The 70,068-nt window shown below is 43.9% G+C and overlaps 5 protein-coding genes across 7 annotated transcripts; 3 read left to right on the plus strand and 2 right to left on the minus strand.

Moving 5' to 3' along the window:
* The first annotated feature begins 5,420 nt into the window (after positions 1-5,420).
* On the plus strand, positions 5,421-9,793 carry alg1 (ALG1 chitobiosyldiphosphodolichol beta-mannosyltransferase). 2 transcript variants are annotated; one of them, XM_076266214.1, is made up of 13 exons: positions 5,421-5,708; positions 5,851-5,928; positions 6,334-6,437; positions 6,545-6,693; positions 6,783-6,872; positions 6,974-7,084; positions 7,261-7,382; positions 7,581-7,619; positions 7,720-7,779; positions 7,894-8,004; positions 8,134-8,248; positions 8,338-8,413; positions 8,627-9,793. In XM_076266214.1, the coding sequence occupies exons 1-13, from the start codon at positions 5,423-5,425 to the stop codon at positions 8,762-8,764; spliced, it is 1,479 nt and encodes a 492-aa protein (XP_076122329.1). In that variant the 5' UTR covers positions 5,421-5,422; the 3' UTR covers positions 8,765-9,793. The 2 variants fall into 2 exon arrangements, with proteins under 2 accessions (XP_076122329.1, XP_076122330.1); XM_076266215.1 differs by lacking the exons at positions 5,421-5,708; positions 5,851-5,928; positions 6,334-6,437 and having other exon boundaries at positions 6,605-6,693; positions 6,835-6,872.
* On the minus strand, positions 9,614-11,485 carry eef2kmt (eukaryotic elongation factor 2 lysine methyltransferase). The gene is made up of 8 exons (XM_076266216.1): positions 11,283-11,485; positions 11,138-11,200; positions 10,968-11,048; positions 10,766-10,867; positions 10,477-10,610; positions 10,111-10,352; positions 9,855-10,004; positions 9,614-9,763 (listed from the first exon to the last, which is right to left on the minus strand). Exons 1-8 carry the CDS (start codon positions 11,400-11,402, stop codon positions 9,663-9,665), a joined length of 993 nt encoding a protein of 330 aa, XP_076122331.1. The 5' UTR covers positions 11,403-11,485; the 3' UTR covers positions 9,614-9,662.
* A 1,234-nt stretch (positions 11,486-12,719) lies between these two features.
* pigq (phosphatidylinositol glycan anchor biosynthesis, class Q) lies at positions 12,720-22,974 on the plus strand. 2 transcript variants are annotated; one of them, XM_076266217.1, is made up of 11 exons: positions 12,720-12,880; positions 13,403-14,171; positions 14,295-14,426; positions 14,542-14,662; positions 15,129-15,255; positions 15,489-15,642; positions 16,936-17,047; positions 19,419-19,499; positions 20,605-20,719; positions 21,267-21,328; positions 21,730-22,974. In XM_076266217.1, the coding sequence occupies exons 2-11, from the start codon at positions 13,444-13,446 to the stop codon at positions 21,883-21,885; spliced, it is 1,788 nt and encodes a 595-aa protein (XP_076122332.1). In that variant the 5' UTR covers positions 12,720-12,880; positions 13,403-13,443; the 3' UTR covers positions 21,886-22,974. The 2 variants fall into 2 exon arrangements, with proteins under 2 accessions (XP_076122332.1, XP_076122333.1); XM_076266218.1 differs by having other exon boundaries at positions 13,417-14,171.
* Positions 22,975-27,281: 4,307 nt separating this feature from the next.
* rab40c (RAB40c, member RAS oncogene family) lies at positions 27,282-46,972 on the plus strand. The gene is made up of 6 exons (XM_076266219.1): positions 27,282-28,763; positions 34,088-34,148; positions 37,332-37,392; positions 38,925-39,002; positions 40,560-40,782; positions 43,071-46,972. The coding sequence occupies exons 1-6, from the start codon at positions 28,622-28,624 to the stop codon at positions 43,343-43,345; spliced, it is 840 nt and encodes a 279-aa protein (XP_076122334.1). The 5' UTR covers positions 27,282-28,621; the 3' UTR covers positions 43,346-46,972.
* Positions 46,973-47,758: 786 nt separating this feature from the next.
* Positions 47,759-58,935, minus strand: tmc5 (transmembrane channel like 5). Its single transcript, XM_076266732.1, has 16 exons — positions 58,806-58,935; positions 56,562-56,630; positions 55,936-56,009; positions 53,442-53,669; positions 52,507-52,646; positions 52,246-52,390; positions 51,415-51,581; positions 51,193-51,268; positions 50,989-51,086; positions 50,798-50,893; positions 50,579-50,654; positions 50,315-50,448; positions 49,799-49,878; positions 49,503-49,555; positions 49,071-49,139; positions 47,759-48,307 (listed from the first exon to the last, which is right to left on the minus strand). The coding sequence occupies exons 1-16, from the start codon at positions 58,933-58,935 to the stop codon at positions 47,759-47,761; spliced, it is 2,184 nt and encodes a 727-aa protein (XP_076122847.1).
* Between the last annotated feature and the right edge of the window lie 11,133 nt (positions 58,936-70,068).

Raw genomic sequence — 70,068 nt, forward strand, 5'->3', positions numbered from 1 at the left:
AATCGACATTAGTTTTAGATAATGAATGATAAAATATTATAATTTGAACATATAGATACTGCCAGAGGGAGTATAATGACTTGCAGGACCTACTTGTGCGTAACTTGAACAGTGTAGATATTTTCCATTACGAAGTATTTTGGGACAAAATAAGATACTCTTGGAATACTCTATAAATAGAAGTAATACTGTATTTCAGGACACACTATGGAAGTAGGCTACTATAAGACTGTACTATGGGAATATTAGAGGGTAAAGATATTTTAAAGGTTTACAGAACATCATAGAAGTAGGCCTATACGCTACCATGACAACTCTAAAAATGTTATTGTATTGCTACTTTCTTTTTCGTAAGGCTGAATGTATTGCAGTTAGCTGTTAACAGAGATGATCAGGTCACAGTTTACAACAGAGTAGGGTAAGGGCTCATTTGGTCTCCCTGTTCCCTCCCCTCTTGCCTCACCTCATTGTTTTTAAAGCGAAGTAAAAAACACTGTGTCCATTGACTAGTTGTTGTGGGACCTCTTTCACCACACAAATGAACTGAGCATGTGTTGACCTTGATGATAACAAATCCTCCTCTTTAGAACAGTGGGAAAAGGACTAAACTACTGAACCCAGGCTTCCCAAGACTACCATGAACTAGGCCCCGGGAAAAATGAATAATAATAATATTTATAATAACAATTTATAATAACATATATAATAACATTTTATTTATAATGCACGTTTCATCATACAGAAGATCTCAAAGTGCTACAGGTTAAAAACACAAAAAAAGATGAGCAGTTTAAGGAAAAAGAAAAAAAGGTTTTAAAAAAACATCTAAAGGGGACCAAAAGCTTTGCTAAAAAGAAATGTCTTAAGACCTTTTTTTAAACCGTCAGTGGATTGTGGTGCCCTCAAGGTGTCAGGGAGGGCATTCCACAGACGTGGGGCAGCAGCACAGAAAGCCCTATCTCCCATGGTCCTGAGTCTGGTTCTGGGTATGTGGAGGAGGTTTGAGTGAGTTGAGCGGAGGGAGCGTGTGGTGTTTTGTATTGTGGGTTGACAATTTCTTTGAGGGGGGGGGATGGGCATGTCCATGGATGCATTGGTGAGTGAGGAGGGAAACCTTGTACTCAATCCTGGTGGAGACGGGAAGCCAGTGGAGTAAGTGGAGAATGGGGGTAATGTGCTCATGTTTCCGCACTCTCATCTCAAATGAATGAGAAACTAGATGTACCGCATAGCGGTACAAAATATGACCGCCACTCAGTCCTGTACATCCATTCCGCCAAAATAAATCATATTAATGAATTTGTCTCCATCTTCTACTCCATCCCCCACTCTTGAAACTTTTGTGTATATTTGTTTGGAATGTGTGTGTGCACACATTCCGCACACAAAGTAGCCTACTGGCGCTGCAAAGGTGAATAGATTTGTTTCTGGGCCAAAAAATTTGCAGCATTGTTATAAAACCTTTACAATCTCTAAACAATCACAAGTAGGGCAGTTCATCACAGTCCATCCATTGCAACTAGACTGATGAAAGGTACACCTGTAGGCTACATTGTATTTGGGAAAAGCAGAAGGTAGCAGCATAATGTATTTATTTATTTATTATTAAACAAAACAATCCCTGTCAGTTCCATGCAGTTTTCAACAGCTATCAAGAAGAGAGGTCATGTAACGGATTTTTGTGAATGTTTCTTCTTCTACATATGCATAAGTTTAGTCATCTAGTTCATATGATATTCAGCTTTATTGTCAATGCACAAATTAAATAATATGCTGATTCATGTTCCCTTGCATTTTGCAACTATGAGGTCCATGGTTAGTCTGGCTTTCGCCAGACCAAACTCAATCTTTTGACGCAATCTTTTGATTTTCACCCAGCCTAGTCCATGGTAGGCGCCCGATAGAAATATTGTTTAATTTTGCGATTGAGATATCCACGCACTGGCGCCCCCCCCCTGCGACGTGTTCGCCCCCCGGTTTCAGAGCTATTGTAAATGCAAAAATGCATAGAGGGAGTTATGACAAAACCGTGACTGTTAACAAACTATAAGCTATATAAGGTAGGCCCTATGCCTATTACACAACACAAATTGTCACTAGGCTATGCTGGCGATCCAAATAAAATCTCCTTTGGAACCAATGGCTTACACCTTACAGCAGGGGTGGGCAACTAATTTCCCTAAGGGGCCACATGACAAACTGGGACTGTTGAGGAGGGCCAGACCCAAAATACCGAACTCAAATCTGAACTCAATTCTGTCCAATTCTATTCTGTCTTGTATAACATTAAGTAAATCATAGGCTATGGTTTTGTTTACTACTCGTAAGAACAGATGAAAATGTGAGGGAGACAAAGGAAAAACAGCAATAGGCTATTGCTTCTCGAAAAGACTGATATAAAAAAGTACTACAATATCTATATAATTAAGCTAGGCCATGAAAATGTGAAGGAACCAGTACAACATAGGCCTGTGCCACCATTTCATCAACACTCAGCAATATTTCATCATTAAATCATTACCATCATTAAATTAACTCTATGCAGAATTAGACTATGAAAATGTGGAGCAGACAATAGTAGGCTGTCATTAGTTAATCAACATGCACAAAGAAAACTATTTTAAAAATGTAGGCTATGTTTTTGCTTTAACTTTATGCACAAAACTGTGATTGGTCAACTCGCTCTGTGTGTTGAGCCGGCTGCTTCAAGCAACCTGTGGGTAGCGCATCATACTAGTTCGCTAACATAAGCTTTGCAAATAAACTCAGACATATTTTGGTTACAATGATGGGATTATCCGAATGTAAACTATCTATCTGCTAGTAACGTTTTGAAATTAACACTTCGTATCGCCAACAAACAGCAGGAGTTCGTTCTGACAACCTTTGCGGTGGTGAGCGACGCAGACATAAGAGACACAAAACTTTGAAAGGTTTACGCCGACTTAAAGGCAACTGCATTGTGTCTATGCAGAAGCATAAATTCTATTCACCAGCACATCAGTGAGGGTGTTTACATCGTATGCATCCACGCACAAATGTATGGGCGTACAAATAGCAGTCGCTTTCAAAATAAAAGCAACGATATTGATTTGCGTGCATTATCTCTATGCTAGGCTCTTGACTATTGTTCTTTCACGGACCTTACGCGGGCCGGTCAGGGAAAGCCCACGGGCCGGATGTGGCCCGCGGGCCGTATGTTGCCCATGTATGCCTTACAGTATCAAGCTGCCACCTCTTTGCGAAAAGTTAATAGTTTTGCATATCAGTAGTAATACATTTCAAGTAGCTGAATCACCGAAAGGGCGAATGAAGTGGACACTTCTAAATGGAACCCAACCCACTGTACAGTAGCTCAAGGTCTGTGGCTAAAGCAGCCATAATGAAAGCGTTATCATTGTTTGGATACTTCACACACACGTGTTTTTTAATCGCATAGACTACAACTACCAAGCTGGAATCAAAGCACATCGACTCCCCTCTCACACCCTAAACACGCACTTCGAACAAACAAAAAGCGCCTCAGTCTCACGGTATAGCCATAAGCTAAACTGTATCTGGCCGGTGTAACGTTGGTACTAAATCATTCATCGCAAAGAATGATTTTTGTAGCACGTGCAACAAATATGTGTAGGTACAGCCCTGCCCTGAATACATCTCAACGTGCGCTCTAAAACATCTGGTTTAAATGGAGATGTAGATCATCACGGGTGCGTTAATAAATCTACATTGCGGCGAGTTGACACAAATTATTCACTTTGACGAATTTATGTAGTTTCAGTTACTTTACTTTGAGCCATGCTCTTCCTTACTTGAATCACCTTTGAAAATAGAGGATTGAAGTAGCCTGGGTGTTTGGGAATGAACGTTGACTCAGATGCTTTTTGAGACCAATAAAATGTCAGAAATGTCCCAGCCCGGTGTTTAGGATGCATCATAGACAGGTTATCTTTCAGGTAGCCTATATATTTTCCATTAAAAAAACCATCATGTAGCGAACGTATTGTGGCTAACTCACTTAGCTCCTGTTAGTAGCCTAGGCTAGGTCATAAGCAAATGAGATGACAGTCGAAAGATACAATTAGTGCTGTTATCAATTTGCTTGGTATCCTATAAACGCATAGGTTTATCCATCACTCAACCATGCTAATGGTAACATTATTTTACCTACATTCTGCTATTGATAGGATTAACGTAGCCTACCTGCAGTAAAAAACAAGCATGTCCGATAAACATTCTCAGATTTATTTCAGCTTCAAGAGGAAATGGGAATTACATGTCATGCAGAAATCATCCTACCCTTAGACGTTCTCTGCGGTAAACTACTGTAGCCTACTGTCTTGTCCTTGTAGGAAGCGTAGTGTCTTTCCAACCCACTTTAGATTAACTTCCAACTAAATTACGTCTCACTGCAACGATGCGCCATCTAGTGGACAAACGACGCCAATACTGGAAATGCAGCCAAATTATTATTATGATGAATATTTGGGTTTCCTTTAATCCTACAGAATTTGTAATTATGTATCGGCCGTTCTAATTGCCGATACTGATGGTATACGTGCCTGTGTGTGTGTGTGCGTGTGTATATGTGTGCACCACCATCTACAGGCCAATGAGTGTACAGTCACTAAATGTACACATAACTTAATTTTTTAGACCCCCCCATGGATGAAATTCTACGAAACTTGGCATACCCCCAGAGAATGTCAGGTTAATCATACACATAAAATTTGGTGCAGTTCTGAACGTCTCAACTGAAGAGAAGGGCGATTAAAGCAGAATCATATTGCATTTTCATTTTTTACTGGGGGGGTGCAAATCACAAATGAGTGATTATGGGCTAGGTTGATGTGGGCCCTTGAGACCAACATACCATAAACATTTCTTCATCCTCGGTGCCACGGTTCAGGTAGTTATTTAGGAAAAACTGCATTTTTTGGGTTTCGGGGGGCCCAGCGCGGAGGGGGAGTGGCCCCCGGGGACCAAACGAAATTTTTCCGTAAAAGTCTAGTGGGGCTACATACCCACCAAATTTCATGTGCCCCGGTGTTTCGGTGCCCCGGGTATCGTTGACCAAAATTTCAGGAAGTAGATGACGAAAAAAAAAAAAAAAACTTTGACAATCCCTATATGACCGCTTCGCTAGCGGCGGTCATAATTATGATATGCCTCAGTGCCAGATTCTAAGAAATATAATAGAAGTAAGTTATCCAGGCATTAGTTCATGCTTCAGTCATTCATGCAAAGGTGTTGAACCCCATTGTCATGTGCAATCTGTCAAGGATGATTTTGCCATTTCTATTATACTTTTTGGAAAGAGCTGTAGTAAACAGTCTGGTTCTCCATTGCACAGGGAAGGATTAAACGATACACGTTCACTTTAAATTTCCACCGGAACATACACGTCATCATCTAAACAATCATGGCGGATGTTCAGGCATCCTTACTTGTTGTATTTGTTGTTTCATTTATAGCTGTTCTTTTAGGTGTACATATAACGGAATTAGATACAGATTGCTGTGTTCTCCCAATTGCTGCTGTGGCTGTCTGTATTTTGAGCGTTTATAGTTTCCGAGAATACCGTCAGGATAAAAATCGCCATGTCTGTGTGCTTGTGTTGGGTGATATTGGACGTAGCCCTCGCATGCAATACCATGCAATCTCTCTGGCCAAGCATGGATACAGCGTCTCCTTCGTTGGTTTCTTTGGTAAATACATGTGCAGTTAATGTGTCATTTTGTAAAATACATAATAGTTTAGACAAATGCTCATAAACAATATTCCGTTTCAGTGCATTTAGGAAAAAAAAACAGTCATACTGTCAACTTAAGGTGTACGTTTTGACCTTAGGTACCAAACCACACGAGGACGTCATTGCAAATGGAAAGATAACAATCATTCCAATTTCCGAAGTCAAAGGACTTACAGGTAATTGGTTCAGTTTTGTTTGTCATGAAACCATGCAGTTCCCTTCATTTTGACACAGATGTTTCAGATGTGTTCATAGATTTGTTGTGATTTTTCACAAGTGCACAAAGGCCTGGAATATCAGTAGACTCCCAATTAATTAAACTATAACCTATCTGGCGTATATCAGATCACCGTAAGTGTCTGTGTCACTGTGTGGTGACTACTGCAAGTACAAACTAGCTCAATTTAGGTTCTAACAATCATCAAGTTCAAAAACATTTCTGACAAGCTGTCTTTCTCAGATACCTCTTACTGTCTGTTCCAGCATCTCATACAAAATAATGTGGACTTTCCCACTCTCTTATTGGAACTACTGCAATGGTCACCTCTGAAGTGTCGAAAAATTGTACTTTGCTTTTTCAGTTGGTCCCAAGATTCTAAGATACGTCACCAAAGTGGTTGTGCAATCCCTACAGCTTCTTTATACACTGATGAAAATCAAGCATTTCTCCCATATTCTAATGCAGGTATTTTCATAACTTGTCTCCAGTTAGATATAATTCAGATATTATGAGATTTATTTGATGTACAGTATTGCATTGTATATTATATATTTTTGTGTTTTTACCTTCAGAATCCTCCTGGATTGCCTAGCATTGCTGTTACATGGTTAGTGAGTAGTTTGCGTGGGGTCAAATTTATTATTGACTGGCATAACTATGGTTACACTATAATGGCCCTTACCCATGGACAAAGACATCCTATTGTTCGGGTTGCAAAATGGTGAGAAGAGTTGTTTTCTAGTACATAGAAATAAGGATCTTATTCAGATCAAGAGAACCATCAGGTTAAATAACAGTCTTTTTTTTTAGGTATGAGAAGTTCTTTGGCAGGTTTTCAAATTATAATCTTTGTGTCACTAAGGCCATGAAAGAGGACCTCCTCAAAAACTGGGGCATTACGTAAGATTTCAGTTTACAGAAGTTTCACCTTAATCAGCTTATATCTATCAAATAGCAGCCACTGAAGTCTCATGCATATTAATTCAACTTAACTTTTTTAGGGCAACGACTCTATATGATAAGCCACCATTACTATTTAAAGAGACGCCGTTGGAACCTCAGCATGAGCTTTTCATGAAGATGGCCAAGGTTTACCCACAGTTTCAGCCAAGGTATATATATAGAATAGAATATAATAGTAAAAGAAAACACTGTCTTATTTGCTGATGCACATGAACTTAGACAAGGAATCCACTTGTGATGTTTTGTAAGCTTAATATCTAAGTTGAACAAAACATGAATATAAAGTGAATCTCTTACTGAATCTGTACTGTTACCTTCCCTTCAGTGGTGAGCCCACTGATGAAGAAGTGGAGCTGACCGCTTTTACACAGCACAATGGAAGCACTGGCACTGTCAGTCTTGTTGCAAAGAGGCCTGCTCTACTGTTGAGCAGCACCAGCTGGACAGGTGTGTGTTGGCCTCACAGAGGTACCTGATGAGAAGCTTTTTAAATGGATTTTAATACAGAGAGGAATCAGACTGCAAACATTTACTCAAGCAGATGTAACAGAAGATTCTTTTTTTTTTTTCAGATGTGTGTGATTGAATGAATTTCCGAGAATACCAAATGGTTATTTAGTTATGCATTTGTACTTTGTTTTTCAGAGGATGAAGATTTCTCAATTCTACTAAAGGCACTTGAGGGTAAGATACTGTTCTTTCTTTTCATAGTATACTGAAATGTAAACTATATAAATTCATAGTCTGAAATCATTTAATCTTATATAAATTATTCTTTCAATAGATTATGAAGAGTTTGTGAATACGGGCGAGGGTCTCCCAGAGCTGATTTGTGTCATTACAGGTAAAGTCTGTCATGGCTTGACTAAATTAATTAATTTAATACACAAGTAATCAGGAAGAACCAAACAGCCTACTAACAAAGGTTTTGCAACATATATTCTCCTGCTTCTCATAGGTAAAGGCCCTCAAAAGGAATATTATAAAAAACTAATTGACTCCAAGAGCTTTCAAAATGTTAAGATTTGCACTCCATGGCTAGAGGCAGAGGATTACCCTCTGTTGCTTGGTAGGTTCACCCTTCTAAATGTATTCATTGGTCAGTTGACTATTTATTTTAGTTGCGCTGAAAAGGACAATTAGCATGAAGAGTTCTAAGAGAATGTTCTGGGTTGTGTGGGGGGGATTTACACACTAGGTTCTGCCGATCTCGGGGTTTGCCTGCACAAATCCTCCAGTGGCCTTGATCTTCCTATGAAAGTTGTGGACATGTTCGGCTGTTGCCTGCCTGTCTGTGCTATACACTTTGAATGGTGGGTACAGGGAGTGGCTGTAATACTGCATTCCTACTTTTTTTTCAGGTGTATTTTAAATAACTGAACCAATTTATCATATTTTTCAGTTTACATGAATTGGTGAAGCATGAGGAAAATGGATTAATATTCCAGGACTCAAATGAATTAGCCACACAATTGAAGGTATGAGAACAGTGAATTCTCACTGACAAAGAAGTTCAAATGCCACAACTGGTGTCTCATGTCTGAATTACTCTCCTGCCCCTCTAGCCCTACTTAAAGTCCCAAACATATGTCTCTTTTATGGACGACATAACGTTAAACCTCTGTATGCAAACACATTGACCACGCTGCATGGTGAGCGTTTTGGCTCATTCAGTTGTTGTCTCCAAACAGTTGCTGCTGTGTGACTTCCCGAGCAGCGAGGGCAAACTGGGGCTCTTCAGGAGGAACCTGAGAGCCAGTGGTCAGCAGCGCTGGGATGAGAACTGGGATCAGACTGTTCTTCCCATACTAACGGCTGACAGCAGATGACCAACCAAAACCGACTTCATACAAGTCCAAATATGTGGTTTAGTGAGAAACATGGGTAGATTAAGGCCCGATTCATAGTCTATGCAAGCTATGCAAACGCAAATCCAGCTACGCTAAAAGGGTTTGGCGCATACTTACATTACATTTAGCAGACACTTCTTGACCAAAGTGACTTGTGTAGCAAAATGTGTAACGTGACACAAGCGTGTGTGCCATGTCATTTCAATCTGCATTGCTTGTGTAAACTATGAACCACCTCTGACCTCTCTTAAAAGAAGTCCTGTGGCATTGTTTGAGTAAGTGGTACATTTCCTAATATACAAGCCCTATGATGTCATCTTTTAGAAACAATGGCATAGGGTTCTTCTTTTAGGTGCAGCACTTATTAAATGAAATATGACAGGTTTGTTACTAATCCACGTATTTGGAATATTGGCAGGATAAAGGAGAAATCCGGCGAGTTTTCACATTGATCCATTTCTCAAGGTCACGAGTACTGACCGCTATGAAAAGAAAAAAAAATGAAAACAATCGGTTTTACCTAGCTCGAGTTGCTATAGCCAGCAGCTAACACAAGCAGGCAGCTACAGCACTACACTCTATGGGTATGCCCGTGAGCTCCCATGTACATGCCCCCAGAGTGTAGCATTGTAGCTGCATTAGCTGCTGGCTGTAGCAACTCGAGCTAGGTAAAACTAGGTGTTTTCGTTTTTTTTCTCTTGTACCTACAGTACTTGGTGACCTCGAGAAACAGAGATCTATGTGAAAACTCACCAGAGTTCTCCTTTAACTTTAGTGTTCCATTCCTTTATTTAAATATAAGGGCAGCATATATCTACCATGTGTAAATAATGTAAATAAATGCTTTATATCAAAGAAATAATGCAACATTTCTCTTTTACAAATATAGTTTTATCAATTCTATGGTGGAGAATCTGTTGTATGGGAAGATTTGGGTTGTAGGACCTGTGATGATTGAATGTTTCACCCCGGCATTTGCTGAAATAAAGAAAGGATATTTTATAGGTATTCACTGTGGGTCTAAATTAATGGAGCAATGCAAAATGAATAAAGTAATTTATACACTCACCAAGCTGCTTTTTGAAGAAACTGTATGTTTCTGGGTTGCGGATTGTGGAGGCAATGTAAACATCTGGTTGGCCACTTGTAGTGGAACATTTCAGCACCCTGCCCAATAGCGACACCAGACAGTCTACAATGTCAGGGTCATATACCACATCTGTATAAAAAAAACAATGGCAGAATAGACAACATTATAGGTATGACTTCACTTATGGTTATTGTTTGTTTTTCATTAGTTGGACTTAATACTGGCCCAGTCCTACCTGCTGCAATGACTGTGTTGGCGTCGATGTCTATTAACTGGTCCTCTGACACTTCCGCCCAGTCCAGCTCCTCAACACATACCGATACATCTGACAGATCGTGGCTGTTGAGATTAACATTTGTGCGCAGTTTCTGCAGCACACGGGGGTGGAAGTCGCTGAATACATACTTTCTAGGCTTACAAGAGCGACATATTGCTATGCCGGTTAGTCCAACTCCACTGCCCAACTCTAGTAAAGTCCTGAGGGGAAAAGGGGGCAGAGTGAACCCAGTATATGCATTCACAATCCACTAGGTCACATTTTGATGCTGGGCAGAATGTTTAAGTATTCATTAGTTAAACTGGGATAGAACCGGAGACTCACCTGCCACTGAACATCTGTGGGTTCTCCAAGGCCCACTCAGTTAGATAAAGAGCAGCCTCCCATGTGACCAGTCCAGTAGTGCCTTCAGATATAACAGCCTGGCTCTCTGTCAGACTCACTGTACCCCCTGAAGGCTGACAACCAAAACATGCTTACTGAACAGTATTTGGGACAATGAAGAGGGAGGGCCCTTTTGCTCAAACAAAGCCCCAATAAATCAATATTATGTAAACATAGATGCAGGGATTGTAGTATGTGCTGCTAATCCATGAACTTTAAACTGTCCTACCAGAAAATAACTTTTATAGCAGGTGGATTTCTCTTCGAGACTCAGAACTTCACTCAAGGCATCATAGAGTTCATCCAACGGTTCTGTTGTGGTAGATTCATGCTGAGAATATTTCTCAAAATCAATAATCGTGAACATCCCCTAAAATTGGTATCAGCAACACAAATGTGGCAATATAGCATACAGTGCAAAAGCAACAAACCATTTTTATAAGTTGTTGAAGAAAGAGTCTCCTGTATTTCACTGACGGAGGATGTTGGAGACAAACTGTGTGAAGACACGTCTGTAAGAAAGAACATTATAAGAGTTCAGGCTAGAACCGCTGCAATAATCTATCCACATAACGTTACTTTAACGAGATAGGCTACTAACCTGATTCAGAATATCGAGAATAAGGTCTGATGACCGCCCGTTTGTGAGTTCAGCTTCAAGCAACTAAATAATAAACATCATATTAAATGCATAACATCTTGAAATACCTTCATTAGGAGAACATAAACGTGATGCGTTCACTTACACTCCATGGAAGAGTATTCAACCGACACATTGCTAAGAACTGCACCCTGAAGATGGAAACGATATCTTTAACTTGGCTGGCATCATCTGCGAAATTAGATGAACTAATAGTCGTCTCCATTAGTATTTTAGAAGACTGCACATTAGCTGTTCATTCATACCAAGACAGACAGACAGTAAGGTTTCACGTGCAACCACACTACACCGACAACAGTTCCTGATTACCCGGAACGATTTCATGGTACTCCATGCAGCCGCGTTGCTACATAGTGGATGTAGTTTTTAACTGCAGACAGCTGCCCTCTTCTTCTTCTTCTTCTTCTTTCGGTTTTTATGGCGGTTGGCAACTAACTTTAATGGTGCATTACCGCCACCAACTTGGACAGCTGCCCTCCCTCGGGAAGGTTTTTTTTGTAGGCTTGGAAGCCTGTTTATATATATATATATATATATATATATATATATATAGCCTATATGTTTATTGTTTTTGAGTGTATTTACAACATGCACACATGCATACATCTGTTAACCATATTACAGATGCTAGGAGGGATAACATACCAAATGATAATGTAATAATAGGACATGTACATGTTAATAAGAGCTGGGGCAGTGCTGGAAAGCAAGCAAGTGTGCATAATTGCCTTTTTTACAGTCACTGTTTGTTTCTTTCCACTGCTTATGGTGATACTCAATTGTCCATATGATCAGTTGATAGGTCTATAGCTACACATTCATCAGTTATTACTTAAAAAAAAAGCATAATATATTATTCTCCAACTTTGTATGGTTCCAGGCCAGTACTGCATGCTGAATATCTGTTAGCCTCACCCTTGTTATCAATCATCTCAGGCTATTATCTAGGGTTGAACACTGGTCTTGAGCCCGCTCTTTTTGTTGCTCTGTCATTTGAACCAGCCTTCTGAGACAGACATGTCTGTGATCTTTTAAAGAGAAGACAGCTTTGACTTTTACTGCTAAAAGAATTGGGGGGTAAGACGAAACCTTTTTACCGGATAAAATGTTTTTGTAAATATGTGTCAATAAGAGTAGGTTACAATTATGATGTTAAAAAAACAGGTAGATTTTCATTGACTGGCGTGCGTGCAATTGTTGGCTAGCAATTAGGCTATAATTAAAAGAAAAACACTCTCACACACAGCCGTAGCAGCTAGCTAGGCCTACTGAAGATCAACAATAGGCTGGATGAGCGCATCACATCATGTCAACATCTCACAGACAGCAAAAATAGCATTAATTGGAACGTAAACAAATAATAAAATTATATATATATATAAGTAATAATATCAGAGCCAAGTTTCAAGAAGAAACGACAAAATCCTACACATTTGTAGGTTACATTCGTGTGGTAGGTAGGAACTATTGCATTGACCACAATAAAGTAGTCGGAAGGTATTTATGGACGCACTATCAACAATGAACATGGCGATATCCAGTAGCATTTAAGCTAAATGTAGAGTATGCCTATCAAATATTAGTTGTTATGAGAAAGCTGTATTTGTTGAGGTATAGATCTGTTGATTAAGATAATTAAAGCGATGGATTGACACAATTAACCTGTCCACTACGTCTTGAAAGGTGGGTATCATCATTAGGTTGCTAGAACTAGCGTATCTATCTAAGTTAAGTTTGACAGCTGTCTGGTCTGGAAGCTAGCTAACAGAGTGGTTGCATGACAGGATGTTATCGGTCAACTGAAATGTTACATGCACCCAAAATAGAAAATATTTCTTGCTAAACTTTCACACTATGTCAAGATGAAAATTTAGTAATTTGGTCATGAATGATGTGACAAATCAATAAAGGCATTCCATGAAGCTAATTTTGCCAGAGGGTTGTTGTAACTATAGAAACGGTTCAATAAAGCTGAAGGTCAGAAAAAGTGGGGCAGTAGCAGAGCAGAGAAACTACAGGCGCGCGATTCGTATCATGCAAGAGTAAATAAACGGGTATTTTTCATTTCCATTATCTTTTTAGGAGGCATTTTTCTTAACTTGTACACCGAAATATAGCTTGTTGCTCATTCGTTTTATGGTGTCATTCAACTTTTGCTGTGAGATAATGTAATCACCACTATCTGCATATTATGTTCACCTACAGGGTTTCTTTTTCAGTCGCTGGACGACCCTGAACTGGAAAATATGGTGCTGAAGATTTTCTTTCCCCAGTGCTGTAACATGGCCGACAGTGGCCTCTTGATTGGTCGCTGGCTCCCTGGCCATGACTCTGCTGTGGTCCTGGCCGTCATCCACTACCCGTTCATTCCCGGACAAGTCAAGAAGTACCTGAGCCAAATGCGCAGTGAGACAGATGTCGACCTCACTGTGCTGGGCTCCTGGAGCATGCCTAAAGAAGGCCAGGAAGGAATGGACAGCTTTCTGAAGGACCTCAGCACCATCTTCCCTCACAATCGCTGGCTTAAAATTAGCCGTGAGGTCGGCAAGAGTGGCTTCCACTGTGACATGGTAGGCAACGAGGGAACACTTTTCACGGATAAATCCAAAGGAAAGGATGAAAGTATCCCCAATGGAGAAAAGGACGGCGGTGACAATGGAGGTAGCGAGAAGATCATCTTCATCCACTATGACCAGCGCAAGGTGATGTTGTCCCAGCTCCACCCAGTCCAAGAGGCCATACAGAACTCCAAAGCAGAGCCCTCTGAACTGCGTGCCATGTTCCAGACAGTGTCCCACAGCCAGGCGCTCTTCTTCCTGGATAGGTACGACGACGGGCCACTGAAGACCACCCACTGGCAGTCGGAGGGCAGGGAGGCCAGCATCGTAGTGGAGCTGCTCAAACAGGGCTCTGTTCCCCTGTGCATGCTCATCACATGGATGCTGTCGGTCTGGCACTGGATATGTGGCATCAGGTGAGCTAGAACACACACACACACACACACACACACTATACTGTCTTTATAAATGTGCCTGGCTTTAATTGCGTGATAGATTCTGAAAAATTGATGATGGTTGTGTCCTTTGGTTTTTTGCAGGATACTGAATACACGTCCTATTCAGTTCATTTCCAGCAAACTGTCGACTTGTGTGCAGATGGGACACAGAACAGAGCATCTTCAAACTGTGGCATCTCCTAAAAAAGCCACCGGACACATGGATTTTATGAGGTGTGCATCAGATTAGATAAAAGTCCATTTTAAATAGGTAGCCAATATTGTATATTGCAAGGTAGTGTATTCTTATATATATATACGTTAATATATTAATCATTTCCTCCTGCAGAAAGGCCAACATTTTTGTGTCCTTCTTTGTGGACATGGCTCTTGGACTGCTGCTAATATCTTGGCTCTACAGGGAAAATCGTATAGGACAATTTGCCAATACACTGGTACCAGTTGCAGATGTAAGTATTATGGGTCACACTTTACATGTATAGTCCACCCACAGACTATAAACAGATGCTCAGATCATCAAAAACTATCTGTTAACACTGTTAACTACAATTTACGGTTAACGTTAAGGTAAGGACTTGGATTTGGTTAAGGTGATGTTCAGTAATTGTTCAACAACAATTTTTCATATTGAATTTGAATTTTGAATTTTACCAGATGATATATTAAGTCTCTGTGGCCTATCCAAGTAAACTGTATTATTATGAGACTGCTTATGAGGAGTACTAACTAATACGTCTTGAATGTAGAGAAGTGTGATAAAACTGCTCCTCAGTAAGTCATCTAGGATGAAAGTGTCTGCCAGATCAACAAATATAATGTGAAACTTATCTCTGACAGAATGCTTGCAACAAGTAGCATAGTGGCATTTTTATCTTGTAAGTGGCTTAAAACATCTGTTAACTTCTAAATGTTTAGCATGTTGCCAAAGAGCTTCAGGAGCTGCTGCAGTGGCTGATGGGGGCACCAGCTGGCCTGAAGATGAACAAGGCTCTGGATGAAGTGCTGGGCCGCTTCTTCCTCTATCACATCCACCTGTGGATCAGTGAGTTTTGGCTCTCTATAACTTCATCTAGCTTATTATGCTGTACTTTGTGCTCACTTTAGTGGGTAACAAAATAAACTAGATAAAGACTAGTTTTAATTGCAGACATTACCAACTGCATCTTATATAAACACTAAAACAAACAGTAATCAGTTCCTGGCACAGTTTTGTACTTTTGTACTGTTAATAAAACCAAGTATTTGGGCTGATCAATAACCCTGTTTTGTTTGCAGGCTACATCCACCTGATGTCTCCCTTCATTGAGATGATCCTGTGGTATGTAGGGCTCTCTGCCTGCCTGGGGTTGACCTTTGCTCTCTCGGTACTGTCAGACATTGTTGCCCTGTTGACCTTTCACATCTACTGCTTCTACGTCTATGGGGCCAGGTAAGGCTCACTTCCATATTTTGTATTGGTACCTTGCCCGACTGTCCATTTGTATGATGGATTATTGTGAGATCATGTGCACTTCTTACCAGCAGAGGGCAGTATTTGTCAGGCCATTTAGTGGAGGTCTTTCAAATGTTAGGTGAAATATGTTTTCAACACTCATAGCATTGAATTGTCCATCTCTAAATCTCAAGGAGGGAAAAACAAGTTTTATCTGTGGAAATGACCGTAATCAAAAGATTGATGGAATTACAAGGTGCTATTTGAATTTTTGAAATGCAGTGCTAGCCTGATCCTCACAGTTTACAGCTGATCATGAATCCATATGATATCTTTAAACATAATGTCTATATGATCATGCAAACAGCCTAAGGTGATGTGATTTTGCTGAGGTTTCCTGTTTCCTCTGAAGATACCATCTGTGGTAGTTAGCCATGTAGAACTCGGCACCTTTGGATGTTTAGAATACAAACAGCCACTTGAATGGAAAACTGTAAACAATACACAAATGAAGTGAGTGTTGTAAAGGTCAGCTATTTCACCTATCCCAAGCCCCTCCACAACAACAGCCCTAGGTTCCTCTCTGCACCTGGACTTGTATATTTAGAGTGGACTTCTCCACCGTGACTATAAGCATTTTGCGGTCCTGTGTGTCTGGACAATACGTGTCTTGTTTTACTTTGCTCTTTTGAACCCAGGAGAGTATCACAAAACGTATTTCACTTCTCATTACAATTTTAAATGCATCACACTTCTATCTAAACCAATGACACGAATGCATTATAAGTCATGCTCAGGGTTTTCCCATGGTGAAACCTCGGAGGATCTGTGTGATTGCTAATGGAGCTGGAGGCCTAGTGTGAGTCTGTCAATGTCAGGCTGGGTTGTTGTGTGCTGTTGGTCTAGACTCCTGTGACTGAAGCTGTAGACACCCAATCAATCACAGACGGTTACTCTCAGGTGGCATATAGTAGTTAAACATCCCTCTCTTCATCAAAATAGGCAACTTAAATACCCCAATGGTAAATAGGTGGCGCAAACACGTCTCAAATGGACTCATCTGGATTTCACAATTTATTTTTGACCAGGGAAGAAACAAAAAATAGAAACTAGATAGAAAAGAAAGAAACTATTGCTCATCTTACAGGAAACACCAGACTGGTTCATGAGCTCTGTGAGAGGCTATAGTGCTGTTCTCCTTGGTCATCGTCACTCGGGATCTAGTCATCCAAGTAGGGCCGCCTGTGCTGTGGTTATGATGAGCTCACGGTGTGTTGACTGGCCCTGCAGGTTGTACTGCCTGAAGATCTACGGCCTGGCCTCCCTCTGGCGTCTCTTCCGGGGCAAGAAGTGGAATGTGCTGAGGCAGCGTGTGGATTCCTGCTCCTACGATCTGGACCAGGTACGACTCAGTGGAGCCTTATCGCTCATTCCTCACCAGGGGTGTGTTTCCCAAATGCAAAGTTGCTAAGTTAGCAACTTTGTTGGTTGCAATGCAATTTCCCATTGCCAACCAACTAATTTGCTAACAGGTTAGCAACTATGCTTTTGGGAAACGCACCCCAGAGTTTGAGTTAGGCAGTTGAAGGAATACGTTTTATGTCTTAAGTGCACAGAGACCTTGGACAGTACAACTACACAATAACTGCTTTCAGACCTACGTGTAAGTCCGTATGTTCTGCGGATGTCAAGCAGTTGGGCCGTATATTTGAACAACATAACCATGTGTTCAACCACGTTCAACCTGTTCAACCACACAGAATCTGTTCATGTGCGTCGGTGTCGTTCACACATATGACCGCATAATGTCAGCATGTTAGCATCATATCTGAATCACTTGAAGGGTCGGACTTCCGTTTGGCAAAGCTCCGCATATACTGCGGAGGACGTGTCTGAAAGCAGCCTAATGTGTAGTTGCGACAGTGTGAGACACTGATGAAGGCCTAATGGCTAAAACATTTGTTTGTTACCCCTGTCGCTACTAAAGAAAATATTAAAAAGAAAAAAATTCTTGGAGTGCAACGTTTTTTTGATTTTGTAAATGAGTCAGCCCCCACAAACAGACTAACTGTTACTTTTGCCTTCTCTGTCAAAGCCTTAAATTCTGAGGTACCCTGCCTACAATATCCAACCATATTTGATCCCATTCCACTAAGTGCATCATCTCTCTCGACCTGTCAAATCTTCATATAATGACTACTCACGTAGAAAAACACAAGGAAACCTGATATCACCTCCACCTCCCAAAACACAAAAACCAACAAGCATTACATTAATACACAGGATTAGATGTTAAAATCCCTTGTGCCAAAATCCAAGGTAAAAACGCATTCAGAAGCCCCAACTCAAATTAACTTTAAAAAGCACGCTACCCACAAATCTGCCAACAAATGGTCACAAACACAAGACAAATGGCCATTCCAAAAGCAGTATATAGTATGCGGCATGTCATTGGGTTATCAAGTTGGCACCCTCATTCATCGATGTTTCGTTAAGTTAGGCAGTGAAACCAGCGTCCTGGAGACACTCCCCTCCATGCTGCCACCATATTACCACATTGAAATATCCAATACCCAAAATACTCTTAACCAGCCTAGGCACGGTCTAGGTTGGCTAGGTTGGTCCGTCCCGTTGATGTGGACTGAACCATAACCATAAAAACCCTAGCCAACCACCATCAACCTAGGCACAACCCACCACAAACACAAAACAAATGAGCCAGTTAGCTTACCTTAACTTACGCCCCATGTTGCCACCATATTACCACAATAAACATCCAAATACTCTTAACCAACCTAGGCATGGTCTAGGTTGGCTAGGTTGGGCTTAAACTGTATCTTCTAACTGGGTGCTTTGAGGATAATACAAGAAAAATAGAAAAAATATATCACTTTTAAGACATATTGGATAGTTGATTCAGGGTAATGTCTTACCTTAAGATTTTTCAATTTTGGCTTGTCTCAGTGCTCTGCTGCTGAGACTGTTGCATCTTAATAATTTAAAGGTGCGATTTGTAGGATTTTTAACGAACGTTCTGTAGGCCAAAATCAAAACACTGGTGAACGTTCTCAAGACTACCAGACACGAGCCTCTTCTGGGTTGCCAGATGTAATGAAGACTTAGCTAACGTTAGTTGACCTGCAGCTGCTTTAACATTTCTCCAACCATGACCCAGCTACACATTACGGAAACAGTGAAAACCAAAAATTCCTCTCTAACCAACGTAACATATTTAGCTGAAGTTAGCGATGCAGATGAAGTTTAGCATAGGCTACCTGTTGTGGAGAAATATGGCCAGCTCTGCGTCAGACTTGATATTCTTAGTTTGACGAAGACGTTACGTTCTCAGGAAGCTCCTCCGATGTCCACTTAATTTGTTTCTTGTTTTAATTTTGGAAATTTGCCTGCCTCTTGTAGGCGTTCATGACTACAACTGACAGCTGTTGACAGTTGCCCTTTGCTAATTTGGCAACCCAAATAGGAGGACGCGCTAGCCCATTATTAATACGCTATTCTAGAATTAATCGTTCAAAACATAAACGAAAATTCCAAGAGATTCTGCCCCGTAACTGATTTTTTTCCATGGGTTTTACGGGGTTTCACGGGTTAGAGTTATGTTGTCAAATAAGCCATTACTTCAATTCATCGTGTTTCCTCACTCTCTGACAACATATGGTGATCGTCTTTGGAATGGTTACAGTTTATTTTCCATTATTTCCTACATACTGGACCTTTAAGCACACATTCTGAATGTTCTTCCACTTGTTTTGTAGTTGTTCATCGGGACGCTGCTCTTCACCATTCTGCTCTTCCTGTTACCCACTACAGCCCTATACTACCTGGTCTTCACCTTGGTGAGTCCTTCAAATACCAGTGTTGTTTTCCATGTGTAGCTTCAGTTCAGATAATTATGGGATGTGCATCTCTGCGGAATTGAACTTGTGAAATGAAGATTGCTTTATTTAAATTTCAAAAAAACATTGAAATTCCAGTCCACAACACTCACACTACATTGCAAGATGGAGTACAGCAGAGCCTCAATAAATTACGAAAATCAGAGAAACCACATCAACTTTTAATCCTCCTTGTAAGATTCATGAACCTCTCTCACGATTATAAGACACTTCACTAGAGTGGCATAAAAACTCTTCTTCCTCCTCCTCGCTCAGCTCTGACCTTCATCATAGTATTTGGGACTGTGCGCTAAAACATCTTCACACCACTTTCACAGAGAATATCAATGACCATTTGCTCAGTCTGTCAGTTTGGCGCCGTGAATGATTTTAGATCATTCATACGCATTAGAAAATACCAGAAAAGTGCTTATATTGTTATTGCCAGATTACCTCTCATACTTGATTGTAGCAAAGCTGCAACATTATGATAATGGATATTGAGTTTGAAAGTGTTTCTCTTAAGGTTCTGCCCTTCTGGGTGGTGGTGGTGATGGTGGTGGAGGTGAGGGGCGTAAAAGCCCTATGGCTTCAAGGTCAAAGAGAGGTCAGTTAGACACAGCAGGTGTTCATGCTGATTCATGAGATACGTCAGATCAGAACAGTGTCATCTCCCACCTCTCCATCGTGGATAGTGAAAGGGAAGACATACAGTATGAAGGACATTTTGCAGTTCATTTTTCATATTCAAGTATTGTGAATGGTTGTATTTCTCCTGACCAACTCTTTAAATATCAGTAAAGAGAGAGGAATGCATAGCCTGCCTGATTACCCCCTGAGTTCCCTCAGGACTGCCCTGCTTCACACCTTTTCCCATGATACCATTCCAGCAGTATTATTAAAAGCATGATAATCAGATTGGCTCGTTGTCTGCCATCACTGAAAATGTGAATGGGAGCTAAATATACTCCCATTCACAGAAAGTGATTGAATTGATCTGCTATTTAGGGAGAGGCATAGTTGGGAGTGAGCTTTAATCTGATCTGATCCCACTCTGTCTCTGCAGCTTCGTCTAGTGGTGGTGCTGTTCCAAGGCCTGATTCACCTCAGTGTTGACCTCATCAACTCTTTCCCTCTGTTTGCCATGGGGCTACGCGTGTGTCGGCCTTACAGGCTTGCAGGTGAGCTGGGTATTGTCAGGTGCAAATGGTGTTGTGCCACCTGTTGTAACATCTGGACCACATAAGTTCATTTTAAAATGTCATAGTATCGGTGTTGGACTGTAATTTGCTGGTCATTGTTGCATTTGGTAATCAACCGAAACTCTCAATATCTGAGTTAAAAACCGTATGCATATAGTTATAACATTACAATGATGCTTGCTCAAATTAATGAAAGTTAGTAAAGTAAAGTCAAGACAACAGGCCTAAACGACCTAAAGTACTTTACAGTTGAGGTAGTAAAGAGTTCACAATAAGGAAATACATTTAAGGAGCAAGGAGATAATGGCAAGACAGGGCAGGGATAAAAAAGGATAAGAAATAAAATAAGGTAATGCCTAAAATATGAGATTAAAAAATAAGATAAATAGTAAAATAAAGAAATAAAATAAATGTTTATATTAGGGCTTTAGAAGGGAACTGTAGTGTGTTAATGAAGCTACTCTATGTGTTAAGTGTAATCTGATGCATCCTTCCTTGTTGACGTAGTTTGTTTGTGTCTTTGCAGAGGGGGTAAAATTTAGAGTGTTGACTCAGGAGCCTGGGACTCCGCTTCATCTGTTAATGGAGGTGGGTTTAATTTATTCATTATTAGCATAATGCTGTTGACATTACTGTTGCAGCGGGCCTTTAGTTGGAGATCCAGATCCAGAAGCCGGATTTGGCTTCTTAATTCATTTATGTTCGCAGTTCCATGTTGAATTATTAGTGTGAAGACTTTGGGGAATGACACCAAGGGCAGTGTAACTGCTCTAATACCCAATTGATTTCTGCGTAATTCAGACCTAGGTAAAACATTATTATAGATTCACTTTATTCTGCACCATCACCCTATCCTTGCTCGTCTCTCCTCCCATTTATTTCGTCTGTCTCTCTCTCTCTCTCTCTCACACACACACACACACACACACACACACACACACACACACACACACACACACACACACTCCCTCTATCGTGTCTTTGTCCAGATCAATCCTATAAAGTGCAGCACGGTGGTGCAGTTCTACCGGACGCCCACCTACAGCTGCTACCCCAGGGACTCGTGGGGAGCTCTGTGCAAGAAGCTCTTTGTGGGAGAGCTCATCTATCCCTGGAGGCACAAGAGCAGCACCAAAATGGACTGAGGCCTCAGAGGACAAGCCAAGAGCAGGACCAAAACAACAAGCAAACAAGCACTGCTGGGTACACAGGGACAGAAGGGCATGTGGAGGGCAGGGGGGATGTTTCCTTTATTTTTCCCTCCGGAAGCAAAAAAGCAATAGCTGCCAATATAATATTATGTTACAGATAGTGAATTAATAGAGATTATAGGATAGAAAGGTACAATCTAGTATTGTGTATTTATTAGGACTTCATTCACAAAATGCAGTAATTTTTGAAAGTGTCATTTAGGATTATTTAAACTAATTATTTTCTACATGCAAATCAAAATGAATATTTTTTTTTTATTGAAATGTCAGAGACCCTTTTTAACATTATGAATATTTGCAAAAAAAAGATAAATGACCTGAATTAATGAAATGTACTTGATTATTATGTGTATTTCATAGTTTATTTTTTAGTAGGTGAATTGTGCCATCACAGTAAGAGTCAGACATACGTATTTTACAACCTGTAACCATGGCGAGGACATGCCATCCAATTTGATTTGCTGCAGGGAAAATAAACCAACTCTGATTCCAATCATCTGACCAGGAAGACAAACCGTTGACCTTCCACTCGGTCTGTCGTTTAGCACTGCCACCATCTGATTGTTTCTTCCCAGGCTGCTATTTCTCACACTCACTCCAATCATCAGATAGTATTTGTCCAGGGAGAACAGGGAGCAGATGATGATTGATGAAGCTTTGTAGTACCTAGGTGCTTTGTTAAAGCAGGTCCATAAATCCTTGCTGTTCCTGACTGGATATTTTGAATGGATTGATCAACTTAACAGTTGCTAAAACACTGGATATATATATATATATATATATCTGTTTTATGTGCCTACTTTTAGACTAAGATGGCCCCTGAGACTATGCATAGATTTAATGTTGACAGAAATAAGCATAGTACACTGTTAGTGGAATTATGACTTGACCTCAAATCCAGGCTGAACTTTAATGTGTTTAATTTTTGTGTTGTTTTAATTTGGTAATGGAAATGATTTGGGTGTACTTCAACTGTATTATTAAAAATCATTAACATTTCTAATTAAATTAAATTAAATTAAATTTCTGATTCATGACTATGTAATTTTGCTCTTATGACCTGCACTTGTAATCTGTTCATGGTGCACGCAAAAGCTGTGTGTGTGTGTGTGTGTGCGTGCGCGTGTGTGTCCGTGTCCATGTGTCCTTAAGGACTGAGGGAGGTGTGTTGGTGAAACAAACACAGATGTGTCCCATGAATTGCCCTGTTGAGAATGTGAGCAGACAGGACTGGAAAACTGATGATGAATGTCACCACATACCAGCAAGACCCACCACCCACGAGGTTCCACTGACAACCTGGTAGTAGGGCTGCAATATTTGCAAAACATATCTAATTTAGATTACCCCCCCTGACAGATATTACCATTTGATATGCAATATCATTTTTGAAAGTCAAACTTCAGTTCAATATTCCAAATTTCACTTTAAGTTGGGCCACTTCTGATTGGTGAGCAATGAGCATGCCTTATGCATTAGAAGCACAGCAGTCCTGTCAGGTGAACTTCACTGTCTGACACACAAGGAGGATGACATGAATATAAAAATCTGTAAAAAGATGTGACAAGATTAACCATTGGGACTGAGTTGCAAGTTGCACTATTCATTTCTGCCTTTGCATTAGCTCAAATTGTGATTTTGATTAGAAATCAGTTACTTGTGCAGCTCTACCTAGTTCCATTAAAAACCTGCAATATATTCAACAATGATGTGGCTGTTTATCATTACGTGATATTAGGTCACTGTGGCACATCACAAATGAGTAGTGACTGTTTAACCTTTTAATTAACCTATATATTATTCTGACCTAGCAATCTAATAAGATTATGAGATCAGGCTCATAGATGAAGCCATGTTGAATTTGGCTTTTAGTGAAATAAATATTGTAAAGGGCTGCATTACAGCTGCACGAGTTCTTCACTGGACAGCGATGAGCCAGTAAAAAAAAGCATCATCTCTCTCTAAACCTCAAGGTATTAAAATAGGGTAATCGCCTGGGCAGCTTACACTTGTGTCTATTCATGTTAGAGCACCACTGGTTTCATGGCATTAACAAAACTATAATGTCACCATCCCCCATTTCCCTCAGAGGCCCTTTTATGACTCAGATCTAGATGGTCTTGCACAAAGACTTCATATCAATTTGCATTTTAATCTATTCAGAGGAAGGAGAATAATCTCTCAACATTTTCCTGAAAGTGCTTTGACCTCTACTCCCAAACAGCTGTCATTACACATAGCTTCCTGGGTGAACTATAATTTAAAAAAGGAAAAGCTGCCCAAGCTCCCACAGCCATAATAGCTGAAATGGTAGCCTACTTGATTGCTATGTTTGTTTAAATGCTACAGACTGAAAGCTTACTATTTCACGTTTCTGTAGACAAGCAGCAACTTAATGCTTAGTGGCATCTCATCTCAATATGTCAAGTTCGCAATGTAGGCCTATCCCAGGGGCGTCACTAGACCTTATTCACTGGGGCACGTGCCTTAGTAAAAGTCTCCAGTGCCCCAGTAAAATTCTAGCGCTGCTCTCGCTGGAAACGGCATTCATAAGCGCATCTCCGTGCCCGGTTTAGTCATGACTCGAGCCTGTCACTTACCAGCCAATAAAAAACAAACAAGGAAAAAAAGAAAGGGGCCATAATAGCCAATCAGGAAATAGCACCTCTGTAGTTGGGTAAGATTGAACGCAACAACCAATGAAAATCGTTCACATGATTCTTCACTTTGAGCGCAAAGCAGGCCCGGGGTGGGTAATCGGGAGAATTCCCGGTGGGCCGCTTCACTTTTGGGCCGGTCGAGGAAAAAATATTGACATTTGTCACGTTAGTCTAACTTCTCTTAAAGTAGGCTACACGTTCCGCATTCTGTGCATGGCACCGTTGCCTCTGCATGGGTTGTAGCCTACCGTGTGAGGGAGTTCTCCCCTCCCAAAAAGAGTTGGTTGGGTCCATATAGCCCGTCTTTTCCAAAAAAGTTTTCTCAGATACGGATAGCCGGGCCGGCCCTGCAGTAGCCATAAGCGTCAGGAAGGATGGATGGTAGAAAGAGGCCAGGAGGGACTGAAACGGCCAGGTAGATGCTGCTAAATGTGCCAAGCTTCTAGATTAGGCCTACAGACAGGCAACTGGTAAAGAGAGATAGCCTAGGCAATGATTATTAGCAGTCATTGGGCTAATATTGGACGTTTGTAACGTTGTCAAGCTATTTGCAAGCAACATATTACATTTCCTAAAATATTAGCCTTTTGTATCCGATTCATTGACTTTGCAGTATGCAAATATTAATAACAAAACTGAAGTTTGATCTGTGTAGGCCTATGCGGTAAAAATTGTAGCCTCTGAGCAGCAGAGTCGACCACTGAAAATGATGAGCCCGAAATTAGTGATGAGGAGGCCATGACTACAGGGACAAGTAGAGAGGATAAATTAAAGTTATTTAATGTAAGAAAGAGCAAAATATGTATGCTACATGATGAACCTATATGCCTTGTTTGCTTAGAAGAGGGTGTAGTAAAGGAGTAGGCTAAATCACCAAACAACAATATAGCCTACCCATGCAAAAAACATGTAGCCTAAACATTAGTTCAATATGCCTCTTTGTGGAAGCGTGGGATAGGCTACATTTCAAAGGCTTTCTTTCTTTCTGTCTTTCTTTCTTTCTGTTTTTGTTAACTTGTGGAATAGTGGAATATTTTTTGTTAACTTCTTAGTTGAAGTGAATTAATATAACCTTTACACATTTGTTGAACCATGGTACTAATAAAAACTACAGGATAGTAAGAGCTGAAATGTTGCTTCATTTATCCAATTTCCACCACTATGGAAAACGTGGGCCGGTCTTGGGCCTGAAACTCCCGGGCTGAAAAGTGGCCCCACTCCGGCCCTGGCGCAAAGTAAGTCGTCCCCTGTTTTAATGTTACAACAAATTCACAACTTGTTTGACAGAAAATATGACAAGTTGATCGATGTTAGAGAATGTTGCCCACATAATTAGCATCTGTTTTTCAATGCTTAGCGCCAAATTTGTAGCCTAAATTTAGCAACAGTTTACCAGCTTGTGCTCTTTCCCTGATACACACACTCACACCATGCGTAGGCTGCATGCAAACATGCGGACAATTAATAATGATTTACGTATACTGTAGAGAGAGTCCTGTAAAAGTAGCCTATACTGTTTGTGAAGCTGTCCTACTGTAAAACTAAACATAGTCTTCTGATAAACTATTCAGAGATGGACATCAGACAATTCTTCCTGAACAGAGGCAGTGGGAGAGGAACAGTGAGGAGAGATGAGGAGGAGGGAGGTATGATAATTGCCCACATTAACGGTAACATTAACATTTATGTTAAAGTGCCAGTGCTGTGATTTGATCAATGGTTTAATGGCAAACTTAAATAAGTTTGCTGCATTTGCAAATGTAGCCTATAATAATCTACACAGACTCTGTGTAGATTATAGGCTACATTTGGAAATTATCACCAAAAGTCAATATGAAGGCTTTAGTAGGCTATTTAAGCTACAAAGAACTGCAGTATTGCCAGGATGACTATAGGACCCTTGCCTGGGAGGGAAGTATATCTCAATTTTGACTAAAAAATAAGCTTTCCCTTGTGTTAGTAGGAAAGCCTATTAAATTCATGCAGTGAGTATAGGCCTACTTATTCCTATGTGTTAGGATGTTGCTGAATAGTGGTTCTTGCAACAATTGAGGGAGAGAGTGCTGGTCCTACAGTATGACAGTGACAATAATGATTTTGAAGCTTGTAGCCTATCAATAGGTTAGCCATTTATTTCATATTGCGCACACATTTATTTATTTATTTATTTAATGTATTGGGAGTTGGGGGCCTGTGCCCCAGCAAAGCTCTAGGTCTAGAATCGCCCCTGGCCTATCCTACAGTAGGTCGGGAAGGTGTAAAGTAGATTTAGTTGCTTTTGTGAGCAACTGTTAATAAACAAACTGTTTTAATGAGTTAATCATGAAAATGTAATGATTAATATCGTTCTAGGTATTTTCTATTTGGGTCGTATTTGTTGTTGACATGCAGTTCAAAATGTATCGAAAGGGCCACATCAAAAGATTGCAAGTCAGCACATTGTAACGACCTGTATCAGCTGCTGTATTGCCGCCTGGATTTCATCCAAAAAAGGTGCCCATTGTAAAGGCTGGCATATAATTTGATTGAATTCAATATTAACCTATCGCAGTCTAATAAGCGATTATGGTGTCCAATCGTAAGGCAAAGTAGGTGGGCCTTATTTTTGGGGGGTGGGAGCAACACTCAGTCGCCTTGAGTGCAGTACATTCTACGTCTGACAGTGCATGATCAGGAGTATATGCCTGGTCACAGGAGATAGCTCGTCTTGTAACAACGGGAACTAATAGTTTCAGCACTTCTAATGCAACCTTTACAAACAGGGTTTCGGACCAATCGTGGAAGAAAAGAGAGGACGCAACAAGCTGGTTCTGGACTCTTCTCGGATATCCCATGCTAAGTTCGGAATCGTTGTTGTCCGGGGGAAAGAAAGAGGGGCCTGGGTGCAGTCGTCTGCTGAACTAACGTTACGATTAGCTGCTTGGCTAGCTTCCTTACATGTTTTCAGATAACTGAGTTGCCAGCGTTTCTGTATGTGTTAACGTTATATAAGTATTATCCGGAGACCGCAATACTGATATCACATCAGACATGAATGTTGTGTCAATGTATGGTAGATGTTGCTCCTAAATTGGTTTGGCAGTTGACAGGTATAGTTTCTATCGTTAGCTGGCTAAATAGCCAGCCATAGCTAGCTGGCTGCATTAGCTACCGATCCATATTGGGGTTTACCTATTTGAAAGCGCATGCTAACTGTCTGGCAAGGAAAACAGATTTCTTTCTTTAGTGTCCGTTCTTGTTAACTTACGTGTTTGTTCTTCCCATAGAACAACAGACAGCTAGTCAACACATCGTCGCTACCTTGATTCCTGTGCTATTTGAACGCCTGTGCATTAATTATTGGGGAAAGTCAAATGTATACTCTTTGTTAATTGTTGACAGATTAGCAAATGCTAGCTAACCTAACTAGCTAACAATGAAGCCTCAGATCATTCTAGCTAGCAAGCTAAAGTTAGCTGGCTAGTAGACGCAGAAGAAGCAAGTTGATATTTCGAGTTGTTTTGCCATTGTCATATTTAGGTTTTCTTTTGAAACCTACATCGTTTGTCTCCACTACATGGCATTGACATAGGGAAAACTCTGAAAAACGATATTTGGCTACTAACGCCTGAAAAAATGGCCAGTTTCTGTGTAAACAAGTTAGATAGCAAGGTAATGTTAGCTGGCTAGCTTACTTGGTGCGATATCCGCTGTTTGTATTCACTATTGCATACTTGGTGTGATCATAGTGCCGTTTTGATAAGTTATTTTAACATCGTTTACCTTTGCAAATAGTTTTAAACCATTAAAAGACAGCGGCAGATCAGATACTGCTAGATAATTGTCAGCTGGCTCAAACAACATCGAGAGAACTGGGACCTTGGAGTCATTTGAAGCCACCTGCCAGCCAGCTGGAAAGGTTCATGACGTAGATTGGAAGACAGAAGACCCCAAGGGCATCCTTGGCATCACTTGGGACACACCGTACCCCGTTTCTGTTGCCACCTACTTGAGCTCAGATGTGAGGCAGAATGGGGACCCAGGGAAGCCCTGTGAAGAGTTACGACTATCTGCTCAAGTTCCTCCTGGTGGGGGACAGCGACGTGGGCAAAGGAGAGATTTTGGATAGTCTTCAAGATGGCTCTGCGGAGTCTCCATACGCATACAGTAGTGGTAAGACCATATTCTTGTAATACATGCACAATTAACTCACAGAGCATGACAGTTCCATCTGTTTACAAGAGGGCTGAGTTCTTCTGGGTTATTTCTACAATTGCAAGGTAATTCTCACCAACTGTAAACAAGGATACAAGGAAGTTTATTGTCACATGCATATAGTTACTGGAAGTAAGAAATGCAGTGAAATTATGTCTGGTGGCGCCAGCCTTTGGATAATAACTAACCTGTAGGCTAGAAAATGCCCACACACAGCCTACCTCACAAACCAGCGTGTTCGTGTCCATGTCCATGTGACTGAATAAACATATTATGGCATGACAGCGATGTTACTTAGTTTGGAGTGTTGACTCATCTGAAGAGGAGCCACTCTTTCTGATGTGCATGACGAGAAGGCATTTCAGCCTCTAATCTTGTGGTTCGTGTTAGTCACCGAATATGCCACTAACTTGAGTCTGTTTATGTTGCTTTACAGTTGGCACTAAAGGTATTTGTTGTGCTCATGCTGAGATGGTAAGGCCAATGCTAGTTGGCTCTGACAAGTGTGGTCTGAACTCATTAAATGGCAGCATAGTAATGTTGGCAGTGAGAAGTGACTGTGAGTGACACTTGGGGCTTGACAAAACCTCAGAAATCATGGAATTTCTGATCCTGAATGCAAGACCAAAAACAAAAAGGTGTGATCAAGAGTAAGAAATGATTATCTTACTTCTGTTCCAAAAACAATGCCTGTTTGTTTAAATACTGAATGGCTGAAATGTAGCCATAGATGCACTGAAAATGTTTTGGGTTAATGGTGCTCTCAATACAGGATCTGCACCTTGTGGTTATTTGTGAGCAAAAACTCTCTGTCTGTGCATGTAGTGTCCTTATGCCTCTGCCTTTGACAGCAATGCAGCCCCTCAGTCGGACATCTCAGGTGGTCAAAGCGAACAAACCCACAGCTGTTGCAAAACTAGCATGCTAAACCAGCAGAGGAAAGGAGACACGCGTGCACGTTCAGCCATAATTAGGCTGCTTACAGTCAGTCCCTTCTCCCTGCCGAACCATCCCTGGGGGATTGTGCCAGGCAGCTACATTACATGAGAAGCTGCCTACCTTCCAGCTACCCCACAGCTGACTGCTGCTTCTTCTCCATGGATGGATACTATCACAGGGGGAAGAGAAAAGCCTTTTAACTCGCACAGGGTTTTATGATGAAATATGCATCACCCTAGCCCACACAAACCCATGGCCGGAAGATATGTACCAGATGGAGAATTGCTCTTGAAGGTTCCTTGCTAGCAAAGGGGTTTGGGATTGCAGAGGTGTTTTTGAAAGGGGTGGTGGTGTTCCTGCTATGTAGGTTAAATAAAGCCCTCGCGTTTAAGACTGATTTTAGTCATTTGTATTTCACTGTGTTCTGAAATGCTTGCTTTAGACTAGCTTAGACATTTGTGGCTGGATTTCTCTAGGCCTTCTCATCCGCTGATGATGTCTCCTGCTGGCCATTTTAATCATCGTTTGGGAGGTCCACTAAAAGGAGCTTCCTGCAAGCCTTCCTCTTGCCAAATCCAATCAGGGCCATCACTGCATAGAAATGCTGAGGGATTACAATAATCAGCAAACACAAGGCACTTCATAAGCCACCAGTCTTCATCATTAAAAAATGTGGAACACAAAGCTGTTTTTTTTCCGATTAGGGAACGCTCTAGGCTTCTTTACTGGAATTGATTCCCTCCCTCTCTCTCTCATTCTCTCTCTCTCTCACCCCCTCAAGCTCAAGAGGCATGTGTGTAAATATTTCAATAGAGAGGAGAAGGCGAGATATTATGCAGACATTTCCCCACTGTAATACATGTTTTTGGTTGCAACTCAATGTTTTTTTCAATCTTGAGCACAGATCAAGAACAGTGTTTTGGAACAGCTAAACAACCTCCAATGGCTGCCAAGTCCAAGCGTAGGAGAAGGCATTCTGTGAAATTGGAATTTACTTTATTAGCCTTCAGCTCAGTGTGCCCAAATTCCTTCAAGGTTGTTGAAAATCCTCCATTTGCGCCACCGCCATCAGACATAATGGGTTAAGACGACTTTACATCCGTGCTGCCTGGTCCACACCTTCAGAAATTGTGGGAGGTGTTAAAACCAGACTTTCCACTTTTTTTCTCCCCCAAGGGATTGCATATGCTTCTTCTTCAGTGCACCTGACAGAACACACCTGTCAATCATATCCACACCCTCCTGGGCTGTCTTTGTGTGTGTTTGGCCTACCGTGCAAGACAAACACTGCTTTAAAAAGAGCAGTGTGTGTTGGGAGGACTGGGTAGCTTAGAATGACATTGCTTTTGTTGAGCTCAAGCAGATTTGTGTCTGCTGTGCTGTGCTGTGCTTTGAAGAATGTGCTCCAGAAGTGGGCCTGCTGCAGCACTGCTGCTCTGGAGCATAGACAGTTCACCAGGTTTTTCCTCACCCCCTTCACTGAAAGTAACGTTTAAGGGAAAATGGCGAAGGGAAAAGTCAATACCACCTGTTAAATACCGCAGTTATAATTGACTTAATAATGTCTAGGTTATAATTCCCTGTCGTGAATGCCTTTGTGCTATTACACACACACACACACACACAAGCACACACTCCCACAGCTCTTCCCTCTGCCCTCTCGCCTCCTTCTCTTACCACCCCCCACCCCCCCCCCCTTGCATAATTTCAGTGTGAGGGGCTTTGGCAGTGCAGTGCTGCTGAGTTGATAATTGCACACCACAGTGATGCTGCCACTGCTGTGACTGTGAGGCGGGCCACACGCCCAATCAACAGGACCTGACAAACAGCCAGCAGCAGGACATGCTGACATGGGAGGGATGGCTGGAAAGGAGGACATGTTAGCATCCATTCACCACCAGCACGATTGGGATTGTTTTATTTTTCTGGGAGGAGAAAAACAGGGTTTGTGGGGGGGTTATTGTGTTTGTGTGTGTGTGTGTGTGTGTGTGTGTGTGTTTGAAGGACTGGTCTTAACAGCATCTGGTCATGGATTAGGGAGTTGTGCATTTGGTGGTGTGGTTTTTGGAAAGAGGAAGAGAGATGTGATTAGACGGGTAGCATGGATCAAATGGCAGCCCCCTCTTCCCTTTTAAGTGTAAGCTGAGGCCGAGAGCCGTTTCCTCCTCATTAGGCTCTCTTCTGCATGTTTAATAATGGAGGCTTGGACAGCCTGCCTGCCTTCAGCGCTGAGCTGAGCTGCTCTCCCTGTCTGGACAGCTTTCCTCTTGCTTTCTGCTTCTTCTCTCTCTCTCTTTCTGTCTCTCTCTCTCTTTCCTCTTTCTCTCTCTCCTTCTCTCTTTCTCTTTCTCTCTCTCCATTTCACTCTCCCTCCCCCTATTCCTCTCTATCTCTCTCTCCTTTTTCTGTCATTTCATTCTATTTCTCTTCCTCCTGTTTGCTCTCGTTCTTTTTTAGGCATCTTGTCAGACCAAATGTGCGAGGAGCCCTTTCTCCCCCCTCTCAGGCTTGTTCTGTCACCAGGTCATGAAGGCTTGAAGAAGGAATCGGGCCCAAAAAAAGACTGCGCTTGTCCTGTCCTTGTTGAGCTGTTGTCTCCTCTCTCTTCTTGTGCCCCCCTGCATGTGTCCATTGTATCTCTAATCCTCTATCTTACTCTTCTTCCAATCTGTGTTTTGTCTTGGTGTTGTTTCTCGTGTCTGGCTGCTGTCTCATCCAGCCTTGCTCACTCAGCGTTTGGTTTCTCTTTCTTCCTCTCTTCCTCGTTTTGCATCCCTCTCTTCTGTACCAGGCAGCCCACCATCCCCCTACCCTATCCCATCCCCGCCGCATCATCCTTGTTGCCATTTTGTTTTTCATCGCTGATCCTCCCTTCATGCCTTTTAATCTCTCAGCTCCTGCCAGATTGTGTATGTGGAGAGCAAACAACTTGGATGAAGGGATGATATGGGAGTGTGTGCAGAGCATCAATCAATCTCTGTGTGTGTGTGTGTGTGTGTGTGTGTGTGTGTGTGTGTGTGTGTGTGTGTGTGTGTGTGTGTGTGTGTGTGTGTGTGTGTGTGTGTGTGTGTGTGTGTGTGTGTGTGTGTGTGTGTGTGTGTGTGTGTGTGTGTGTGTGTGTGTGTGTGTGTGTGTGTGTGTGTGTGTGTGTGTGTGTGAGAGTAAGGGAGAGAGACAGACAGCGGTAGTGTTGGCATCGGTGGCGGTGATGTGGTAGGGATGGGGGTGGGAGGGTGGGCATAAACAGCTGCAGCGCTACGCTCGTCTCGTCATGACGAATGTGCTTGGCATCTGTGCGTCCTCGCCTGTTGTCCGCATTGTTCCTGGCTGTCAGCATTACAGGTAATCAGATTATTAGAGTGTGCGAAAGGATGAACCAGCACATAAGACAAGCTCATTTGGTTTTGTGAATATGACAGTCGCTGGCTGTCGCTGTATGCCTTATGGCGGCAGTATTGGGTGTGTGGGGGTGGGGGGGGGGTTCATCGACACACAATGGGCTTTTGTTGCCAGCAGAGAAGCCATTAAAATGCTAAACAGGTTTTAAAACAATCCACAGCAGCTGAGACGCAGCAGCGCAGAAGCAAAACACTCCTGCTGCTCTGCCTCTGTGCTCTGACATGGAGGGAAGAAGCCTCTGGAGAACAGGGAGGGGGTGTGTGTGTGTGTGTGTGAGCGAGAGGGAGAGAGAGAGAGAGAGAGGAAGACAGAGAGAGAGGGAGAAGGAGAGCAAGGAAAGAAGATAAGAAGCAGGTGTATGAGACAGGAGGAAATAAATGAGAGCAGACTCTGATGGCCCATCACCTGTTCTGATGGCCTCTTTATGTACTTTATGTACCATCTCACCTGGATAAAGTTCACCTACTTGTGGATACACCCTTGCATGCGCACACACACACACACCACACACACATGTGAGAACCGCTTGGGAAAGGCCTTTACCTGGCCTTTCAACACACTGCACCTGACCTCGTCTACTCCTTTGCGCAGTGCCAGCCCAGCCCAGCCTGGCTCTGTGATCTAATAATCGATTCACTTTATTATAAGAGCTTAAGGAAGGAGGCTTTCACAGTCCCCAAATGCAATCACTATGTCCCCACGTACCACTGCATAGCATAGCGTAGCACTGCACTGCAGAGACTCGGGCACTTAAAGCAGCGGCGTAAAATCACATTTGCCGCCTGAAGTGAGTCACCCCCTTGCTGTGCCAAGCCATTCTGGGGAGTGTCTGCAGCCAGGGCATCGCTGCAGCACCACTGTGGCACTAAATTCTGCCCCCCCCCCCCCCCCCCCCCCTCTCTCTAATCTCCTAACGTCTGTTTTTTGTCTTCTCTTCCCTGCAGGAATCGACTACAAGACCACCACCATTCTGTTGGATGGCAGGAGAGTGAAACTTGAGCTCTGGTAGGTAGAGATGACGCCCCTGAGTGCAATGCGTCTCTGGGCTTGTCGGATGTTTGAGTGTGTTGTCTACAAAATTACTCTGAAATGTGTTTGTCTTCATGTTTGTGCATGTCGCATACATATAGCATAACATGCGGTGTGTGTAATGTGCTTTACAGGCCAGTCGTTAGTTCTAAATGGATGGTTGCTATTGCCCAAGGTCAGTTGTTAGTTCCAGCTCTCCCGATGTCAAGCGGGCATATCCCAGGATTCTGATGAACCTTTGAAACATCGCTATTTTACTTAGCCTATTGCCATCCAACTAGCTAAAAGCCACCTCCGTCATATGCTAAATGTTGCTATGTTCTGAACGTCTGTATTATACAGCTTGGATGCAACGTGACCGTTCATTTAAACTTCACAACGAATTTGGCGAATTAATATTCAAGTGTGATACGGCCAAAAAAATGGATCTGCTTCATAGGTGTTCAATTAACATATGTTAATGTACGTTCTGAAGAATGCAGGACAATGGGAAATTCAACCAAGCAGTGGAATAAAGTATAGTTGCATTTATATTTTACTGGCACTTTTATCCAAAGCAACTTTTACTGAAGCTACATCGACAGCATTCAAGCAAAGCAACATTTTACATTTAAGCTACAGGGCAATAGGAACCCTTAGAGTAAACAATACATTTATAATACATCTATATAATATAAATAAATACCTTTTACAAAAAACAAGATGACCAACAAGCACTAGCCCACGTTGCCTTGATGCCCAGTGATGTTGCTAGTAATTCCTCTCCGTTCTCTGAACAGCTGAAGGAGCCATCCTGTGCCTGCTGTCTCCTTTACAAGTTAGGCCCCGTCATCAAATGATAGGCCCTGCCTGATGAGATGTGAAATTATGATGTGTGCCACAGTGCCAGTGTGTTGATTGCTTTCTCTTCTGTCTTTGAACTGAATTGAATGGCCACTCAACATATTGTGTTTTAGTATAAATATATAAGTATATATACTCTTTTGATCCTGTGAGGGGAAATTTGGTCTGCATTTATCCCAGTCCGTGAATTAGTGAAACATACACAGCACACAGTGAACACACAGTGAGATTAAGCACACACTAACCCGGAGCAGTGAGCTGCCTGCTACAGCAGCGCTCGGGGAGCAGTGAGGGATTAGGTGCCTTGCTCAAGGGCACTTCAGCAGTGGATGTGGGCATGGGAGAGCAGTGCTCAACCACTTCACCCTCCCACATTTTTCCTACTGGGTCGGATCGAACCGGCAACCCTTCGGTTACAAGCCCGAAGCCCTAACCAGTAGGCCACGTCTGCCCCTCTCCCCCTGTCATTTTAGTGATGCTCCAAGAGTTGACACATGCTCATGTTTGTGCATTTTGCCCTACATTGACTCCGTGACGAACTCTCACTATCAGAGTTGTTTTATCTCTCTGGGCTGACCCTGGCCCTTCCTCCACATTAGAATATTGTAGAACGTCGTGTAGAAGATGTTGGTGAAGTAGGTTTGCTTCTTTTTTTTCCAAGATCAATCAAGATGATGCATCACCATCATCATCACTGTCAAAAAGATCTGGGAGCAGACCTATGAATCAGACCGCCCCCCTCCTCTCCTCTCCTCTCCTACAGACCCCCTCCTACCCGTCTCCCTGAACACTGCCTCATTCCCAGACAGGGATGGAAATTACACACATTGAAATGATAGGGTGGCAAATGGGAGGCATCAATCTTTGTCTGGGGGCTCATCAGGAGACACATATATCCTACATAACTTTTTCACATGGAAAAGTACCTCTCTTGTCAGCTCGACTGAGAGGATATGTTTCACTTCTGTATACACTAAAGACAGCAGGAGCCCGTAATGGGTTTTAGAAAAAAAAAGAAAGCACTCAAATGCATATCCATCTACTTGTGAATATTGGTCATGTAGTTGTGGATAACTAATGGGTAGAGCCCGAGAGAAGCGCCCTTCACAGCTACATGAAGACGCGGCTTGAGTAGCTCGCATTCCAGAACATTCTTGCCATCCATTAGCACATTAATATGGCAGGACGTTAGTGTCGCAGCACTTAGCGTTCCACTTCAGGGAGTGCTGCCTCATCACTAACACACAAAAGCAGGACACCCCAGTGAGCTTTCTGCTCATAGAGAGATAGAGAGAGAGAGAGAGATAGAGGGAAAGAAAGAGAGAGAGGAAGAACTTCGGCGGAGAGAGAGATGCTCACAGATCCTCTGATTCGCTTCACGGTTGTTGTCTGGATTCAGCTGACCTCAGATCCGCTGCGAGCTCATTGATTTGTTAATGCGTTTGCCACACATGCATACCAGAGGCTAAGCACTCTCTCTCTCCAGCGGCCTCTGACTGCCCTCTAGGCCTGTTATCTTTGGCCTTAATCACTCAGGAGCCGCAGCCACAGGCCATACACACACACAGGCCACACACAGGCCACACACAGACCACACACACACACACACACACACACACAGGCATGCAGGTAGTGCTGAAAACCACCAGCACTGTAAACAACTCCAGCGGTGGTTTTCACTACAGGCCATGCCATTCCTTTCCCGTATGTATGTTCCACCTCAGTGAGAGCGCGCATTGGAATGTCAATGATCATGTCAACAAAGGGAGATTGAAATAGAACAGATCTGCTTGTCCAATTTGTTTCTCTCCCTTATCGATGGTAAAATGTTTAAAGGGAATGGATTTGTTTGTGCTGTAGTGTTGTTTTTGTTCCGGCTCTCTTTTTCCAGTTATGGGAGGTATTAGACAAGAGCAACTGTGTTGTTTTGCAGGAGCAGTGGATTGGTGTTGATGAAGGGTGTTGAAGAGTGTTGTGTCATGGTGGAGAACTCGTTTGTCCTGCCTTGAGACTTCTGCGCTGGCGAGGGGAGCAGGGCAGTGACTCATCTTCTTGAGCGAGCGACTCTCGAGTGTTCACTGCCTAGTCTCTCCCTCGCCGGCTGCCTCAGCTCAGCTCTCAGCTGGTCCCCAGCCTCTCTGTGTTTGCCACAGCTGTGTCCCGCCCACTGGGGATAGGGTGGGGGTGATGAATACAGAGAAAAAACAACATTGCTTCAGCCTGCCTATACTCACTCTGTGTGTGTGTGTGTCTGTGTGGCTCTGTGTGTGTCTGTGTGTGTGCGTACGTTCATGCTCTTGTTTTTCTGTTTTCCAGGGACACCTCCGGGCAAGGTCGTTTCTGCACCATCTTCAGGTCCTACTCCCGAGGGGCACAGGTGAGGACACACCACCCCTGACCTTCGACACGACCCCATGAAGCTGGTGTTTGTTTGAGGCGTCGCCATGGCTCCCTTGAGTGCAGTCAACAGCGTAGCGTAGCGCAGCATAGCGTAGCATAGCGTAGCATAGCGCAGCGCAGCCCAGCAGAGGCGCTCTCTAGGGAGCAGACAGAGCCCCTCTCTCTTCAGGGTCACAGTGCTCAGAGAAAGAACCCTGTGTGTAGTGTAGTCTGTGGATGATGTAGGTCAGATGATGTCATGGCTGCACATGCCGGCCACAGTTGTCCTGTGTTGCGGGCAGCTCGCCTGTCCTGGCTCCAGATGTTCCAGCTACGTTGCATAGCCGCAGCAGAAACAGTGTTTGGGTTAGTGCAGTAGAGAAGTATGTTGTAGACCAGATAGCGCTTTAAGTGTGCTTTATATATTATTGTGAACTTAAAGCTTCTTATGTGTCTATGACTGGTCTAGCTCAAGTTTGAGTTTAGAGAGGGATTCATGAAGAGAGATGATTTTTTTTCAGCCGTATACTACTAGGAACACCAATCTTAACGATTGACAATTTGGTAAAGGTTTGGGTTGCAGCATTGTAGAAGCTAATTTATGCTTCTGCGCCGAATTGACAGCGTAGCCTCGCAGAGCTCTGCGTTGCCGTGTACCTCCTCCAAGCCCTACGCCGTCGCCTGATGTGCACTTCCAAAACATTTGAACTTTGCGTCGAGGCCACACAGACCGCAAGGACTGTGACTGGTCAACTCGCCCTGTGTGATGATAGCGGTGTACCTCAGCAGGCTACTGTGGGTAGTAGCAACATGCTAGTTCGCTGGCAGAAGGTTTGCAAATAAACCCAGACATAGTTTTGGTTACAATGACGGGCTTATCAGATTGTACAGTGTCTATTAGTCTGTAACGTTTTGAAATCAGCCTGATAGCACTATTTTGTGGGCAGTTGTGGGAAGTTCGCTTGCTAACTTTACATAAACTGTCTGGCAGACACCACTTAAATAACCTCAGATGTATTTTCTAGTTACAATAAAAAAGGTTATTGGAATATACTGGGCCTATTTCATGATAACTTGTGCAAAATCTAAGCAAGAAAAGGCCAAACAAATGTATTTCAATATTTCAACAACATTAATATTTCATTAATAGTTCACAGCAGCGTAGAGACAACAGCGTAGCCACTGGGTCCAGTCGGCGCAGAAGCATAAATTGGGCTTAAGTAATATAAGTTTGAATTACCAACTACACCCTAAGAACACTTCGACAAAGTTTGGACCTGCTCTCAATGCCACTCAGACCAGTAATAAATCTAATCCCTGACAAAACCCAATGGATGTGTTTACTGAGTATTTCAACAGGATGACAATGAGTAGGAGGGCAGTTGCTGTCCTCTGGTATCTGTGTGAAGTGTCTTGATAGGGGCGGTGCACATCCGTTGGCTTCATGCCCCATATTTGTGGAAAAGGAGTTGGCGCTGTTCAGAAGGAAGTGCCTGAACAATACGTGTGTTGTTTGTTTACTGTCCCCAGGGCATCCTGCTGGTGTATGACATCACCAATCGCTGGTCGTTTGACGGCATTGACCGCTGGATCAGAGAGATTGACGAGGTGAGAGTCCAACCACCCCACCCTCCACAACCGTGCACCTGAACACCCTCTGCACTAGTGGGGAATGGTTTGGGGTGCCCTTATGCCCTTGAACATGTATGTGAAGGGGTGATGAGTACTTGAGTGTCTGTTGATGTGTGTACATGTGACAGTGGCCTCATGGGTATGTTTATATTTGTCACATGTCAGTCATTGGTGTGTGTGTTAGTGTGTGTGTGTGTTAATGTGTGTTATTGTGTGTGTGTGTGTGTGTGTGTGAGATGGGCAGACTGTGCGTAGGCCGTACTCAGTCAGGGAGATTGAGAGTGAGCGCTGCAGGGGAGTGGGACTGTGGAGCATGATGCAGGCCCTCTGGTCTGGTCTGGGTTCTCTCTCTCTCTCTCTCTCTCTCTCTCTCTCTCTCCTCTCTCTTTGTGACAGACCCAGAGCTCCCAGTTTCAGCTTCACTGGCTGAGGCTGTCTGTCACTGCCGCTCGCTCCTCCAGGCCCCGTGTGTGTGTGTGTGTGTGTGTGTGTGTGTGTGTGTGTGTGTGTGTGTGTGTGTGTGTGTGTGTGTGTGTGTGTGTGTGTGTGTGTGTGTGTGTGTGTGTGTGTGTGTGTGTGTGTGTGTGTGTGTGTGTGTGTGTGTGTGTGTGTGTGTGTGTGTGTGTGTGTGTGGAGCGACAGAGACAGTAAGACAAGCAAGCGCACACCGTGTGTGTGTGTGTGTGTGTGTGTGTGTGTGTGTGCTTGTGTGTGCTTGTCTTACTGTCTCTGTCGCTCCTGCTCATATCCTGGCCATCCTGCTGGCCAAAGCCAAGAGGATGTCCGTCCGGCCTCTCTCTCTTTCTTGCTCATTACCTCGCCTTTGCTTGCTTTGCTTGCCCCCCCCCCCTCTCTCCCCATGTCTTTATTCTCATTCTTGATCTCGTCTCCTCCTCTATTTCTCTTTCTCTCGCGTTCACTGTCTGTCTGTCTTATTCTCCTGTGGGTTTCTGATGGAATGTGGCTGTGTATGTGTGTCTATGCTTGGTTGACTGTGTGTGTGTGTGTGTGTGTCTATGCTTGGTTGTGTGTGTGTGTGTGTGCCTGCATTTCTCCATAGAGAGAGCTAGCAGGGGAGCGGTGTGGTATTTTTGGCCTGTTGTGTCGGATAAGATTTCTTTTTCCTGCTCCCTCTCCACAACATTCTGGAGTTGGATGGTGTGTTGGTGTGGCTGTGGTTAACTAACTTTGGCACACCCATGGTTCAACTTTGCTCTGCGCTGTCTGGCCGCTGCTGTCCCTGCGGATGAGGAGTGGACAGGAGCAGGCCACGTTGCATAAGCAGCACAAACACTCTTAACCCTTACTGTGCGACTGACTGGAATCTCCTCTCTCTCTCTCTCTCTCTCTCTCCCCTCTCCTCTCCTCTCCTCCCATCCCTCTCTATGTCATTCCTCTCCGCCTGTCTTTTTCCTTCCATCTCTGTTTGTTCTTCTCCCATTTCTTTTCTTTCTTTCTTTCTTTCTTTCTTTCTTTCTTTCTTTCTTTCTTTCTTCTCTTTCACGCTCTTCTCTCTGACTCTTTTGCTGGCAGCATGCTCCGGGGGTCCCCCGCATCCTGGTGGGGAACCGGCTGCATCTGGCCTTCAAGCGGCAGGTGCCCACGGAGCAGGCGCGCGCCTACGCCGAGAAGAACGGCATGACCTTCTTCGAAGTGAGCCCGCTCTGCAACTTCAACGTCATCGAGTCCTTCACTGAGCTCTCACGCATCGTCCTCATGAGGCACGGCATGGAGAAGTTCTGGAGACCCAACCGAGGTGAGTGTGTGTGTGTGTGGAGAGTGGCTATGAAAATCCATCTGAGGTTGGATGTGTGTGAGTGTGTGTGTGTGTATGGAGAGTGGCTATGAAAATCCATCTGAGGTTGGGTGTGTGTGTGTGTGTGTGTCTCTGTGTGTGTGTGTGTGTGTGTGTGTGTGTGTGTGTGTGTGTGTGTGTGTGGAGAGTGGCTATGAAAATCCATCTGAGGTTGGGGGTGTGTGTGTGTGTGTGTGTGTGTGTGTGTGTGTGTCTCTGTGTGTGTGTGTGTGTGTGTGTGTGTGTGTGTGGAGAGTGGCTATGAAAATCCATCTGAGGTAGGGTGTGTGTGTGTGTGTGTGTGTGTGTGTGTGTGTGTGTGTGGAGAGTGGCTATGGAAATCCATCTGAGGTAGGTTGTGTGTGTGTGTGTGTTTGTGTGGAGAGAGTGGCTATGGAAATCCATCTGAGGTAGGTTGTGTGTGTGTTTGTGTCTGTGTGTGTGGTCCTTTTGTTAGAAATAGCCATGCGCCCACTCTGGACTTGGGGCAGTGCCAGGCGTGTCCATCTTCCTTAGCAGCGTCTGCCCCTCAGGGCGCCTCGAGCACATTCTCAGTGATGGCCTGTGCCTGGTCCCGCATCCCGCATCCGCCCACCAGCGCCCAAGAGCCTCGCAAAACAATAGGCCTGTCCTCCGCACCCCCTGGCAGCCCAACCCTACTATGAAGCAGTGCGGAGACTGCCCAAGAAGCACACACACACACACACACACACACACACACACACACATATATATATATATATATACACACATGCACACTCACTCACTCACGCACACACACACACACACACACACACACACACATATATATATATATACACATACGCACACTCACTCACTCCCGCACACACACACACACACACACACACATATATATACACACACGCACACTCACTCACTCACGCACACACACACACACAGGGGTAAGTGTGTGCTGTAGCCTTGCCAGGCAGGAGCAGGACAACAGAGGTTGAAAAACGCTTGGCTCAGCAGAGCCCTGCCTCCTCCATTAGGCTGAGGAAACCGCGCCGCACTGCACTGCATCGGCGAGTGGAGTCGAGAGACGAGACGCCCGCCCGCCCAGCCCGCCACCGCCGCGGCTTCCAAACCAGCAGCCCCGTAATTAGAGACAGCGGGCATTCCATAAAGCTCCATGTCCTGTTTCTCTCTCTCTCCCTCTCTCATGGTCGCGCCGCGCAGAGCTATTCATTTTCTCCGTCTGCCTTTCCTCTCTCCCACTCTTCAGCTGTGGATACACTCCCACTGCTCCACTCTCTGTTGTCTGCCGCCGCTGCTAAGTCATGGTTTTCCCCTCTCCGTGGCCCTTTTTGAAATGCCTGCTCAGATGTGTGTGTGTGTGTGAGGTTGTGTGTGTGTGTGTGTGAGGTTGTGTGTGTGTGTGAGGTTGTGTGTGTGTGAGGTTGTGTGTGTGTGAGGTTGTGTGTGTGTGTGAGGTTGTGTGTGTGTGTGGTTGTGTGTGTGTGTGTGGTTGTGTGTGTGTGTGAGGTTGTGTGTGTGTGAGGTTGTGTGTGTGTGAGGTTGTGTGTGTGTGAGGTTGTGTGTGTGTGTGAGGTTGTGTGTGTGTGTGGTTGTGTGTGAGGTTGTGTGTGTGTGAGGTTGTGTGTGTGTGTGTGAGGTTGTGTGTGTGTGTGTGGTTGTGTGTGTGTGTGAGGTTGTGTGTGTGTGTGGGGTTGTGTGTGTGGCTAATAAAGCTGTTTAGAATTGTGATGTGGTTAAACTTCTGCTTTCTCCAGGACTTCTCCATAACCACACAGCATCCATTATTCATCTTTTACGCACACCACACATGCTGAAAGAAACGCCCATGATTATGTGGCAATTCTGCAGTTGTATGGATCTCATCAGAGTATCCAATGATAAGTGGGCCGCTCAGTGTGTTAAGCGCTAAGTGGTTGGACCGGACAGAAGTTAGTTTCCACTCTAGTGTTTTTGTCATGAATTGGAGCTGCCGCATCTGCAGGGCTTGTCTCCTCTCCGCCCCTTGGACAGGCTTCTTGTTCTTGTTTGGTTGTGCGTTCCCTGCGGATCCCTGCTCACGTATAACAGAGTGTACACAGAAGCCCAGATGGAACATCTGAAAATGTGAACATGGTGCATTGTTCACTACTCTATGTAGCCTAACGTCTCTTTTCCCCTTCTCTCTTTCCCTCCCCATCCCTTCTGTCTCTTCTCTCTCTCTCCCTCTCTCTCTCTCTCACCTCCTCCTCTTTCTCTTTCTTCTGCTGCAGTGTTCAGCCTGCAGGACCTGTGTTGCCGGGCGATCGTCTCCTGCACGCCGGTGCACCTGATCGACAAGCTGCCGCTGCCCGTGGCCATCAAGAGCCACCTCAAGTCCTTCTCCATGGCCAACGGCATGAACGCCGTCATGATGCACGGACGCTCCTACTCGCTAGCCAATGCCGCCGGCGCCTCCAAGGGCAACAGTCTGAAGCGGACCAAGTCCATTCGACCGCCACAGAGTCCTCCGCAGAACTGCACGCGCAACAACTGCAAAATCTCCTAGCCAGTGACTACCTTCACACACACACACACACACATATATACACAAACACACACACACTTAACCCAGCTAGCACACCTGTCTGCCTGAATGACCAACCGACCGACTTACAATGGCTCCTGATTCCTCTAACTCATATATACACACACACACACACACACACACACGTGCACATGCAAACTCACTCTATCCCCAAATCTCCTAGACCCCATGTCCAAGGGAGATGATTGTGACCGTGTTCTGGACATCTGGACATGAATACACAACATCAGTCCAGCCGCTCGCTGATGCTGATGCTGGTGCTGGTGCCAGTGGTCGGCTGATTGTCCAGACTGGTCCAGGTGGACAGGGTGTTTCTGGTGAGAACTCTGATGTGTGCCGTGGGTTTCTCTTGCACTTGCCTTCCGTCAGGTCTCGTTAAAGTGAAGGATTCTTCAGTTGAGCAGTAATAAGATGGCCATTAGGTATCTCTCGCCTGACCGATACTTTTTGAAGTTTTTTTTTTTCCTCATCGTTTTCTCTCTATTTCCCTGTTCTCTACTGCTCATTAGAGGAGGAGTTTGTTTCTGAGATTTTACAAATCATACACCCCTATTCTCCAGCCCCTAACCCAAGACCCATCCAGAGCAGCACCTCACAAAGTGGTCCTGATGCTGGCAATGAGTCGTGCCCACAATGACAAGCTCTTCAAACGCGACCCCCTTGACTGCCATTTAACCCTCATGGCCTTGGAGGATGTGTGTTTTTGTGTGTGTGTGTGTGTGTGTGTGTGTGTGTTTTTGTGTGTGTGTCTGTGTGAGGGAGAGATCGAGATCCACAGAAGCCTGAATGGGAAGAAAATGAGTTATGGCCATTGCATCTTGCATGCTCAAAATTATACCAGTTATGTTTATTTAAAAAAAATATATTCAGTGGTCATCCAGAATAAATTAGTGCTACAATGTGTATACATTATGTACATGAATTTGCACTGTGCAAGGAAATTAATTAGATATATTTTATTTTTATTTCTTTTTTTTAAATAGCTTGACACTGCAAATGGTGATTTGCACACACTATGAACTCTTTGACAGTGTCTCTATTTTTACCCTTGCAAACCTGAATTTGTGGGGACATTTTGCGTCTGCCCAGTTTTTAAGATGATGGATGTTTGTTGGCTTGCAGGGAGCCTCACTCAGCAATTCCCCGTCTGAAGGTGGCCAGAGAGCTGGTGGGGGGGGGGGGGAGCACTAGACTAGGACAGGTGGTGGGTGGATCGCTCGTGTTCTCTCCCATCCTTCCTGGAAAGATGGCAGGCTGCAGCGAGGCCTGCTTGCTCGCTCCGCCACTGGGGGACAGGGGGTGGGCACTGCTGTGATGAGGTGTTGAGACCTCTTTTACTCTTTGGATCGCATCTGCATTCCTCAGGGGGACAGTTTAGGCAGAGATGCGTTTGTCTGGTCTTTTTCTGTTTTTTTTCGGGTTTTTTTTTTTCAACCCTTCTGTTTCCATGTCTCTCCATCTGTTGTCATGGTTAAATCTGGTGCACTAAGAATGCACTTAGTGGATTTGGAATATTTTGCCTCATATCTTCCACCAATCCCCTTTCCTCTGATTCCCAGAATGTACCAGTTTGTTTTTACCCAGAAAAAGTACTTTTTTTTTTTTTTTTTTTTTAAATAAGCCCAGGGCCATTCTTTCCTGTCAGTGTTTTTGTTGTATCCTCTCCCGGCTCAACCCTGGCTTGCCCTGCTTGTGCCAAACCCTTCCCCAGCCACACATGAAAAGAAGCTCCTGCAATTTGTGTTCCTTTCCACGGGCCTCTCATGCTGGAATCAGCCCTCTAAAGTCGGCTGGCCTACTTCCCCAACTCATCTATGCTGTGGAGAGTTAAACGAGTATTCCCCACCCCTCCTAAGTCCTCCCTGCCCAAATGGACCCTATTTTCCAGATGCGATTTTCCATACCCAAATGAATTCAGTGTTACATAGCATGTGTGTGTTTTTTCAAAAGCACTTGAGGTAGTCAGATAGGACTAGGATAGGACCTCTGGTTGCACATAGAACAATGCATGGTGTCTGGGTGGCTGTGATGTCGAATGTGCCAAAGTGGGGAAAACTGGTTGGACATAAATCTATACGCACACATCCTTGACATAAATAGAACCACATATATAGGAAAGTGGTGAGAATGCCCCCCCCCCCCCATTCCTAATAACAAAGCACAAAATGCTGTTAATGCCTATGAAGTTTTTTTTCCCTTTTCTTTGTATAACCAGCAGATAAAGGAGAGACTAATGTAGTCTTACGTAGGATGTAATTTTCTGGTTCTTTCACATCTCAGTCGCTGGGAGAAGTATGGCACTGGAGAAGTGAAAGGCATGTTCTTGCGCTCCGTCGTCATTTTCACAGCACTTCTCCCTCCCTCCCTCCCTCCGCTGTGTGGTGTGCTCTCTGGCTCAGCGGAGCATCTCCTCGGGGTACGATGATTCATGGCGGATGAATAATAGATGCTCTTTTCACGTCTCCGGAGGTTTCCTTCATCAATCAGCCGGCCCTGCTCCCCTGCGCCTCACTTCCCCATCCCTCTCCTCTCCTCTCAAACTCTCCTGTTTTTTTCCCCTCCTTTCTCTCCTTTTTTTTTTGTGGAAGATTAAAGCTGTTGCTCCCTCCTCCCCTCCCTCTATCTCAGGGATCAGACCCAGCCTGCAGTCCAAGGCCCACCAGATGAAGCCTCCCACCCCTGAGGCTGAATGGTGGAAGGCCTTGGGCAGTGTGTAGTTCTTAGCTCTCCCACCTTCTACCCACCCATAACAGTACCCAGCGTTACCCTCCACAGCTTGCTATGAGAGAAAGCAGTGAGTGCACAGGGCTGTTTTTGTTGTAATTGTTTTTTTTTTTTTCCCCGAAGGGTTCCAACTGGGGCAGTATCTCTAGTGTGGTGGTAGGGTTGACCAGCGTCGCACCACAGACAAGGTCTGTGCGATGCATGCTGATGCTATACGAGGCCTTTTGTGTCCTTATTTAAGTAGTAAACATAAGCAAACAAAAACCTGAGTCTTCGATAGGAATGGTTTTTGAAGTACAGTGTCATTTTGGTCCCTCCTTTTACCCAGGTATCTGAACAGCTGAATGGTTAGATATTAGTTTGTAGTCAGAGGGAAGGGGAGAGATGTTTGTATTTTTCTGTGGCGCACATCATAAGGGTGCAACAAAACTATGTGACTTAGCTAGAGAAAAGAGCGTTTCGACTACGTATTTTTTAATTTTGTATTATTGTGTTTTTTAATGACGCCTCAAATGTTGATCCAGTTATATATATTCAGACTTTTTGTTTTCTTGTTAAAATATTTTCGGGGTGGATGTGAATGAATTTTGAAAGGAATGTTTTCAGAGGATAGTGCGGAAGACCAAGCGATCTCTGATTTTTTTCCCTCTGTTGGGTTGGATAAAGGGAAGTGTTATTGACATTATGAAAATACAATTGTAAACACTAGTTTTCCTTTGGTTTAAGCTGCTGTGTAACTTCAATGAAAAATGATCAAGTGTTCTTGGAAAACAGCGAACATTTGTTTTTAAATTATTGATTGTACAGTTCCTAGTGTATGAAAAACAATGACTTTTTCACAATAAAACTGTTAACATTCAGTCACAGATGTCTCATTGTTACTCTAAAGTTTGCCTCTTTTTTTGTTGTCATTTCCCTACACTTGGTATTTGCATGGATGTGCAATTGTGCATACAACTATAGTCAGTGCAAAATGTATACAGAAAGAGTACATTCATTTCTTGGATGTGTACAGTTCAGTCAATCCACAAATAATTAGGCTACCAAAACCACGAATGGCTTTGAAGGGAGTATTTGGCAAGGCATCCTATATTCTTTCATAACTTTCGATGATCATGTGCATTCCTTTAAACATATCATTAACATCTGGCTAGAGAGGGGCTTTTAGAAGAGTTTTGATCTACAGTGCCACCTTGTGGTCAGAGGAAATCACTGCACTGGAAAGCTGCAGAATGTTTATTTCTGTATCTCCTCCCAGTCCGAGGGTCAACCTGAAGAAGATGGAACTGTCCAAAGCAGGGCGACACCTACATTTTAGTACAACAGTTTATTGTCATTAGGATACAATAATGAGGCAATTCTGGTCATATTGTGTCAGAAACATGTAAACATTTACCCTATTAATCCAATATGATGGAATCAAGAACTGAAATCATCACAACACTCCTGAGGAGAAAACACATAGAAAAAAAGTGAACATGTAAGTTCCAAAAACAAAGCATACAATAATCGCAGCTAACAATTTCAGCATCATCTTCATAGCCACTGGAAATTAGGCCCGAAGACTAAGAATTCTAGAATACCACCAATAAAGAAAATGTAATCTATCTGACATAAAAGTAACCCCTGATTTCCCTGATGTGATTCATGTCAGCGTTTGGGTCTGGGAGTCCTGTCTAAAAGTCTGGTCAGTGCTGCCTGGGCACCACGCGGAGTAAGTGGCTCTAGTCGGGGGAACCTCGGGGGCGTTGTGGTCGTGCTGCCCCAGGCTAGCTGGGGAGCAGGAGGCGGAGGAGCTGGGGAGGAGCCCTGCTTGTTCGGCCTCTCGTCCTCCACCCAGCACTCCACCCGGCTGCCCCTACCCACACCGGGGCTCTCCGGCTGCCTCTCCCCGGGGGCGGCGCGGGGGCTTTGGCCTTGGCCGGCTGACCGCGACGGGCTATTCCCCCGTGCCGCAGTGGAGGCGCTCCGATCAGACGCTCGCTGCGGCTGCTGTTGTGGAGACTCCACAGACGCGGCAGGCGTGGGCTGCACTGGGGTCGGGGCTGGGGCGGACGCCTGGGCACTCTCTGCTGCTGCTGGCCTGCTTGGCCCTACTCTACTACCCTTTCTGAGCCCCCTGGGGCCTGCCGTGCTCTGGGGCACTCTGAATGTCGTCGGCCTTTTGACAGCCTGTGCCCCCTCATCCAGGAAGCGCACCTGAAAAGCAGAGAGCCTGGCTTTGTGCTACTTACTCACTCACTCACTCACTGCTGTTGAAAGGACAAGGACAAGATCATCTGGGGTCTAGCATACAGTGTGCCATGAACGCCTCATAATGACGCATGTGCTTTTGTTTACTGACATACTTTCTCTATTCACACGAGCAGTCTTTTCTCTCACTCTCGCAGTGCAGACAAACAAATGCAGTAAAATCTGAATAATTGAGGATGTGGAATTAAGTGCCCCCCTTTGATGGAGAAAATAAAAAATGTCAGCGTTATTATTCTGGGCATTCATTTACATAATTACATGTTTCTGGCTCTCTATCAGCCGTCTGTAGTTGCACATCTAAGCTGTGCTTCTGTTCTTATTTTAACAACCAAGCTGTCACTTCTAGTATTTTTACAAAACGTCTTGTCAGATCTACCATCCAAAACATCTAGCCTAATAATACAGCATTAAAATAATTTAGAAAATGCCGTTTAAGTCCTGTATTTACAACATAATTCCCACGGCTGAATCATTAACACTTCTAACACCCACAACCCACTGCTGTGCATGAGTGCAAGCTCGTAAGCTAAACAAAGTGAGCATTCTCTTTCTCCAGCCTCCTCCGTGGTCAACAAATTGCTGCCTTCTGTCTGACTCCTTTAGTGAAAGCTCCTCTCATTAAATCAATTTGAGGCCGTAACTCGCGGTGTCTCAAGGTTAAGTGCCGTGCAGCTTAGCGCTCTGCTTGCAGTAAATAAAGACGACTCACCTGAGGTCTGGCCGTGCCCCCCTGTGCCATGCGCAGTTTCCCCAGCAGGAAGGCCTTGTCTTTCCCCTCCTGACAGGGCCAAAAGCAGCACAAGAAATGAAAAGGATTACCGAGGATGAGGGCGGGCAGCTCCCGAGGAAATCAATCTTTTAACTTTTGGGCTAGAGGAAGTAGGGCTAATGGAGCAGGGATGGATGGGGAGGACAGCAGAGCAGAGGAGAGGAGAGGAAAGGAAAGTAGTGGAGGGGAGAGAAGAGGAGGGCAGAGGAGAGAAGAGGAGAGGAGATGAGAAGGGGAGAGGTAGGAGAGGAGAGCAGAGGAGATGAGGGGAGAGAAGAAGAGAGCAGAAGAAAGCAGAGGAGAGGAGATGAGAGGAGAGGAGAGGAGAGGAGAGGAGAGCTGCCCTGAGGGCCGGGGGAAATAAGCACTCACGTTGATGATCTGCTCTCGCAGGAGGCTGATGAGCCGTTTCCGGTCCTGAACCACTTGCCAGAAAAAATACAGGACGATGCTAGAGAGAGAGAGAGAGAGAGAGAGAGAGAGAGAGAGAGAGAGAAAGAAATGCATTATTACTAATCTATTATCTACATGTGTTCTATGATAAAAAATACAATTTTGCATAGGGCTGATTTAAGCCCTATGATAGAACTATGATTCCAGACATGTTCAGTGAGCTTGATGTGTATAGGCTTACAGCATGATCGATAGAAGCAATAACAGGAGCTTGCCCTGAATCACAAGCTTGGACACGGCATCTATGGGCGCAGCCAATCCTTGGAAAGGCCCGCAGTGGGCAGAGGGCTTTAGACTGTGAACCAAAGAAGGGAAACCACACGATTTATGGGAAGTTCAAAGGTCTCAACAAGGCCTTTAGGATTCAGTTAAGATAACACAAAAGTTTTAGAACTAAAAAAAAAAAGGTGTAAAAAGTACTTCCTGGTTTTTGGCTTCATCAGATGCTCTAGTAAAATACAGTACTTCCAATCAAATACCAGTAATCTGAACAGTGTGTCTATCTAAAATTGTTAGATAGGTAAAGATGAGTGTCAATTTCCTACCCTGTTTTTAGCGTAGGACTTGTCATGTTAGTCATATGATACTCAGTTGTGCGTTGTGACTATCAACCCCCCTTAGCTGTTCTAAAAACGGCCGGGGCTCATTGCCATAGACTGTATAAAATAGCTTACTGCTTAGGCACTCCAATCAAGTGTATGTTCAATGTGCACACGTGTAGTGTGTCCTACCTCCAAACTGTGTAGCCCATTATGAACAAAGAGCCGATGTACGAGGGGAAGAAGAGCAACGCTATGAAGGCGGTTTTCATCTCCGCGGCGAGGCCTGGTCGAGTGGACGGCCGGCAGATCAGACTGATGCTCACCTGACACAACACACCAGAAAGAGCAGAAAGAAAACAACACCCCTCTGGAGCAGTGGGAAGAGCACACTGTTCTAGTACATTCCATCATGTTCGAAGTGCTACTACCAATGTCTGGAAGGTGAAGCTTTACCTTCTTCATGTAAAATATGATGAGCAACTTGACTATCTGAATGATTGGCAACAGAGGAGAAAAATACACCCCAATCCTGTAAACAGGTAAAAAAATAAAAAAAAGTATAGACTGTTTTAAATGATGCATCATGTATATATGTATAACTCAATAAATCAAAGACAGAATCTAGAACTAGAAGTAGAGAACAAAATGAGAGGAACGTGACAGAGTGCTTACCAAACCAATGTCTGGGCATAGATCAGATCTAGAACATTTCTGGTGATATTAAATTCTGGCGGTTTAAGAGTTTTCATGCACTTGGTTCCGATCAAGCTTGATGGACAGAAAAGAGAGAACACTATAGTTATAGAAATCTGGAGGTATTGGCACACTCAAGAGCAAAGTGCTTCATGCTAAAATCATCATACCTGCCCAAGTACTCTCCAAAGACGCATCCCAGCACACTGAACAGAAAGTCAGCGATGGCCATTCGGTAAACATCCTGACCCACAAAAGACTCCCAGCACTAGAACAGAGGGAGGACAACAGAAGCTGACCTCACATAGTCCCATAATGCATCTGATCCCCTCTGATATGAGTGGAAAACACCAGCAGATTCTCAGTGCACTTACAGAGAGGTTACTGGGTACATCAGTCAACCAGTAGTAACACAGGATTCCCAGAATCGACATCTTCAGCAAGACATCTCTGAGAGTGAGAGAGAGAGACACAAAGAGAGAGAGAGAGATGGAAAAGGATGGAACATATGAAGTTTAATGTCTATAGTATCCACAAGCACAAGTTGAACAAATGCATCAGCTAGCATGCTGATGGAGGTTTGGCCATTCCCTCACCTGGCCAGGCTGGCGTACAGCTTTGCACGGAGGTTCTCGTAGTTTTCTAATCGGGAGATGAATGCATAGAGCAGAGGAATCACCAGATTGATGAACGAAACCAGAATTGGCAGAAACAGAAAAAAGGCCTCAGATTTCAAGTCTCTTGCATGCAGAGCCACCTTAATCTATAAATAACAAGAGACATAACACACATCAACACAATCAGGTGGCTTGGAGTAGACAACGTCTCAGAGGCATTTAGATAACTTGCTAATACACACTATCAATACTACTGTGATGTTTGTAGCCTGACAACTGGCAGCCCTGGAAAGTCAACAATACGTTTTCTAGATGTTTTGTTCGAATAGAACGGCAAAGAGGGTTTTGGCTGAAATTATACCACATTTACAATACTACATTATTACATTTTTATTTTCAGACACAACTTATTTTCAGTTGTGAACTCACTTGTAGGTTATATGTGGACAAAACATAGACAGCAGCACAGGAGACAAACGCCAGGCCAATGTACAGCAGCCATGCAGCAAGATGGAGAGAGACATTTCTCAACCTGTCTGGCGTCCTAAGCACAGTCTTCTCTGTGGTATCCGATAAGGACTCCTTCAGGTGGGACACATTTAAAGCAAATAGTAAATGAACTGTCTGGATGACTGGATATTTCAGTCCTTGTCCCTTTCTTCCACTTTAACCACAATATATGACAATATTACAACAGCATACGGTACATGGCTATGGTTTTACATGGAGTTGACTGCTCTGTGTTTCCAGGCAAATATTTACTTTTTAATACATGTACAGTATTAACACACTGCTTAACTGTCTGAGCACCTTGATCTGGATAAACAGCTTCTTCTGGAAGCTGTGGATGGCCTTCTCATTCAAGATGCTGAAGTCCCAGCTGCATAACAGACGCCACGCACCACCCGTGGCAGGGCTATAAACAATCACGTTCTTCCACACTGATTTACCCAAACTAAAACAACAGGGATGGTTCAGTGCATATCCAAAGCAATTTAGTAATTCCTGTTAAATTGTATGATACATTTGAATGATTTGGGTTTAAGGCTTTTAAAGCTGCCCGAGTCTTACCTGTACACAATAGATATGCCACACAGCATCATATATGTTAACATGGTTAACAGATATGCCAGCTGCATGTCGTAAGAGCCAGCCTTTATCACCTCACCATTATAGCCTCCGTAAAACATGATTGACTTGTCAAAGTAACCCTGTGCAGAGAGACAAACAGACAAACTTGTACATGACACTGTCCTCAGTCCTTATACACATCACAAATAAGAATCACCTGTTAGGGGGTCTGTGTGTGTCATTTACATGTATTCATTTGGTAGCCACGACTTACAGTAGTAGAATAACATAAAATACAGTGCAGAGGAGACCTTAGCCGGGAATTACCATCTGTATCTGTCAATACTAATACTAGGGGATAGGAATGTCTACATTATAAGTACTAGTCAAAGTGTGGTAGGAGGAGTAAGTGGTAAAAGGACGAGGTAGAGGAGAGAAGAGAGGGAGGAGCTAGAGGAGGGAAGAGAGGGAGGAGCTAGAGGAGGGAAGAGAGGGAGGAGCTAGAGGAGGGAAGAGAGGGCAGAGCATGGTAAGTGTGCATCAGGTGTGTCAGGTTGTCAGAAGCGTTAGGAGAGGAGGTATCCTCTCATATTAACTCATGTCATATTATCCTGTAATGAACTCCCTCCCCGGTGTACTGTATAAGTATAAGTATATATACTTTTTTGATCCCGTGAGGGAAATTTGGTCTCTGCATTTAACCCAATCGGTGAATTAGTGAAACACACTCAGCACACAGTGAACACACAGTGAGGTGAAGCACACACTAATCCCGGCGCAGTGAGCTGCCTGCTTCAACGGCGGCGCTCGGGGAGCAGTGAGGGGTTAGGTGCCTTGCTCAAGTCTGGTCGGGGCTCGAACCGGCAACCCTCCGGTTACAAGTCCAGAGTGCTAACCAGTGTAGTGTGTGTGGTAGAGTGAATGGTGTCCCTCACAGCGGCAGTGAGCAGGTCCAGGCCTTCAAAGGTGCTGTTGGTGGTGCTGTTGTACATGTGCACAATCTCGGGCACGGTGATGAAGCTCAGGTTGAAGGCCAGCAGGAAGACGTTGAACATGAACAGCCACTTGATGAAGCAGAAGTAGGTGAGGACGGCCGAGTCGAACCGGCCGCCAATCTCCTTCAGGGCGCCGTGCCACACGTGCAGCCACCACCTGCGTAAAGACTGGACACGCACAAGAGAAGCGCCAGGTACTAAGTGAGACAAACCCCCAGCAGTCAGCTACAAGTCTGCAATCACACCTTTATGAATGACCTTCATGAACCTAAATCAGCAGCCCCACTTTCATGTACTATATCTGTTTGGCAAGATGACTTTCCAACTTCAAGGATAGGAAAATACAGTATGTCATGGTTTCCTATGTTGAGTGATCAATAGCATTACTGGCCTTGTGTTTAAGGTGTTGGACCAGAGGTTGCTCTTTAGCTCTGGTCCTTGAACTTAGCTGAATGCGGAAACCCCAACTGTCAGCAGTCAAAAATATGTAGGCCTACCTTAATTGTCTTGTATCTGCTAACAGGGTGTCTTTCCAACTTCAAGATTCATTCATTCAGCTTATCAAGATTCATTCATTCATCTTATATTTCATCCTTGGAAATTAATTTATGGCAGCCCTCATTTTCAATGATGTCGAGATTACAATTACAAATAAAACTAAATAGAATTAGGAAGATTAGGAGTTTTGGTAACACTGATCAATAGCATTACTGACCTTACTGGCCTTGTGCTAAAGGGGCTGGACCAAAGGGTTGCTTTTTGGCTCTGTTCCTTGAACAAAAAGAGTTTTTGGATTTTTTTTTTCCTTTTTCATACTTCTCTTAGCTTGGGATTGATCCACGTCTAGGGGGGATGTGTTATTTTCTGAGAGCTCACCTGCTTCCCACAGACAAGGGGAAGTCTGTTGAGAGCAGCCTTTCAAACAAGACAAATCCTTTTTGAGCTCAGCTCTACAGCTTTCAGACAAATGATGGATAATAGGCCTCATGCTCACCAGTGAGACTCGCTCCGAGCAGTCTGTGCAACATGTGCGCTTGACGGAGTCTTTGGAAAACTTTGCTTGGAGCACTCTATTCCTGCGACCGAAGGGAAAGCAGCTAAAATGAACAAAACTCCTGAATGACTGAAGAAAGACATTCACACACATAAAAAAGACAGGTGCCAGAAAAGACCTGGAAAGTTGTAGAGGAAGCTCTCACAATGAACCTAGCTCCCTATGTGTGTTATTTATTTCAACATACCAATACTAATTGCCTTATACAATACCATACAATACAATACAATACAATACAATACAATACAATACAATGCCTTAAAGCGATGGTTCGGAGTAATTTCACCCTAGGGTCCTTTGCACCATGACCCCGAGCCAAACACCCTCCCAGAACCTTTTTTCCCTTGGTCGAACCCTGGTCGAGTAGCGCTATCAAAAACGAATGACGTTCTGCAGTCGTGATGGAACCAACTTTTATCTCGTAAATTACCTCACTAATAATGCCCTGAATGGTACGAAACTTCTGCAGTAGTACAACTACGACCTTTAGTCCAATAACGAGGCATTCGAACGTTTGTAAGTGCACCAGGAGTTTATTTAAATAAGACTTGCCTGATTATCTGCTACTATACCGCTGCATCGACGTTTCTTCCGTGATTTGGGAAAAGCCTGTAAAAGTCCTGGCAGGAAGCATGCATAAGGATGTAGATCCAGGAATGCACTAATATTTTGTTCGTAGTCCAGTTTGCAACAATTATTAGTTATTACTAAGTTGTAAACACTTCGGAAAAAAAATATTTAAAACTGGATATACCAAAAAACGTTGATGTAATCGCTTCCTGCAAGGACTTTTACAGGCTTTTCCCAAATCACGGAAGAAACGTTGACGCAGTGGTATAGTAGCAGATAATCAGGCAAGTCTTATTTAAATAAACTCCTGGTGCACTTACAAACTTTCTAATGCCTCGTTATTGGACTAAATGTCGTAGTTGTACTACTGCAGAAGTTTCGTACCATTCAGGGCATTATTAGTGGGGTAATTTACGAGATAAAAGTTGGTTCCATCATGACTGCAGAACGTCATTCGTTTCTGACGGCGCTACTCGACCAGGGCTCGACCAAGGGAAAAAAGGTTCTGGGAGGGTGTTTGGCTCGGGGTCATGGTGCAAAGAACCCTAGGGTAAAATTACTCCGAACCATCGCTTTAATTGCTGTGTTGAAATAAATGACACATACTAGAGTTACTTTCAATATGAGTATGCAATTTCATGGTAGAGAATAGCTTATCTCCACTTCTATTATATTTGCTGTATATAGCACCTATATATCACCTATATATCACCTACAGTATATATACTGTATATGTAATATATATCTATAGCTACTGTAGGTATATATTCCTCTTGTCTACCTAATGTTCCTCTTCTCGTCACAGCTCACTGGCAGCGATCGTATGGCCTGGGCTCTTGGCTTACGTGGAATCTTCACTAGGTCTCTGACCAGCTCCAACTTGTCTAATGCACAAAACAACACAAGAGTCTGTGGCAATGAGTTGCTAAGAATGACAGGCCATTGGATTGTGTGAAATAAGATTGATGTCCTGGACCGGACATAACCCAACTCTCTCAAACAGTCCGTAGCCAGCAAACTGTTCAGAGGACGGGTAGACCTTGCCATGCCAGCTGTCCCTGTTGGCGGCCTGCACAAGCACTTTCTTTCATGGCCACAGCACAGCTAGACGTGACGCATTTCTCACCATTTTCTATCTCCGTTTTGATCTCCGCCTCAGACAGTCCAAGTTTGCACAAGGCCGTACTCGACCGGTGCAGGAGGTTCATTTTGTGGGGGCGTCTTTTACTCTCTGACACTGTCCTCTCTACCTCTAAGAGACAGAGAGAGAGAGAGAGAGAGAGAGACAGAGAGAGAGAGAGAGCATCTTTGATCATATCAACTGTAGTTCATTATTACTGATATTTAGGCTGGGTGATGTTTAACGTGACAGCAGCAGAAAAGTGGAACAGAAAAGAGATCAGGTGGCTTGAGGATCTCAAGTCCCAGCTGCTCACCCAGGCTTGTATTACTGATGTCCACAGTGTACCTCTCTTTTGAGTCCAGGTTGGCCCCACTGCCTGTACCTGATGAGAGAACAAAACAACAGCAGAGTTTTTCTGTGTATTACGTTCTACGTTTCTGCACATACTACATAAAGGCTACAGATTCAGATATGGATAGTTTACCTCTTCTCTGTTGCCATTTTGAGCTCCCTAGTTGAGGTGGAAGGTAAATCTCCTCCACTGCAGTTGAGTTTCCGTTACTCTGCCCTCCCTCATGATCTGAAACATCATTCTGCCCTTGCTGATTCAGCATTGCATAATTGCCATGGCCTGACAATCTCCTGGAACTGTTTGGGAATTTGTAATTGAGGTGATTGCATAGTGGTGCAGATCACACACCGCAAGCAAACATTAGTTTGTTCACTTTACTTTAACACTGTTGGCCAAAATCACCCAACTACAGCTAACAGACAAATATTTCTAAGAAGGTATTATGTATGTACTAACACACCTTCTGTTAGCAGCATCCCTTGGCTCCTTATGTGGAGAAACAATCGTCCCATAGCGTTTTTGCATGCTGCTTCCTCCTTCTGCTTTGCAGCTGTCAAGCTAGCCCAATGTAAGGTAAGTTTCCAGCCTATAATTATTCCTATCAATCTTGAGAAATACACAGAAACAAAATAGTGAGCTATATTCATGCGGTTTTTTTAATCAATAGTAAATTTGGGCTAGCCCTCTATTGATAGCCTTCTACAAAATCTAGCAGCTAGCATATTTACGTAAACATTGCAGTAGCTTCTAGGTTGTGATCAACTCATTATGATTAGCCTAGCTTAAGATAAGTAGCAGCTAAGCTATTCAAAGCTGTCTGGTTATTTAGTTTAGTGACGAACTTAATAAAATAACTAACTTGTACAGGAAAGGAATACTAACTTCAGGGAAAAAAGACAGAGCCAACTTGAGCCAGGTTCTTTCCCGCAAACAAATCTCAACCGAAGGTAGCTATCTATTTGCTAAGAACATATTTCTGCTGTAGGCCTAGAAACCTGTTGTTCAGTTGAACCAAAGATCTTTTGTTGAACTGATTGGATTAGAATTTCTAATTCAAAATTCCAAGAATCTGGGGATTCCAAAAGAAAGGAATTCGGAATGTCACCCAAAGCAGATGAATAACAGTAAAAATAAACAACAGATTATTAATAATTCAATGATTAATAATTAGATATGACAATATAATAATACGAGAAGAAGAAGAAGAGGACGAAGAAGAATGACAAAAAATACACAAGTTTCTGTAAGCATATCAGGCCAAATGTTAAATATTATGTGATTTTTTTGTGAATGTCTACTCTACCAAACACCACTCCTTTCATCATCTGGGTGCCTGCGTCTTGTTAGAGATGACCAATAAGACATCGGTAGGTGGCAGTGTTGAGACATAGATGATTCTGGAAGATTTCTCTTCAGCCAGCATGTTAGCCTACTTGGCCTTTTGTATATGAAGTCTATGAGCATAACCACACCAGAGCACTCCATAATTTATACATTCTATGCATGTATGCAAGCACAGACAATGGTATTGCAGAGATTCGCCTTAATTTGTAGGCTATAGATGAAATTAAGCGCAGTTCTACTCAGTGTCTGAAAGATAATATCTATGATTTGAACCGAACAATGACTTCATTAGAACAGTTATTGTAGCCCTGAAATTGAATATGAAGGCTAGTTAGGAATTAATAACCAAATTGAGATAACCTTCAAGTGTTAATTGTATTTTCAACTATCAGGTTTTAAGTATACTTTTTGGAAAAAAAAAACCTGTAAAATATCAAAATGCGTTTTTAATTTTCATTTAATTACCTTTTTTTTGCTGATGTCAGAAGTTAGTCACAGAACAGTTTATTCATATGTCAGGATGATGGAGTCATGGATGCATTCATGCACCTTCCTGTTTGTCTGTTTTTCGTTTAATGAGCCAGGGCATCATTTTAAATTGACTGGTAAAGCGTCCTCTGAATGCGAACCAAGGAGATAACTTTCATCCCGAAGGCATTTTCTGTGCATCAGTCGCTTATGAATCTCATTCTTTACCAATATTATTTATTCATTGCGTGTCAGCATCTGAGCTGACTCTATGTGTGAGTGTGTGTGTGTGTGTGTGTGTGTGTGTGTGTGTGAGAGAGAGAGAGAGAGTAAGAGAAAGAGAGCAGAAGAGAATGCATTGGGTCCTAAACCAAATATGCACATTTCATTAACCTCTCTTATTGTTGGCTGGGTTGTAGTTTGCAGCCGCCTGTTGGGCAGCAGTGGGATGTTGCTGCAGCTCTGTCGGATGACCAGAGCCTCTGACCTGCATCAGCACCAGATTGGCACAGCACAGCTCCATAGTGACCCCCCCGTGCCTTCCCCCATACCTGTCAGAGGGATTATGGCAATGCTGTGCTGACGGCTCGAGCTGACCCTCAACACACCGGCCAGGCGCCAAGGCCAATTAGCTGGTGTGAGGCCCTCAGCACCTCTCTCTCAGATACACTATGCTCAGTGCAGCAAATCAGCACCTGTGTGCGTGTGTGTGTGTGTGTGTGTGTGTGTGACCTACTGTACGTGTAGTGTAGTACCTTCCTATAAGCCTGCAGCGTGTGTGCGTGTGCCAGTGTAATCTGTGTACGGTGAAGGACAGAGTTGTGACACCTCTGTGACACTGGCAGGCCCACTCACCCACTCCCTCCTCGCTGGCGTGGTCTCTCACTGGCTCCTCACCTCCTAATTTGTGTCTCACCTGTCCTAGATGCTTAGTCAAAAGTGCCACAGCCTGAGGACCAGTCAAACAGACTAGAAGTTTGAGTGCAGGATCAAGCAGGTTTAATGGACTATGTGGGGGGGGGGGGCATAGTACTGCCATGTGAGGTTTCCCTTGTGGTACATGGAAGTGAGCACATCAGTTTAATATGAACACCATCACATTGCATTGTAATCACATTCTACCCCAACCACAACAGGGTCAAGAATAACAGTATGAATAATAGATGACAAAGACTACTGCGTGGTAGAAACCACTGTCACGTAACCTTATTCATTTCACCTTCGGTTTCAAGGAGGTTTGTCTCTCTGAAGTCAGTATTATCTACTGATGTGTGTATACACACAAATACACACACACACACACACACACACACACCATTATGTGTGTGTGTGTGTGTGTGTATGCCTGTGTGTGTTGGTGCATGTGTGCATAGGGTGGGGAGTTGAGGCTAAGGGCATCAAAGTCCAATGGGGCTTCTGTCATGTCTCACTGACTCACACAGGGCTACTCAGGATGTGTTGATAAAGACGTGACCAATCCGAGAGGCAGCCAATGGGATTGTGTGTGCATGCGTGCATTTGTCTATGTGTGTGTATATTCGAGTAAGGGGGGCTTTTTGTGTGAGAGGGGTGGAAGTCGTTGGAAAAAACGAGAAAAACATCAACATATTAATATAGGGCCTCCGCGACTCCTCTGTTCTGTCAAAATGACTCATGAAATATTCATGACAATAATAGTGAGGATTATTCTAGTGCAGCGAAACCTGATCAGAATGGGTAATTGTATCTACTGCTTCAGTGTGGCTAGAGATGGAGAGAGAGAGAAATGGAGAAAGAGAGAGAGAGAGAGGAGAAGGGCAAATTACACTAGCAGGAAACCCAACAGCAGCCACTGTCAGCGTTGATGAAGGCCAGGAGACAGACTCTGTCACTGCAATGAAATGCAGAGTCAAGGATGGATGATATCCTCATGTAATTAAATGATGTGGCTATGCGCTAGGCTTCTCCTCTTCCTCCTCTCCCTCCTCACCCTGTCCTCTTCCCCTCTGTTTCCCTCTGACCGTGTCATCGGCCTGCTGCTGTGATAGTTTGTTTTGCCCTGCCGCTCCTCTGATATATCTCTCTCTCTCTCTCTCTCTCTCTCTCTCTCTCTCTCTCTCTCTCAATTCAATTCAATTCAATTCAATTCAATTGAGCTTTATTGGCATGACAAAAAATACAATTTGTATTGCCAAAGCATACATGTACGTAGTAGTGTGTTAAGACATAAAACAAAACATCATGCATCATACATTACTGCAACGGCAGTGTGTGTGTGTATGTAATGGTGTGTGTGTGTGTGTGTGTGTGTGTGTGTATTTGACTTTTTGTGTGCTTCACTGATAAAGTGACTCCCTTTGTTTATGGCAAGCATCTATATATCTTGCTGCGACTCTTGCACTCTTTTGTTCCTCTCCTAATAGTATTCTTAGACTTAGATCCTTAAAGTTTTGAAGGTCTGGATGCATTTCTCTGAATTTAGGAAAGAATTGATCTCGTATTTCTTTCCATTGGCCGCATTCAGCCAAGAAGTGAAGCTCTGTTTCTATGGCACCTTGGTTGCAATTGGCGCACAGCCTGTCTTCTCTGGGCAGCAAGGTTTGCCTGTGTCTGCCCTTCTCAATAGCCAGACTGTGATTGCTTAGTCTGTACCTGGTCAAGTTTTTTCTCTGTCTGGTATCAGTGACTGTGGATAGGTAGTCTGCCAAAGTGTACTCTCTGTTTAGGGCCAAATAACATTGAAGTTTATTTTGTCTTTTTGTTGTTTCAGTCCAATATGATAAGTAATTTTGTTGAAAGGGTGGCAAGGTCCTGAGGCTATTAGTTGTGTTAGTTGTACTATTAGTATGTGTGAGTCTCAGGACTAGCTGGATGAGGGGACTTGTTTTTACACTCATCTCTTGGCTTTTTAGGGCTTTATAACAATAGGAGTTGGGGTCGCTTGTTTTGAGATGTTCGAAGAATTTCATAGCTCTTTTTTCAATTTTAATTAGTAAAGGGTATTGGCCTAATTCAGCCCTGCATGCATTAGGTGTGTTCCTCTGTACCTTGAGGATGCTTTTACAGAACTCTGCATGCAGGGTTTCGATTGGGCGTTTGTCCCATTTTTCAAATCCATTGTACATAAGAGGACCCCACACTTCACTGCCGTATAATGAAATTGGTTCGATAACTGTTTGAAATATTTTGAGCCAGATCCGATTGGGTATGTCAAATTGAATATTTTTTTTGATGGCATAGAAAGCCCTTCTTGCTTTCTCTTTCAAATCATTCACGGCCAAGTTGAAATTACCAGTTGAACTGATTTTTAGCCCAAGGTAGGTGTAACTTTTTACTTGTTCGATTTCATATGTACCAAGGGTTAATTTCTTTCCCTGATATCTGGATTTTTTTTTGTGCGTTAAGTGAATAGGTCCAAATCTGTAATCATATAATCAACTGTTGAGCAGCCAAGTGGTGAGCTGTAGATATATCTCCCTAATGAGTCCCCTCGCACCCTACCATTGAGCAGGTACAGACCAAGGCTTTTACAGAGCTCGATGAGCAATTTACCATTTTTATTGACTGATTTGTCTAAAGTATTACGAGGAAAGTTTACCATGTTTGATGGATAACCGCTGCCGAATATATGGTTATTACCTTCATCAGAGTTGTAGTCGGCTAAAGATCCTGTCCTGGCATTTAGGTCTCCGCAGATCAACACTTTACCCTGGGCCTGAAAGTAGTTGATCTGACTGGAGAGTATCAAAAATCTCTTCATTATAGTAGGGAGATTCAGAGGGGGGAATGTACAGAGCACAGAGGAATATATCATTTGTTGTCTGTGTTAGTTTTTTGTCAATTCTAAGCTAGATATATGATTCTTCTTTTTTGATTGTAGTAATGTATTCGGCTATTTCTAATTTCAGACAAATAATTATGCCTCCCGAATCTCTTCCACGTGTGACTTTTACATGTTTTCTGGAGGAAATGGTTATTTCACAATATCCTGTGGGACAGAGAGTCACTTCATCAGTTTTGCGCCATGTTTCTTGGAGAATTATTATATCTGTGTTTTGAATGCTTTTCTTAAATTCCAGGGCTTTAGTTTTACAACCAAAGCTGGATGAATTAATGCCCTGAATATTCCACAGTGAAACTGATAAGGATTTCATCACACAAGTAATGTACTAATAATGATTTGACAAATTCATGGACCTCTAAGATGAGTTAAACCTATCATTTTTAATTATAGTATATATTTTATATTATATATATATAATTTTTTTTAAATATTGTATATATATATATGCATAAATATCACTATTATTTAGACATTGTTATGGTTACTATTAATAAACAGTTGTAATTAATATATTGGTACTGTATGACTCACGACTAGTCCATTAGCCGTGTGCATATGATATCTAGCAGATCTCTGATCTCTGCTAGTTTAGTGCTGCGTGAGTCTCTCAGCACTGTTGCATACGTAGGCTGCTCCTGCTGCTCTGGCCTGCCATGTGGTGTGTGGAGGTCATGATGCCTGATCTCTCTCTCTCTCTCTCTCTCTCTCTTCCTCTCTTCTCATTGTTTTTCTCTTCCTCCCATTTCACACAGCAAACCTCACATGACTCCAGGAAAGGGGTGCATGTGATGAAATGTATTGCATAATCTCACGAGGAGAACAATGCATGTCTTTTAGGGATTGGGCGGGAAATCGATATCTGCTCGGTATTGTGTCTAATTGTATCAGATGCAAAGCATCAGTCTTCCATTTGTTTGTCTGTTGTTAGCCAACGCCAGAAAACCTCTTAGAAAAGGTTTTTACCTTTTTTAAGCAAGTACAAAATCCAAAGGATATTTTCAGTCAGTCATAGTTGGCACAGCCAATGCAGTACTCTCTCTGGGCAGCCATGGCCTACTGGTTAACGCTCCGGACTTGTAACCGGAGGGTTGCCGGTTCGAACCCTGACCAGTAGGAACTTGAGCAAAGCAACTAACCCCTCACTGCTCCCCGAGCGCCGCTGTTGATGCAGGCAGCTCACTGCGCCGGGATTAGTGTGTGCTTTACCTCACTGTGTGTTCACTGTGTGCTGAGTGTGTTTCACTAGTTCACGGATTGGGATAAATGCAGAGACTAAATTTCCCTCACAGGATCAAAAGAGTATATATACTTATACTTACTTACTGTATAATATACAGAAATCATAGAGATCATGAGTGATTATGTTAATCTGGAAGTTGTGTAAAAGTTCAAGCGTTATGTTTAATGTCTTTGTCTACTTCTGTATTTGTTGTCTGTGAGCAAGTTTAGTGACTTATGAAACTTCAACATTCTGTTAGCATGGCCTAAGGGTGATAGCATTTGCATAAGCTACATCTGTCTCTGTAATATTTTTGCTTGTATGTTTGCTTTGTTGTATCTCTTCCTGTGTGTGTGTGTGTGTGTGTGTGTGTGTGTGTGTGTGTGTGTGTGTGTGTGTGCATGCATGTCACATGCATACACTTTATGTTAATGCCTCTTGGTAGGTTACTGCACAAAGGTTTTTGAGAGACATCTCCAACCCACGCCGTGGGCCCAGAGCGTCATGTGCGGAGCTGCTGTAGCCATAGCTGTACAGCCGGTCTCAGCACAGCTTGCGGACCCAGTGCCTTGTCACCATATGGAGAAAGATCCGGAACCCCTCGGCCCGCCCGCTTCGCTCCTCCGACCCTCCCTCCCTCGCTCACATTATCTCCTCCTACGCCGTGCCTGATCCCCGCTCCGAGGCCCCAAAACCACACAACCAGGATCCCAGCACCTGATAGCTCCACCACGTCCGTCACGGTGCTTAAATGCCGGTAGGGAAGCTTGCCTCCACTGCACACAAACACACACACACAAACACACACACACACACACACACAAACACACAAACACACACACACACACACACACACACACACGCACACACACACACACACGCATACACACACACACACAAACACACACACACACACACACGCACACACACACACACACGCGCGCGCACACTCACACACACACACTCACACACACACACACACTCACACACACACTCACACACATACGTTGGCAGCTCAGGTCAGCTTTCAGCATCAGATAAGGGCAGGGTTGCCGGGGGTAATTCAACATGGTCTCAGTGACTGCCTTCCTCTGGACTTGGGGAGATTTTCCTCCCGCTCGTGGTATCTCTGATTCCCAGGGGGAATATTATATTTGGGCTCGGCAGCAGATACATATATATAAATGCTGATAAAGTTGCCCAACAGGATTATCCGGTGCTAACTGCTGTGTCCCAAGCCCACACGTGAGGGTGTTGCACTGGTGTGACAGAGGTGCTAATTCTGCTTTTTCATATTTAAAATATTTTCTAAAAGAGTGACTTTTATTGCCCTCTGTAACCTTTGTGCTTGGCGATTTGCATAAGCCAAATATGCACATCTGTCTTTGTAATTTAGCTTGTATTTTTGCATTGTTGAGTTGAGTCTGTGTGTGTGTGTGTGTGTGTGTGTGTGTGTGTGTGTGTGTGTTTTGTGTGTGTGTGTGTGTGTGTGTGTGTGTGTGTGTGTGTTTTTTGTGTGTGTGCGCGCGCATGTGTGTGTGTGTGTTTCTAACTTTACAATATGCGCATACCCTGAGGTTACTCCTTGCCTCTGGAATCTTGTGACCATTTTCATCCCGCATGTCTAGGGGTTATGTCCTCACCTTCCCACTCTGGGAAGCAGTGTCCTATAAGGACCCAGTCTGCCACTTATCCAACTGTGTCCATCTATCTGGCCGACTCAGTGCACTGTGCTGTAACTGGACTTGACTTGAGCTGATGATTTGTCCTGTGCTCGGAGCTGCTCTGGAGTCTTCAGTAAGGACTCTCTCTGCTGCCCCAACTCAACCCCTCCACCCCACCCCCACCCCCACCCCCACCCAACACCCTAGCCATCTGTGTTGCGCAATCCTAGAGGCTAATGGTGTGGTACAGAGGGGTGAGAGCTGCATGAATCTCCCAGCCTCACCCTTCTGCCCCGATGCATGCATTACAGCTGGGCCTAGAGAGAGGGAGGGAGAGAGAGAGGGAGAGAGAGAGGGAGAGGGAGGGAGGGAGAGAGAGAGAGAGAGTGAGTGAGGAAGGGGGAGAGAGAGAGAGGGAGAGGGAGAGAGAGAGAGAGAGAGAGTGAGTGAGTGAGTGAGGAAGAGGGAGAGAGAGAGAGGGAGAGGGAGGGAGGGAGAGAGAGAGAGAGAGTGAGTGAGGAAGGGGGAGAGAGAGAGGGGAAGGGAGGGAGAGAGAGAGAGAAGAAGGGAGGGAGAGAGAGACAGAGAGAGGAAGGGAGGGAGAGAGAGGGAGAAAGAGAGAAGGAGAGGGAGAGGGGGACAGAGAGAAAAAGAGAGAGAGAGAGAGAAAGAAAGACATGAGCAGAAGGAGCAAAAAATAAAAAAGTGCAATTTGAAATTCTGGAGCGGTGTCATTTGTCAGGCCCCCCGCTCTGTCATTACTCACTGTGTCAGGTCAGGCAAATATTTATTGGGCGCCGCCTTCAGTAATAAATGGATGATTGGAGGATCTGTCACTTTGGTTTTGGGGGGATGACGAACGAGCATGAGAAGTGGAGGGGCAGCGAGCGAGGTGCCCTCTGCGGCCAGCGTGCGTCCCGACGCGTGTCTGGCACAGGACCGCTCCCGGCGGAGGTCCGCCCGTTTGCCCATCGGCGACTGACACGTCTGACGATCCCTCGACTGGTGCGGCCACTGACACGTCTGACGATCCCTCGACTGGTGCGGCCACTGACACGTCTGACGATCCCTCGACTGGTGCGGCCACTGACACGTCTGACGATCCCTCGACTGGTGCGGCCACTGCGGGGAGAGAGAGTATGAATGCAGTAATGAGGTCACAGTGGAGGACACGTGCAGTACACTCAGGTTAACGTGGCCGCCATGCTGAACTGTAATATATAGGCCAGTTTGTCTCACGACTAAGTAAAGAAGTCAGACAAAAAATTCAAAAATCAAAATCAAAAGGGAAAGTTTTGTGATGCATTCCTGTGGATTTTAAGAGTGCAGGGAAAAAAGGTTGTTATGCTCTTGTACAGTATGCTTGGCAGCGCTCATGTTTGCACAGAGTCTTTGGTTTCTCCGCCGCTCCTCAGTTTCTCAGTGTCTTCTCTTCCTTGACAATCCCCAAAAGCTCACAGGCAACACTGAAATTCACTCTCCACAACACTGCTGCTTCTGCTGCTGCTACTCAAACAGCACAGACGAACTAGAGAGAGAGAAAAAAAACACACACACACACACACACACACACACAGCACACTAAAAAAGCCTCCCTGTTATCATAAATGAGGAAGAAACTGTCAAATAAGCTGTGAACAAGCCTCCTGTATCATTTGCTGTGCAGGGGTGTTTGACCCGGTTTACGGGTCATTTAACGCTGACCAGGTGGCACCTGTATCCACAGGGCCCTTCAAAAGTGGCATCCGTCATCTGGCCAAAACGCTCAGGTGTTTAATAAGTCAACTGCCAAGCACATGACTATCCATGTAGAGTAATCCCCCACCCATGGGTAGGTCCTGCTGCCAAACACATCGATTTTAATTTCACGCTTCTCATATGTCACGTCGCACCACCTCCCACACCCCGCGCTGATAAGTACCTTTTCGTGTGGTACATAATGACAAAGTGAGCAGACGACGCCCTGTTTCTCATCCACGGCCACATCCAAGCTCTGATTTGATCAACGCTCTCTTCTTTTTTTCCAGATGTTTGCTGTTTCTCGTCAGTCTAGCACTTCACGTATGGCAGTCCATCACGGATGCTTCCAGGACAGGCATGCAGTGCACGCAGTGCATCTGAACAAGCTGCCTCCATGTCATACAGATATTTTTAATGCCATTTGTGCAGTCCCTCTCTCAGATAAGAATTGAGAAGGCAGCACGCGTGGTAAAACTCAGTCAGTCAGTAAAGCATGGCAGTGTTAGTGCAGAGAGCAGTGCAGAGAGCTCTGGGTCATAATTATGACTATGTCAGAGTGCAGATACAGGCTCTGTGATCGTTTGATGATCCTGACTCCCATTAAGGAGTTTGCCATGAAGCCTGTAGGGGCTGGTTTTTTTTACTGTCTATGATATCCATGTTGGAAGGAAGAAAAGAGAGAGAGAGTGTGTGTGTGTGTGTGTGTGTGTGTGTGTGTGTGTGTGTGTGTGTGTGTGTGTGTGTGTGTGTGTGTGTGTTGTGTTTTTCTGTGTGTTTGGGGGGGGGGGTGTACACATGCTTGTCTGTGTGTATTAGTCACACTGTCTGCAACTGTACATATGCACAACATCTTTATCTTGCTTGTGTGTGTCTGTGTGTGTGTGTGAGAGTTTGGGGACATTGAGAGGGCAATCTGTATCCATGGTTACGTCATCACTGTCCTCCTCCATTACGTCCCTTGGAGCCAGAAAGAGCATGCATGCCCATTTGCAGCATATGATGTTGATATGAGGAGCATCTCTATGACTGATTCCCTGCTAAATTATGTCCCACAGATGGCTCTGAGCAAGATGTGTGTGTGTGTGTGTGTGTGTGTGTGTGTGTGTGTGTTTGTGCATGTTTTGCCGCTGTCTAAACTGCTGTGTCAATTTTATGTCTTATTTGTATACATACTCTTCCCTGAAACTAATAGGGTTGTGTGGATTTGCTATGGGACAGTGGGCTCATTTACCGTCCGGGCAGAATCGATCTCTTCACCAGCAGTAGAGGGTGGGGGTGTTGGAGGTTGACGGAGAGAGAGAGAGACAGAATTGTGAGATGGTTAACCTAATTGAGGCTTCAACTTGGCTGCTTATTCTGGCCGAGGTGCGCCAAGCATGCCCCCCCTGTGCATGGCTGGTGAAAAACAGCCTTATTTGTTTGGGGTATTCAGTGTCTTCCGGCCCATTAATCTAATTTCTCCTCAAATCCAGATCCCTATTAGTGATAACACACAGCTGCACCAGATTTGCACGTCATTTGCAAAATGTGAAGATTAAATAAAGCAGAAGTGAGATGCTCTCGCACACTCCCTCCTTTTCTCCTTCCCTCCCTCCCTCCCTCTTTCCTTCTCTCTCTCCCTCCTTCTTTCCCTCTCCTTCCCTCGACTCCTATTCTCTCCTTCTCTCCACCTTTTCTCATACCTCTCTCTCAGTCTTTCTCTCACACCCGCATGTAAAATACAGAGACACACATAATCACACACACACATACATGTACAAGCACACACACACATGTGGTGAGAATTACAAATGACGTGGAAGCAAAACAGAACTGAGATGTGTTAAGAAAGGGAGACGCTCCCAGGTTTATTACAAGCCGGCTCGGAGGAGAACGTGAAACAAGTTGCCTTGTTCAAGTCACCTCCCGAACCTTGTCCGTCACAGACTTATATCTGTTAGTAGGTTCTTTGTCTACAACAGTGAAAAAGTTCAGACACGCCCCGGACATATGCGTGCTTAATTGGCGCCGATCACCTATGGTGAAGTCTGGCACAAGACAAAAGCTGGGTCGTTGTACATGACAAAAGACTTGATTTGCAAATGGTCGAGGCGTGTCTTCACTAGGCACAATCGTCAGTTACTGTAATGCAAATATGAAGCAGACAGACTGATGAAGTTACATTTGTATACAGTATGTTCTTACAAATAGTTTTTACTACACACACACACACACACACAAACACACACACACACACACACACACACACACATATGCATGCACACACACAGTCATATCTGACTCTTGACTCTAATTCATGGTCAGCTCTGTGTATGATACAGACTCACTCCCTGAATTATTCATGTGTCTAATTATAGTCAAATGCATATCTGATCCCGTGGCGTTGTTTTTTTATGGCCCCTGGCATCTTGGTAAATCTCGCTGATGTATGTGGCCTGTCATCTTTGCATCTCCACCCCCCCCCCCCCCACTCTATGGCCACTGTCAGTCCTCTCTTGCGATAAGCTGCCGATTGAGTCCGATGCAGATGACAGGGGACTCGGGCTGGGGCCGGGCGGTTTTTCTGGACTTTATTTGCATGGACGTGGAGAAATGGTGTTCCTGCTTGACATGCCTGCAGGTAGTGCCATTCAGTGAGCCTCTCTCCCCCTAGGATGTTTCTAGGAAGCGCACGGCAAGGATTGTAGGGAAGGGATGTTGCTTTTGTTTTGTGTGTGTGTGTGTGTGTGTGCCTGTGTGTGTGCACCCGTGTGTGTGCGTATGTGTGTGTGGATGGGTTTTGGAAGTGCACCATTGTCTTCTGCTCCTACAGATACTGCTGAAAATCACAGTGTTGTCAGACAGACTCTGTGGGCAGAGAGTGTGAAAATGACACTGATGGGCATTAAAGGATTTCTTGATTTGTTGTTTGCTGGACTTTTTGAGAGGATCCTTTTATGTAAAGCCATTTGTGTGTGTGTGTGTGTGTGTGTGTGTCTGTGTGTGTGTGTGTGTGTGTGTGTGTGTGTGTGTGTGTGAGTATGTGTGTGTGTGTGTGTGTGTGTGTGTGTCTGTGTGTGTGTGTGTGTGTGTGTGTCTGTGTGTGTGTGTGTGTGTGTGTGTGTGTGTGTGAGTATGTTTGTACATGTTTATATGTGTGTGTGTGCATGTTTTTTGTGTGTGCATGTGTTTTGTGTGTGTGTGTGTGTGTGTGTGTGCGTGTGTGTGTGT

Source organism: Alosa pseudoharengus, unplaced genomic scaffold (genome assembly GCF_046254945.1).
Source record: "Alosa pseudoharengus isolate Yale_2024_CS ecotype anadromous, Long Island Sound unplaced genomic scaffold, YU_APseudo_1.1 YU_APseudo_1.1_scf_4, whole genome shotgun sequence".
Classification (NCBI taxonomy): domain Eukaryota; kingdom Metazoa; phylum Chordata; class Actinopteri; order Clupeiformes; family Clupeidae; genus Alosa; species Alosa pseudoharengus.

Bases quoted from the DNA above. Each gene is read 5' to 3' on its own strand.
- pigq (XM_076266217.1), top strand. From the start codon at position 13,444: ATGGTGCTGAAGATTTTCTTTCCCCAGTGCTGTAACATGGCCGACAGT. The intron at 14,172-14,294 runs GTGAGCTAGAAC...GGTTTTTTGCAG, and splicing joins CACTGGATATGTGGCATCAG to GATACTGAATACACGTCCTA. The intron at 15,256-15,488 runs GTGAGTTTTGGC...TTTTGTTTGCAG, and splicing joins TCACATCCACCTGTGGATCA to GCTACATCCACCTGATGTCT.
- tmc5 (XM_076266732.1), bottom strand. From the start codon at position 58,935: ATGGAGCTGTGCTGTGCCAATCTGGTGCTGATGCAGGTCAGAGGCTCT. The intron at 51,582-52,245 runs GTGCTCAGACAG...TGTTATTTATAG, and splicing joins AGCTGTTTATCCAGATCAAG to ATTAAGGTGGCTCTGCATGC. The intron at 49,879-50,314 runs GTAGGACACACT...TTTGGTTCACAG, and splicing joins ATGGGCTACACAGTTTGGAG to TCTAAAGCCCTCTGCCCACT.
- alg1 (XM_076266214.1), top strand. From the start codon at position 5,423: ATGGCGGATGTTCAGGCATCCTTACTTGTTGTATTTGTTGTTTCATTT. The intron at 6,873-6,973 runs GTAAGATTTCAG...TAACTTTTTTAG, and splicing joins CTCAAAAACTGGGGCATTAC to GGCAACGACTCTATATGATA. The intron at 8,005-8,133 runs GTAGGTTCACCC...TTTACACACTAG, and splicing joins GGATTACCCTCTGTTGCTTG to GTTCTGCCGATCTCGGGGTT.
- rab40c (XM_076266219.1), top strand. From the start codon at position 28,622: ATGGGGACCCAGGGAAGCCCTGTGAAGAGTTACGACTATCTGCTCAAG. The intron at 28,764-34,087 runs GTAAGACCATAT...TCTTCCCTGCAG, and splicing joins TCCATACGCATACAGTAGTG to GAATCGACTACAAGACCACC. The intron at 34,149-37,331 runs GTAGGTAGAGAT...TCTGTTTTCCAG, and splicing joins AGAGTGAAACTTGAGCTCTG to GGACACCTCCGGGCAAGGTC.
- eef2kmt (XM_076266216.1), bottom strand. From the start codon at position 11,402: ATGGAGACGACTATTAGTTCATCTAATTTCGCAGATGATGCCAGCCAA. The intron at 10,868-10,967 runs GTTTGTTGCTTT...AAATATTCTCAG, and splicing joins TTCAACAACTTATAAAAATG to CATGAATCTACCACAACAGA. The intron at 9,764-9,854 runs GTGAGTGTATAA...TCTTTATTTCAG, and splicing joins TTTCTTCAAAAAGCAGCTTG to CAAATGCCGGGGTGAAACAT.